This window comes from Anopheles moucheti, unplaced genomic scaffold (genome assembly GCF_943734755.1).
Source record: "Anopheles moucheti unplaced genomic scaffold, idAnoMoucSN_F20_07 putative_Y_49, whole genome shotgun sequence".
Classification (NCBI taxonomy): Eukaryota; Metazoa; Arthropoda; class Insecta; order Diptera; family Culicidae; genus Anopheles; species Anopheles moucheti.
The window spans coordinates 10740-82828 of NW_026453699.1; positions in this window are offsets into that span (position 1 = coordinate 10740).

The following is a 72089-nucleotide window of genomic DNA, read 5'->3' on the forward strand; positions in this document are numbered from 1 at the left end:
ATTTCGTCCATCCGATAGAAACTTTGTACTTTGCTATGTAGTTCTACCAGGAATGTGTTACCATGCAAAAACTGTCTATTTCAACTAATTTCGTCCATCCGATACGAACTTTGTACTTTGCTATGTAGTTCTACCAGGAATGTGTTACCATGCAAAACCTGTCTATTTCAACTTAATTCGTCCATCCGATACGAACTTTGTACTTTGCTATGTAGTTCTACCAGGAATGTGTTACCATGCAAAAACTGTCTATTTCAACTAATTTTGTCCATCCGATACGAACTTTGTACTTTGCTATGACGTTCTACCAGGAATGTGTTACCATGCAAAAACTGTCTATTTCAACTAAATTCGTCCATCCGATACGATCTTTGTACTTTGCTATGTAGTTCTACCAGGAATGTGTTACCATGCAAAAACTGTCTATTTCAACTAATTTTGTCCATCCGATACGAACTTTGTACTTTGCTATGAAGTTCCACCAGGAATGTGTTACCATGCAAAAACTGTCTATTTAAACTAATTTCGTCCATCCGATACGAACTTTGTACTTTGCTATGTAGTTCTACCAGGAATGTGTTACCATGCAAAAACTGTCTATTTCAACTAATTTTGTCCATCCGATACGAACTTTGTACTTTGCTATGAAGTTCCACCAGGAATGTGTTACCATGCAAAAACTGTCTATTTCAACTAATTTCGTCCATCCGATACGAACTTTGTACTTTGCTATGACGTTCCACCAGGAATGTGTTACCATGCAAAAACTGTCTATTTTAACTAAATTCGTCCATCCGATACGAACTTTGTACTTTGCTATGTAGTTCTACCAGGAATGTGTTACCATGCAAAAACTGTCTATTTCAACTAATTTTGTCCATCCGATACGAACTTTGTACTTTGCTATGTAGTTCTACCAGGAATGTGTTACCATGCAAAAACTGTCTATTTCAACTAAATTCGTCCATCCGATACGAACTTTGTACTTTGCTATGTAGTTCTACCAGGAGTGTGTTACCATGCAAAAACTGTCTATTTCAACTAATTTCGTCCATCCGATACGAACTTTGTACTTTGCTATGTAGTTCTACCAGGAATGTGTTACCATGCAAAAACTGTCTATTTCAACTAATTTTGTCCATCCGATACGAACTTTGTACTTTGCTATGAAGTTCCACCAGGAATGTGTTACCATGCATCAACTGTCTATTTCAACTAATTTCGTCCATCCGATACGAACTTTGTACTTTGCTATGACGTTCCACCAGGAATGTGTTACCATGCAAAAACTGTCTATTTCAACTAAATTCGTCCATCCGATACGAACTTTGTACTTTGCTATGTAGTTCTACCAGGAATGTGTTACCATGCAAAAACTGTCTATTTCAACTAATTTTGTCCATCCGATACGAACTTTGTACTTTGCTATGTAGTTCTACCAGGAATGTGTTACCATGCAAAAACTGTCTATTTCAACTAAATTCGTCCATCCGATACGAACTTTGTACTTTGCTATGTAGTTCTACCAGGAATGTGTTACCATGCAAAAACTGTCTATTTCAACTAATTTTGTCCATCCGATACGAACTTTGTACTTTGCTATGAAGTTCCACCAGGAATGTGTTACCATGCATCAACTGTCTATTTCAACTAATTTCGTCCATTCGATACGAACTTTGTACTTTGCTATGACGTTCCACCAGGAATGTGTTACCATGCAAAAACTGTCTATTTCAACTAATTTCGTCCATCCGATACGAACTTTGTACTTTGCTATGTAGTTCTACCAGGAATGTGTTACCATGCAAAAACTGTCTATTTTAACTAAATTCGTCCATCCGATACGAATTTTGTACTTTGCTATGTAGTTCTACCAGGAATGTGTTACCATGCAAAAACTGTCTATTTCAACTAATTTCGTCCATCCGATACGAACTTTGTACTTTGCTATGTAGTTCTACCAGGAATGAGTTACCATGCAAAAACTGTCTATTTCAACTTATTTCGTCCATCCGATACGAACTTTGTACTTTGCTATGTAGTTCTACCAGGAATGTGTTACCATGCAAAAACTGTCTATTTCAACTAATTTCGTCCATCCGATACGAACTTTGTACTTTGCTATGTAGTTCTACCAGGAATGTGTTACCATGCAAAAACTGTCTAATTCAACTAATTTCGTCCATCCGATACGAACTTTGTACTTTGCTATCTAGTTCTACCAGGAATGTGTTACCATGCAAAAACTGTCTATTTCAACTAATTTTGTCCATCAGATACGAACTGTGTACTTTGCTATGTAGTTCTACCAGGAGTGTGTCACCATGCAAAAACTGTCTTTTTCAACTAATTTCGTCCATCCAAAACGAACTTTGTACTTTGCTATGTAGTTCTACCAGGAATGTGTTACCATGCAAAAACTGTCTATTTCAACTAATTTCGTCCATCCGATACGAACTTTGTACTTTGCTATGTAGTTCTACCAGGAATGTGTTACCATGCAAAAACTGTCTATTTCAACTAATTTCGTCCATCCGATACGAACTTTGTACTTTGCTATGTAGTTCTACCAGGAGTGTGTTACCATGCAAAAACTGTCTATTTCAACTAATTTCGTCCATCCGATACGAACTTTGTACTTTGCTATCTAGTTCTACCAGGAATGTGTTACCATGCAAAAACTGTCTATTTCAACTAATTTTGTCCATCAGATACGAACTGTGTACTTTGCTATGTAGTTCTACCAGGAGTGTGTCACCATGCAAAAACTGTCTTTTTCAACTAATTTCGTCCATCCAAAACGAACTTTGTACTTTGCTATGTAGTTCTACCAGGAATGTGTTACCATGCAAAAACTGTCTATTTCAACTAATTTCGTCCATCCGATACGAACTTTGTACTTTGCTATGTAGTTCTACCAGGAATGTGTTACCATGCAAAAACTGTCTATTTCAACTAATTTCGTCCATCCGATACGAACTTTGTACTTTGCTATGTAGTTCTACCAGGAATGTGTTACCATGCAAGAACTGTCTATTTCAACTAATTTCGTCCATCCGATACGAACTTTGTACTTTGCTATGTAGTTCTACCAGGAATGAGTTACCATGCAAAAACTGTCTATTTCAACTAATTTCGTCCATCCGATACGAACTTTGTACTTTGCTATGTAGTTCTACCAGGAGTGTGTTACCATGCAAAAACTGTCTATTTCAACTAATTTTGTCCATCAGATACAGACTTTGTACTTTGCTATGTAGTTCTACCAGGAGTATTTTACCATGCAAAAACTGTCTATTTCAACTAATTTTGTCCATCCGATACGAACTTTGTACTTTGCTATGTAGTTCTAACAGGAATGTGTTACCATGCAAAAACTGTCTATTTCAACTAATTTTGTCCATCCAAAACGAACTTTGTACTTTGCTATGTAGTTCTACCAGGAGTGTGTTACCATGCAAAAACTGTCTATTTCAACTAATTTCGTCCATCCGATACGAACTTTGTACTTTGCTATCTAGTTCTACCAGGAATGTGTTACCATGCAAAAACTGTCTATTTCAACTAATTTTGTCCATCAGATACGAACTGTGTACTTTGCTATGTAGTTCTACCAGGAGTGTGTTACCATGCAAAAACTGTCTTTTTCAACTAATTTCGTCCATCCAAAACGAACTTTGTACTTTGCTATGTAGTTCTACCAGGAATGTGTTACCATGCAAAAACTGTCTATTTCAACTAATTTCGTCCATCCGATACGAACTTTGTACTTTGCTATGTAGTTCTACCAGGAATGTGTTACCATGCAAAAACTGTCTATTTCAACTAATTTCGTCCATCCGATACGAACTTTGTACTTTGCTATGTAGTTCTACCAGGAGTGTGTTACCATGCAAAAACTGTCTATTTCAACTAATTTCGTCCATCCGATACGAACTTTGTACTTTGCTATGTAGTTCTACCAGGAATGTGTTACCATGCAAAAACTGTCTATTTCAACTAATTTCGTCCATCCGATACGAACTTTGTACTTTGCTATGTAGTTCTACCAGGAATGTGTTACCATGCAAAAACTGTCTATTTCAACTAATTTCGTCCATCCGATACGAACTTTGTACTTTGCTATGTAGTTCTACCAGGAATGTGTTACCATGCAAGAACTGTCTATTTCAACTAATTTCGTCCATCCGATACGAACTTTGTACTTTGCTATGTAGTTCTACCAGGAATGAGTTACCATGCAAAAACTGTCTATTTCAACTAATTTCGTCCATCCGATACGAACTTTGTACTTTGCTATGTAGTTCTACCAGGAGTGTGTTACCATGCAAAAACTGTCTATTTCAACTAATTTCGTCCATGCGATACGAACTTTGTACTTTGCTATCTAGTTCTACCAGGAATGTGTTACCATGCAAAAACTGTCTATTTCAACTGATTTTGTCCATCCGATACGAACTTTGTACTTTGCTATGTAGTTCTACCAGGAATGTGTTACCATGCAAAAACTGTCTATTTCAACTAATTTCGTCCATCCGATACGAACTTTGTACTTTGCTATGTAGTTCTACCAGGAGTGTGTTACCATGCAAAAACTGTCTATTTCAACTAATTTCGTCCATCCGATACGAACTTTGTACTTTGCTATGTAGTTCTACCAGGAGTGTGTTACCATGCAAAAACTGTCTATTTCAACTAATTTCGTCCATCCGATACGAACTTTGTACTTTGCTATGTAGTTCTACCAGGAGTGTGTTACCATGCAAAAACTGTCTATTTCAACTAATTTCGTCTATCCGATACGAACTTTGCACTTTGCTATGTAGTTCTACCAGGAGTGTGTTACCATGCAAAAACTGTCTATTTTAACTAAATTCGTCCATCCAATATGAACTTTGTACTTTGCTATGTAGTTCTACCAGGAATGAGTTACCATGCAAAAACTGTCTATTTCAACTAATTTCGTCCATCCGATACGAACTTTGTACTTTGATATGTAGTTCTACCAGGAATGTGTTACCATGCAAAAACTGTCTATTTCAACTAATTTCGTCCATCCGATACGAACTTTGTACTTTGATATGTAGTTCTACCAGGAGTGTGTTACCATGCAAAAACTGTCTATTTGATCTAATTTTGTCCATCCGATACGAACTTTGTACTTTGCTATGTAGTTCTACCAGGAATGTGTTACCATGCAAAAACTGTCTATTTCAACTAATTTCGTCCATCCGATACGAACTTTGTACTTTGCTATGTAGTTCTACCAGGAATGTGTTACCATGCAAAAACTGTCTATTTCAACTAATTTTGTCCATCCGATACGAACTTTGTACTTTGCTATGTAGTTCTACCAGGAATGTGTTACCATGCAAAAACTGTCTATTTCAACTAATTTTGTCCATCCGATACGAACTTTGTACTTTGCTATGTAGTTCTACCAGGAATGTGTTACCATGCAAAAATTGTCTATTTCAACTAATTTCGTCCATCCGATACGAACTTTGTACTTTGCTATGTAGTTCTACCAGGGGTGTGTTACCATGCAAAAACTGTCTATTTCAACTAATTTCGTCCATCCGATACGAACTTTGTACTTTGCTATGTAGTTCTACCAGGAATGAGTTACCATGCAAAAACTGTCTATTTCAACTAATTTTGTCCATCCGATACGAACTTTGTATTTTGCTATGTAGTTCTACCAGGAATGTGTTACCATGCAAAAACTGTCTATTTCAACTAAATTCGTCCATCCGATACGAACTTTGTATTTTGCTATGTAGTTCTACCAGGAATGTGTTACCATGCAAAAACTGTCTATTTCAACTAATTTTGTCCATCCGATACGAACTTTGTACTTTGCTATGTAGTTCTACCAGGAGTGTGTTACCATGCATAAACTGTCTATTTCAACTAATTTCGTCCATCCGATACGAACTTTGTATTTTGCTATGTAGTTCCACCAGGAATGTGTTACCATGCAAAAACTGTCTATTTCAACTAATTTCGTCCATCCGATACGAACTTTGTACTTTGCTATGTAGTTCTACCAGGAATGTGTTACCATGCAAAAATTGCCTATTTCAACTAATTTCGTCCATCCGATACGAACTTTGTACTTTGCTATGTAGTTCTACCAGGGGTGTGTTACCATGCAAAAACTGTCTATTTCAACTAATTTCGTCCATCCGATACGAACTTTGTACTTTGCTATGTAGTTCTACCAGGAATGTGTTACCATGCAAAAACTGTCTATTTCAACTAATTTTGTCCATCCGATACGAACTTTGTATTTTGCTATGTAGTTCTACCAGGAATGTGTTACCATGCAAAAACTGTCTATTTCAACTAATTTTGTCCATCCGATACGAACTTTGTACTTTGCTATGTAGTTCTACCAGGAGTGTGTTACCATGCAAAAACTGTCTATTTCAACTAATTTTGTCCATCCGATACGAACTTTGTATTTTGCTATGTAGTTCTACCAGGAATGTGTTACCATGCAAAAACTGTCTATTTCAACTAATTTTGTCCATCCGATACGAACTTTGTACTTTGCTATGTAGTTCTACCAGGAGTGTGTTACCATGCAAAAACTGTCTATTTCAACTAATTTTGTCCATCCGATACGAACTTTGTATTTTGCTATGTAGTTCTACCAGGAATGTGTTACCATGCAAAAACTGTCTATTTCAACTAATTTTGTCCATCCGATACGAACTTTGTATTTTGCTATGTAGTTCTACCAGGAATGTGTTACCATGCAAAAACTGTCTATTTCAATTTAATTCATCCATCCGATACGAACTTTGTACTTTGCTATGTAGTTCTACCAGGAGTGTGTTACCATGCAAAAACTGTCTATTTCAACTAATTTCGTCCATCCGATACGAACTTTGTACTTTGCTATGTAGTTCTACCAGGAATGTGTTACCATGCAAAAACTGTCTATTTCAACTAATTTTGTCCATCCGATACGAACTTTGTATTTTGCTATGTAGTTCTACCAGGAATGTGTTACCATGCAAAAACTGTCTATTTCAACTAATTTTGTCCATCCGATACGAACTTTGTACTTTGCTATGTAGTTCTACCAGGAATGTGTTACCATGCAAAAACTGTCTATTTCAACTAATTTTGTCCATCCGATACGAACTTTGTATTTTGCTATGTAGTTCTACCAGGAATGTGTTACCATGCAAAAACTGTCTATTTCAACTAATTTCGTCCATCCAATACGAACTTTGTACTTTGCTATGTAGTTCTACCAGGAGTGTGTTACCATGCAAAAACTGTCTATTTCAACTAATTTTGTCCATCCGATACGAACTTTGTATTTTGCTATGTAGTTCTACCAGGAATGTGTTACCATGCAAAAACTGTCTATTTCAACTAATTTCGTCCATCCGATACGAACTTTGTATTTTGCTATGTAGTTCTACCAGGAGTGTGTTACCATGCAAAAACTGTCTATTTCAACTAATTTTGTCCATCCGATACGAACTTTGTATTTTGCTATGTAGTTCTACCAGGAGTGTGTTACCATGCAAAAACTGTCTATTTCAACTAATTTTGTCCATCCGATACGAACTTTGTATTTTGCTATGTAGTTCTACCAGGAATGTGTTACCATGCAAAAACTGTCTATTTCAATTTAATTCATCCATCCGATACGAACTTTGTACTTTGCTATGTAGTTCTACCAGGAGTGTGTTACCATGCAAAAACTGTCTATTTCAACTAATTTCGTCCATCCGATACGAACTTTGTACTTTGCTATGTAGTTCTACCAGGAATGTGTTACCATGCAAAAACTGTCTATTTCAACTAATTTTGTCCATCCGATACGAACTTTGTATTTTGCTATGTAGTTCTACCAGGAATGTGTTACCATGCAAAAACTGTCTATTTCAACTAATTTTGTCCATCCGATACGAACTTTGTACTTTGCTATGTAGTTCTACCAGGAGTGTGTTACCATGCAAAAATTGTCTATTTCAACTAATTTTGTCCATCCGATACGAACTTTGTATTTTGCTATGTAGTTCTACCAGGAATGTGTTACCATGCAAAAACTGTCTATTTCAACTAATTTTGTCCATCCGATACGAACTTTGTATTTTGCTATGTAGTTATACCAGGAATGTGTTACCATGCAAAAACTGTCTATTTCAACTAATGTTGTCCATCCGATACGAACTTTGTATTTTGCTATGTAGTTCTACCAGGAATGTGTTACCATGCAAAAATTGTCTATTTCAACTAATTTCGTCCATCCGATACGAACTTTGTATTTTGCTATGTAGTTCTACCAGGAATGTGTTACCATGCAAAAACTGTCTATTTCAACTAATTTCGTCCATCCGATACGAACTTTGTACTTTGCTATGTAGTTCTACCATGAGTGTGTTACCATGCAAAAACTGTCTATTTTAACTAATTTCGTCCATCCGATACGAACTTTGTACTTTGCTATGTAGTTCTACCAGGAGTGTGTTACCATGCAAAAACTGTCTATTTCAACTAATTTTGTCCATCCGATACGAACTTTGTACTTTGCTATGTAGTTCTACCAGGAGTGTGTTACCATGCAAAAACTGTCTATTTCAACTAATTTCGTCCATCCGATACGAACTTTGTACTTTGCTATGTAGTTCTACCAGGAATGTGTTAACATGCAAAAATTGTCTATTTCAACTAATTTCGTCCATCCGATACGAACTTTGTATTTTGCTATGTAGTTCTACCAGGAATGTGTTACCATGCAAAAACTGTCTATTTCAACTAATTTTGTCCATCCGATACGAACTTTGTATTTTGCTATGTAGTTCTACCAGGAATGTGTTACCATGCAAAAACTGTCTATTTCAGCTAATTTCGTCCATCCGATACGAACTTTGTACTTTGCTATGTAGTTCTACCAGGAATGTGTTACCATGCAAAAACTGTCTATTTCAACTAATTTCGTCCATCCGATACGAACTTTGTACTTTACTATGCAGTTCTACCAGGAATGTGTTACCATGCAAAAACTGTCTATTTCAACTAATTTCGTCCATCCGATACGAACTTTGTACTTTGATATGTAGTTCTACCAGGAATGTGTTACCATGCAAAAACTGTCTATTTCAACTAATTTTGTCCATCCGATACGAACTTTGTACTTTGCTATGTAGTTCTACCAGGAATGTGTTACCATGCAAAAACTGTCTATTTCAACTAATTTTGTCCATCCGATACGACCTTTGTACTTTGCTATGTAGTTCTACCAGGAATGTGTTACCATGCTAAAACTGTCTATTTCAACTAATTTTGTCCATCCGATACGAACTTTGTACTTTGCTATGTAGTTCTACCAGGAATGTGTTACCATGCAAAAACTGTCTATTTCAACTAATTTTGTCCATCCGATACGAACTTTGTATTTTGCTATGTAGTTCTACCAGGAATGTGTTACCATGCAAAAACTGTCTATTTCAACTAATTTTGTCCATCCGATACGAACTTTGTACTTTGCTATGTAGTTCTACCAGGAGTGTGTTACCATGCATAAACTGTCTATTTCAACTTATTTTGTCCATCCAATACGAACTTTGTACTTTGCTATGTAGTTCTACCAGGAGTGTGTTACCATGCAAAAACTGTCTATTTCAACTAATTTTGTCCATCCGATACGAACTTTGTATTTTGCTATGTAGTTCTACCAGGAATGTGTTACCATGCAAAAACTGTCTATTTCAACTAATTTCGTCCATCCGATACGAACTTTGTATTTTGCTATGTAGTTCTACCAGGAATGTGTTACCATGCAAAAACTGTCTATTTCAATTTAATTCATCCATCCGATACGAACTTTGTACTTTGCTATGTAGTTCTACCAGGAGTGTGTTACCATGCAAAAACTGTCTATTTCAACTAATTTTGTCCATCCGATACGAACTTTGTATTTTGCTATGTAGTTCTACCAGGAGTGTGTTACCATGCAAAAACTGTCTATTTCAATTTAATTCATCCATCCGATACGAACTTTGTACTTTGCTATGTAGTTCTACCAGGAGTGTGTTACCATGCAAAAACTGTCTATTTCAACTAATTTCGTCCATCCGATACGAACTTTGTACTTTGCTATGTAGTTCTACCAGGAATGTGTTACCATGCAAAAACTGTCTATTTCAACTAATTTCGTCCATCCGATACGAACTTTGTACTTTGCTATGTAGTTCTACCAGGAATGTGTTAACATGCAAAAATTGTCTATTTCAACTAATTTCGTCCATCCGATACGAACTTTGTATTTTGCTATGTAGTTCTACCAGGAATGTGTTACCATGCAAAAACTGTCTATTTCAACTAATTTTGTCCATCCGATACGAACTTTGTATTTTGCTATGTAGTTCTACCAGGAATGTGTTACCATGCAAAAACTGTCTATTTCAGCTAATTTCGTCCATCCGATACGAACTTTGTACTTTGCTATGTAGTTCTACCAGGAATGTGTTACCATGCAAAAACTGTCTATTTCAACTAATTTTGTCCATCCGATACGAACTTTGTACTTTGATATGTAGTTCTACCAGGAATGTGTTACCATGCAAAAACTGTCTATTTCAACTAATTTCGTCCATCCGATACGAACTTTGTACTTTGCTATGTACTTCTACCAGGAATGTGTTACCATGCAAAAACTGTCTATTTCAACTAATTTCGTCCATCCGATACGAACTTTGTACTTTACTATGCAGTTCTACCAGGAATGTGTTACCATGCAAAAACTGTCTATTTCAACTAATTTCGTCCATCCGATACGAACTTTGTACTTTGATATGTAGTTCTACCAGGAATGTGTTACCATGCAAAAACTGTCTATTTCAACTAATTTCGTCCATCCGATACGAATTTTGTACTTTACTATGCAGTTCTACCAGGAATGTGTTACCATGCAAAAACTGTCTATTTCAACTAATTTCGTCCATCCGATACGAACTTTGTACTTTGATATGTAGTTCTACCAGGAGTGTGTTACCATGCAAAAACTGTCTATTTCACCTTATTTAGTCCATCCGATACGAACTTTGTACTTTGCTATGTAGTTCTACCAGAAGTGTGTTACCATGCAAAAACTGTCTATTTCAACTAATTTTGTCCATCCGATACGAACTTTGTACTTTACTATGCAGTTCTACCAGGAATGTGTTACCATGCAAAAACTGTCTATTTCAACTAATTTCGTCCATCCGATACGAACTTTGTACTTTGATATGTAGTTCTACCAGGAATGAGTTACCATGCAAAAACTGTTTATTTCAACTAATTTCGTCCATCCGATACGAACTTTGTACTTTACTATGCAGTTCTACCAGGAATGTGTTACCATGCAAAAACTGTCTATTTCAACTAATTTCGTCCATCCGATACGAACTTTGTACTTTGCTATGTAGTTCTACCAGGAATGTGTTACCATGCAAAAACTGTCTATTTCAACTAATTTCGTCCATCCGATACGAACTTTGTACTTTGCTATGTAGTTCTACCAGGAATGTGTTACCATGCAAAAACTGTCTATTTCAACTAATTTTGTCCATCCGATACGAACTTTGTACTTTGATATGTAGTTCTACCAGGAATGTGTTACCATGCAAAAACTGTCTATTTCAACTAATTTCGTCCATCCGATACGAACTTTGTACTTTACTATGCAGTTCTACCAGGAATGTGTTACCATGCAAAAACTGTCTATTTCAACTAATTTCGTCCATCCGATACGAACTTTGTACTTTACTATGCAGTTCTACCAGGAATGTGTTACCATGCAAAAACTGTCTATTTCAACTAATTTCGTCCATCCGATACGAACTTTGTACTTTGATATGTAGTTCTACCAGGAATGTGTTACCATGCAAAAACTGTCTATTTCAACTAATTTCGTCCATCCGATACGAACTTTGTACTTTGCTATGTAGTTCTACCAGGAATGTGTTACCATGCAAAAACTGTCTATTTCAACTAATTTTGTCCATCCGATACGAACTTTGTACTTTGATATGTAGTTCTACCAGGAATGTGTTACCATGCAAAAACTGTCTATTTCAACTAATTTCGTCCATCCGATACGAACTTTGTACTTTGCTATGTAGTTCTACCAGGAATGTGTTACCATGCAAAAACTGTCTATTTCAACTAATTTTGTCCATCCGATACGAACTTTGTACTTTGATATGTAGTTCTACCAGGAATGTGTTACCATGCAAAAACTGTCTATTTCAACTAATTTCGTCCATCCGATACGAACTTTGTACTTTGCTATGTAGTTCTACCAGGAATGTGTTACCATGCAAAAACTGTCTATTTCAACTAATTTCGTCCATCCGATACGAACTTTGTACTTTGCTATGTAGTTATACCAGGAATGTGTTACCATGCAAAAACTGTCTATTTCAACTAATTTTGTCCATCCGATACGAACTTTGTATTTTGCTATGTAGTTCTACCAGGAATGTGTTACCATGCAAAAACTGTCTATTTCAACTAATTTCGTCCATCCGATACGAACTTTGTACTTTGCTATGTAGTTATACCAGGAATGTGTTACCATGCAAAAACTGTCTATTTCAACTAATTTTGTCCATCCGATACGAACTTTGTATTTTGCTATGTAGTTCTACCAGGAATGTGTTACCATGCAAAAACTGTCTATTTCAACTAATTTCGTCCATCCGATACGAACTTTGTACTTTGCTATGTAGTTCTACCAGGAATGTGTTACCATGCAAAAACTGTCTATTTCAACTAATTTTGTCCATCCGATACGAACTTTGTACTTTGATATGTAGTTCTACCAGGAATGTGTTACCATGCAAAAACTGTCTATTTCAACTAATTTCGTCCATCCGATACGAACTTTGTACTTTGCTATGTAGTTCTACCAGGAATGTGTTACCATGCAAAAACTGTCTATTTCAGCTAATTTCGTCCATCCGATACGAACTTTGTACTTTGCTATGTAGTTATACCAGGAATGTGTTACCATGCAAAAACTGTCTATTTCAACTAATTTTGTCCATCCGATACGAACTTTGTATTTTGCTATGTAGTTCTACCAGGAATGTGTTACCATGCAAAAACTGTCTATTTCAACTAATTTCGTCCATCCGATACGAACTTTGTACTTTGCTATGTAGTTATACCAGGAATGTGTTACCATGCAAAAACTGTCTATTTCAACTAATTTTGTCCATCCGATACGAACTTTGTACTTTGCTATGTAAATCTACCAGGAATGTGTTACCATGCAAAAACTGTCTATTTCAACTAATTTCGTCCATCCGATACGAACTTTGTACTTTGCTATGTAGTTATACCAGGAATGTGTTACCATGCAAAAACTGTCTATTTCAACTAATTTTGTCCATCCGATACGAACTTTGTACTTTGCTATGTAGTTCTACCAGGAATGTGTTACCATGCAAAAACTGTCTATTTCAACTAATTTCGTCCATCCGATACGAACTTTGTACTTTGCTATGTAGTTATACCAGGAATGTGTTACCATGCAAAAACTGTCTATTTCAACTAATTTTGTCCATCCGATACGAACTTTGTATTTTGCTATGTAGTTCTACCAGGAATGTGTTACCATGCAAAAACTGTCTATTTCAACTAATTTCGTCCATCCGATACGAACTTTGTACTTTGCTATGTAGTTCTACCAGGAATGTGTTACCATGCAAAAACTGTCTATTTCAACTAATTTTGTCCATCCGATACGAACTTTGTACTTTGATATGTAGTTCTACCAGGAATGTGTTACCATGCAAAAACTGTCTATTTCAACTAATTTCGTCCATCCGATACGAACTTTGTACTTTGCTATGTAGTTCTACCAGGAATGTGTTACCATGCAAAAACTGTCTATTTCAACTAATTTTGTCCATCCGATACGAACTTTGTACTTTGATATGTAGTTCTACCAGGAATGTGTTACCATGCAAAAACTGTCTATTTCAACTAATTTCGTCCATCCGATACGAACTTTGTACTTTGCTATGTAGTTCTACCAGGAATGTGTTACCATGCAAAAACTGTCTATTTCAACTAATTTTGTCCATCCGATACGAACTTTGTACTTTGATATGTAGTTCTACCAGGAATGTGTTACCATGCAAAAACTGTCTATTTCAACTAATTTCGTCCATCCGATACGAACTTTGTACTTTGCTATGTAGTTCTACCAGGAATGTGTTACCATGCAAAAACTGTCTATTTCAACTAATTTTGTCCATCCGATACGAACTTTGTACTTTGATATGTAGTTCTACCAGGAATGTGTTACAATGCAAAAACTGTCTATTTCAACTAATTTCGTCCATCCGATACGAACTTTGTACTTTGCTATGTAGTTCTACCAGGAATGTGTTACCATGCTAAAACTGTCTATTTCAACTAATTTTGTCCATCCGATACGAACTTTGTACTTTGCTATGTAGTTCTACCAGGAATGTGTTACCATGCAAAAACTGTCTATTTCAACTAATTTTGTCCATCCGATACGAACTTTATACTTTGCTATGTAGTTCTACCAGGAATGTGTTACCATGCAAAAACTGTCTATTTCAACTAATTTCGTCCATCCGATACGAACTTTGTACTTTGCTATGTAGTTCTACCAGGAATGTGTTACCATGCAAAAACTGTCTATTTCAACTAATTTCGTCCATCCGATACGAACTTTGTACTTTGCTATGTAGTTCTACCAGGAATGTGTTACCATGCAAAAACTGTCTATTTCAACTAATTTCGTCCATCCGATACGAACTTTGTACTTTGCTATGTAGTTCTACCAGGAATGTGTTACCATGCAAAAACTGTCTATTTCAACTAAATTCGTCCATCCGATACGAACTTTGAACTTTGCTATGTAGTTCTACCAGGAATGTGTTACCATGCAAAACCTGTCTATTTCAACTAATTTTGTCCATCCGATACGAACTTTGTACTTTGCTATGTAGTTCTACCAGGAATGTGTTACCATGCAAAAACTGTCTATTTCAACTAATTTCGTCCATCCGATACGAACTTTGTACTTTGCTATGTAGTTCTACCAGGAATGTGTTACCATGCAAAAACTGTCTATTTCAACTAAATTCGTCCATCCGATACGAACTTTGTACTTTGCTATGTAGTTCTACCAGGAGTGTGTTACCATGCAAAAACTGTCTATTTCAACTAATTTCGTCCATCCGATACGAACTTCGTACTTTGCTATGTAGTTCTACCAGGAGTGTGTTACCATGCAAAAACTGTCTATTTCAACTAATTTCGTCCATCCGATACGAACTTTGTACTTTGCTATGTAGTTCTACCAGGAATGTGTTACCATGCAAAAACTGTCTATTTCAACTAAATTCGTCCATCCGATACGAACTTTGTACTTTGCTATGTAGTTCTACCAGGAATGTGTTACCATGCAAAAACTGTCTATTTTAATTTAATTCGTCCATCCGATACGAACTTTGTACTTTGCTATGTAGTTCTACCAGGAATGTGTTACCATGCAAAAACTGTCTATTTCAACTAAATTCGTCCATCCGATACGAACTTTGTACTTTGCTATGTAGTTCTACCAGGAATGTGTTACCATGCAAAAACTGTCTATTTTAACTAATTTTGTCCATCCGATACGAACTTTGTACTTTGCTATGTAGTTCTACCAGGAATGTGTTACCATGCAAAAACTGTCTATTTCAACTAATTTTGTCCATCCGATACGAACTTTGTACTTTGCTATGACGTTCCACCAGGAATGTGTTACCATGCATAAACTGTCTATTTCAACTAATTTCGTCCATCCGATACGAACTTTGTACTTTGCTATGTAGTTCTACCAGGAGTGTGTTACCATGCAAAAACTGTCTATTTCAACTAATTTCGTCCATCCGATACGAACTTTGTACTTTGCTATGTAGTTCTACCAGGAATGTGTTACCATGCAAAAACTGTCTATTTCAACTAATTTTGTCCATCCGATACGAACTTTGTACTTTGCTATGTAGTTCTACCAGGAATGTGTTACCATGCAAAAACTGTCTATTTCAACTAATTTCGTCCATCCGATACGAACTTTGTACTTTGCTATGTAGTTCTACCAGGAATGTGTTACCATGCAAAAACTGTCTATTTCAACTAAATTCGTCCATCCGATACGAACTTTGTACTTTGCTATGTAGTTCTACCAGGAATGTGTTACCATGCAAAAACTGTCTATTTCAACTAAATTCGTCCATCCGATACGAACTTTGTACTTTGCTATGTAGTTCTACCAGGAGTGTGTTACCATGCAAAAACTGTCTATTTCAACTAATTTCGTCCATCCGATACGAACTTTGTACTTTGCTATGTAGTTCTACCAGGAGTGTGTTACCATGCAAAAACTGTCTATTTCAACTAATTTCGTCCATCCGATACGAACTTTGTACTTTGCTATGTAGTTCTACCAGGAATGTGTTACCATGCAAAAACTGTCTATTTCAACTAATTTTGTCCATCCGATACGAACTTTGTACTTTGCTATGACGTTCCACCAGGAATGTGTTGCCATGCATAAACTGTCTATTTCAACTAATTTCGTCCATCCGATACGAACTTTGTACTTTGCTATGTAGTTCTACCAGGAATGTGTTACCATGCAAAAACTGTCTATTTCAACTAATTTCGTCCATCCGATACGAACTTTGTACTTTGCTATGTAGTTCTACCATGAATGTGTTACCATGCAAAAACTGTCTATTTCAACTAATTTCGTCCAGCCGATACGAACTTTGTACTTTGCTATGTAGTTCTACCAGGAATGTGTTACCATGCAAAAACTGTCTATTTCAACTAATTTCGTCCATCCGATACGAACTTTGTACTTTGCTATGTAGTTCTACCAGGAATGTGTTACCATGCAAAAACTGTCTATTTCAACTAATTTTGTCCATCCGATACGAACTTTGTACTTTGCTATGTAGTTCTACCAGGAATGTGTTACCATGCAAAAACTGTCTATTTCAACTAATTTCGTCCATCCGATACGAACTTTGTACTTTGCTATGTAGTTCTACCAGGAATGTGTTACCATGCAAAAACTGTCTATTTCAACTAATTTCGTCCATCCGATACGAACTTTGTACTTTGCTATGTAGTTCTACCAGGAATGTGTTACCATGCAAAAACTGTCTATTTCAACTAATTTTGTCCATCCGATACGAACTTTGTACTTTGCTATGTAGTTCTACCAGGAATGTGTTACCATGCAAAAACTGTCTATTTCAACTAATTTCGTCCATCCGATACGAACTTTGTACTTTGCTATGTAGTTCTACCAGGAATGTGTTACCATGCAAAAACTGTCTATTTCAACTAAATTCGTCCATCCGATACGAACTTTGTACTTTGCTATGTTGTTCTACCAGGAATGTGTTACCATGCAAAAACTGTCTATTTCAACTAATTTCGTCCATCCGATACGAACTTTGTACTTTGCTATGTAGTTTTACCAGGAATGTGTTACCATGCAAAAACTGTCTATTTCAACTAATTTTGTCCATCCGAAACGATCTTTGTACTTTGCTATGTAGTTTTACCAGGAATGTGTTACCATGCAAAAACTGTCTATTTCAACTAATTTCGTCCATCCGATACGAACTTTGTACTTTGCTATGTAGTTCTACCAGGAATGTGTTACCATGCAAAAACTGTCTATTTTAACTAAATTCGTCCATCCGATACGAACTTTGTACTTTGCTATGTAGTTCTACCAGGAATGTGTTACCATGCAAAAACTGTCTATTTCAACTAATTTCGTCCATCCGATACGAACTTTGTACTTTGCTATGTAGTTCTACCAGGAATGTGTTACCATGCAAAAACTGTCTATTTCAACTAATTTTGTCCATCCGATACGAACTTTGTACTTTGCTATGTAGTTCTACCAGGAATGTGTTACCATGCAAAAACTGTCTATTTTAACTAATTTCGTCCATCCGATACGAACTTTGTACTTTGCTATGTAGTTCTACCAGGAGTGTGTTACCATGCAAAAACTGTCTATTTCAACTAATTTCGTCCATCCGATACGAACTTTGTACTTTGCTATGTAGTTCTACCAGGAATGTGTTACCATGCAAAAACTGTCTATTTCAACTAAATTCGTCCATCCGATACGAACTTTGTACTTTGCTATGTAGTTCTACCAGGAATGTGTTACCATGCAAAAACTGTCTATTTCAACTAATTTCGTCCATCCGATACGAACTTTGTACTTTGCTATGTAGTTCTACCAGGAATGTGTTACCATGCAAAAACTGTCTATTTCAACTAATTTCGTCCATCCGATACGAACTTTGTACTTTGCTATGTAGTTCTACCAGGAATGTGTTACCATGCAAAAACTGTCTATTTCAACTAATTTTGTCCATCCGATACGAACTTTGTACTTTGCTATGTAGTTCTACCAGGAATGTGTTACCATGCAAAAACTGTCTATTTCAACTAATTTCGTCCATCCGATACGAACTTTGTACTTTGCTATGTAGTTCTACCAGGAATGTGTTACCATGCAAAAACTGTCTATTTCAACTAATTTCGTCCATCCGATACGAACTTTGTACTTTGCTATGTAGTTCTACCAGGAATGTGTTACCATGCAAAAACTGTCTATTTCAACTATTTTTGTCCATCCGATACGAACTTTGTACTTTGCTATGTAGTTCTACCAGGAATGTGTTACCATGCAAAAACTGTCTATTTCAACTAATTTCGTCCATCCGATACGAACTTTGTACTTTGCTATGTAGTTCTACCAGGAATGAGTTACCATGCAAAAACTGTCTATTTCAACTAATTTTGTCCATCCGATACGAACTTTGTACTTTGCTATGTAGTTCTACCAGGAATGTGTTACCATGCAAAAACTGTCTATTTCAACTAATTTCGTCCATCCGATACGAACTTTGTACTTTGCTATGAAGTTCCACCAGGAATGAGTTTTCATGCAAAAACTGTCTATTTCAACTAATTTTGTCCATCCGATACGAACTTTGTACTTTGCTATGAAGTTCCACCAGGAATGTGTTACCATTCATAAACTGTCTATTTCAACTAATTTTGTCCATCCGATACGAACTTTGTACTTTGCTATGAAGTTCTACCAGGAATGTGTTACCATGCAAAAACTGTCTATTTCAACTAAATTCGTCCATCCGATACGAACTTTGTACTTTGCTATGTAGTTCTACCAGGAATGTGTTACCATGCAAAAACTGTCTATTTCAACTAATTTCGTCCATCCGATACGAACTTTGTACTTTGCTATGTAGTTCTACCAGGAATGTGTTACCATGCAAAAACTGTCTATTTCAACTAATTTCGTCCATCCGATACGAACTTTGTACTTTGCTATGTAGTTCTACCAGGAGTGTGTTACCATGCAAAAACTGTCTATTTCAACTAATTTCGTCCATCCGATACGAACTTTGTACTTTGCTATGTAGTTCTACCAGGAATGTGTTACCATGCAAAAACTGTCTATTTCAACTAATTTCGTCCATCCGATACGAACTTTGTACTTTGCTATGTAGTTCTACCAGGAGTGTGTTACCATGCAAAAACTGTCTATTTCAACTAATTTCGTCCATCCGATACGAACTTTGTACTTTGCTATGTAGTTCTACCAGGAGTGTGTTACCATGCAAAAACTGTCTATTTCAACTAATTTCGTCCATCCGATACGAACTTTGTACTTTGCTATGTTGTTCTACCAGGAATGTGTTACCATGCAAAAACTGTCTATTTCAACTAATTTTGTCCATCCGATACGAACTTTGTACTTTGCTATGTAGTTCTACCAGGAATGTGTTACCATGCAAAAACTGTCTATTTCAACTAAATTCGTCCATCCGATACGAACTTTGTACTTTGCTATGTAGTTCTACCAGGAGTGTGTTACCATGCAAAAACTGTCTATTTCAACTAAATTCGTCCATCCGATACGAACTTTGTACTTTGCTATGTAGTTCTACCAGGAGTGAGTTACCATGCAAAAACTGTCTATTTCAACTAATTTCGTCCATCCGATACGAACTTTGTACTTTGCTATGTAGTTCTACCAGGAATGTGTTACCATGCAAAAACTGTCTATTTCAACTAATTTTGTCCATCCGATACGAACTTTGTACTTTGCTATGACGTTCCACCAGGAATGTGTTACCATGCATAAACTGTCTATTTCAACTAATTTTGTCCATCCGATACGAACTTTGTACTTTGCTATGTAGTTCTACCAGGAGTGTGTTACCATGCAAAAACTGTCTATTTCAACTAATTTCGTCCATCCGATACGAACTTTGTACTTTGCTATGTAGTTCTACCAGGAATGTGTTACCATGCAAAAACTGTCTATTTTAACTAATTTCGTCCATCCGATACGAACTTTGTACTTTACTATGTAGTTCTACCAGGAATGTGTTACCATGCAAAAACTGTCTATTTCAACTAATTTTGTCCATCCGATACGAACTTTGTACTTTGCTATGTAGTTCTACCAGGAGTGTGTTACCATGCAAAAACTGTCTATTTCAACTAATTTCGTCCATCCGATACGAACTTTGTACTTTGCTATGTAGTTCTACCAGGAATGTGTTACCATGCAAAAACTGTCTATTTTAACTTATTTCGTCCATCCGATACGAACTTTGTACTTTGCTATGTAGTTCTACCAGGAGTGTGTTACCATGCAAAAACTGTCTATTTCAACTAATTTCGTCCATCCAAAACGAACTTTGTGCTTTGCTATGTAGTTCTACCAGGAGTGTGTTACCATGCAAAAACTGTCTATTTCAACTAATTTCGTCCATCCGATACGAACTTTGTACTTTGCTATGTAGTTCTACCAGGAATGTGTTACCATGCAAAAACTGTCTATTTCAACTAATTTCGTCCATCCGATACGAACTTTGTACTTTACTATGTAGTTCTACCAGGAATGTGTTACCATGCAAAAACTGTCTATTTCAACTAATTTTGTCCATCCGATACGAACTTTGTACTTTGCTATGTAGTTCTACCAGGAGTGTGTTACCATGCAAAAACTGTCTATTTCAACTAATTTCGTCCATCCGATACGAACTTTGTACTTTGCTATGTAGTTCTACCAGGAATGTGTTACCATGCAAAAACTGTCTATTTCAACTAATTTCGTCCATCCGATACGAACTTTGTACTTTACTATGCAGTTCTACCAGGAATGTGTTACCATGCAAAAACTGTCTATTTTAACTAATTTCGTCCATCCGATACGAACTTTGTACTTTGCTATGTAGTTCTACCAGGAGTGTGTTACCATGCAAAAACTGTCTATTTCAACTAATTTCGTCCATCCGATACGAACTTTGTACTTTGCTATGTAGTTCTACCAGGAATGTGTTACCATGCAAAAACTGTCTATTTCAACTAATTTCGTCCATCCGATACGAACTTTGTACTTTGCTATGTAGTTCTACCAGGAATGTGTTACCATGCAAAAACTGTCTATTTCAACTAATTTTGTCCATCCGATACGAACTTTGTACTTTACTATGCAGTTCTACCAGGAATGTGTTACCATGCAAAAACTGTCTATTTCAACTAATTTCGTCCATCCGATACGAACTTTGTACTTTGCTATGTAGTTCTACCAGGAATGTGTTACCATGCAAAAACTGTCTATTTCAACTAATTTCGTCTATCCGATACGAACTTTGTACTTTGCTATGTAGTTCTACCAGGAATGTGTTACCATGCAAAAACTGTCTATTTCAACTAATTTTGTCCATCCGATACGAACTTTGTACTTTACTATGCAGTTCTACCAGGAATGTGTTACCATGCAAAAACTGTCTATTTCAACTAATTTCGTCCATCCAAAACGAACTTTGTGCTTTGCTATGTAGTTCTACCAGGAGTGTGTTACCATGCAAAAACTGTCTATTTCAACTAATTTCGTCCATCCGATACGAACTTTGTACTTTGCTATGTAGTTCTACCAGGAATGTGTTACCATGCAAAAACTGTCTATTTCAACTAATTTCGTCCATCCGATACGAACTTTGTACTTTGCTATGCAGTTCTACCAGGAATGTGTTACCATGCAAAAACTGTCTATTTCAACTAATTTCGTCCATCCGATACGAACTTTGTACTTTGCTATGTAGTTCTACCAGGAATGTGTTACCATGCAAAAACTGTCTATTTCAACTAATTTCGTCTATCCGATACGAACTTTGTACTTTGCTATGCAGTTCTACCAGGAATGTGTTACCATGCAAAAACTGTCTATTTCAACTAATTTCGTCTATCCGATACGAACTTTGTACTTTGCTATGTAGTTCTACCAGGAATGTGTTACCATGCAAAAACTGTCTATTTCAACTAATTTTGTCCATCCGATACGAACTTTGTACTTTACTATGCAGTTCTACCAGGAATGTGTTACCATGCAAAAACTGTCTATTTCAACTAATTTCGTCCATCCAAAACGAACTTTGTGCTTTGCTATGTAGTTCTACCAGGAGTGTGTTACCATGCAAAAACTGTCTATTTCAACTAATTTCGTCCATCCGATACGAACTTTGTACTTTGCTATGTAGTTCTACCAGGAATGTGTTACCATGCAAAAACTGTCTATTTCAACTAATTTCGTCCATCCGATACGAACTTTGTACTTTGCTATGCAGTTCTACCAGGAATGTGTTACCATGCAAAAACTGTCTATTTCAACTAATTTCGTCCATCCGATACGAACTTTGTACTTTGCTATGTAGTTCTACCAGGAATGTGTTACCATGCAAAAACTGTCTATTTCAACTAATTTCGTCTATCCGATACGAACTTTGTACTTTGCTATGCAGTTCTACCAGGAATGTGTTACCATGCAAAAACTGTCTATTTCAACTAATTTTGTCCATCCGATACGAACTTTGTACTTTACTATGCAGTTCTACCAGGAATGTGTTACCATGCAAAAACTGTCTATTTCAACTAATTTCGTCTATCCGATACGAACTTTGTACTTTGCTATGTAGTTCTACCAGGAATGTGTTACCATGCAAAAACTGTCTATTTCAACTAATTTCGTCCATCCGATACGAACTTTGTACTTTGCTATGTAGTTCTACCAGGAGTGTGTTACCATGCAAAAACTGTCTATTTCAACTAATTTCGTCCATCCGATACGAACTTTGTACTTTGCTATGTAGTTCTACCAGGAATGTGTTACCATGCAAAAACTGTCTATTTCAACTAATTTCGTCCATCCGATACGAACTTTGTACTTTGCTATGCAGTTCTACCAGGAATGTGTTACCATGCAAAAACTGTCTATTTCAACTAATTTCGTCCATCCGATACGAACTTTGTACTTTGCTATGTAGTTCTACCAGGAATGTGTTACCATGCAAAAACTGTCTATTTCAACTAATTTCGTCCATCCGATACGAACTTTGTACTTTGCTATGCAGTTCTACCAGGAATGTGTTACCATGCAAAAACTGTCTATTTCAACTAATTTCGTCCATCCGATACGAACTTTGTACTTTGCTATGTAGTTCTACCAGGAATGTGTTACCATGCAAAAACTGTCTATTTCAACTAATTTCGTCTATCCGATACGAACTTTGTACTTTGCTATGTAGTTCTACCAGGAATGTGTTACCATGCAAAAACTGTCTATTTCAACTAATTTTGTCCATCCGATACGAACTTTGTACTTTACTATGCAGTTCTACCAGGAATGTGTTACCATGCAAAAACTGTCTATTTCAACTAATTTCGTCCATCCAAAACGAACTTTGTGCTTTGCTATGTAGTTCTACCAGGAGTGTGTTACCATGCAAAAACTGTCTATTTCAACTAATTTCGTCCATCCGATACGAACTTTGTACTTTGCTATGTAGTTCTACCAGGAATGTGTTACCATGCAAAAACTGTCTATTTCAACTAATTTCGTCCATCCGATACGAACTTTGTACTTTGCTATGCAGTTCTACCAGGAATGTGTTACCATGCAAAAACTGTCTATTTCAACTAATTTCGTCCATCCGATACGAACTTTGTACTTTGCTATGTAGTTCTACCAGGAATGTGTTACCATGCAAAAACTGTCTATTTCAACTAATTTCGTCTATCCGATACGAACTTTGTACTTTGCTATGTAGTTCTACCAGGAATGTGTTACCATGCAAAAACTGTCTATTTCAACTAATTTTGTCCATCCGATACGAACTTTGTACTTTACTATGCAGTTCTACCAGGAATGTGTTACCATGCAAAAACTGTCTATTTCAACTAATTTCGTCCATCCAAAACGAACTTTGTGCTTTGCTATGTAGTTCTACCAGGAGTGTGTTACCATGCAAAAACTGTCTATTTCAACTAATTTCGTCCATCCGATACGAACTTTGTACTTTGCTATGTAGTTCTACCAGGAATGTGTTACCATGCAAAAACTGTCTATTTCAACTAATTTCGTCCATCCGATACGAACTTTGTACTTTGCTATGTAGTTCTACCAGGAATGTGTTACCATGCAAAAACTGTCTATTTCAACTAATTTTGTCCATCCGATACGAACTTTGTACTTTACTATGCAGTTCTACCAGGAATGTGTTACCATGCAAAAACTGTCTATTTCAACTAATTTCGTCCATCCGATACGAACTTTGTACTTTGCTATGTAGTTCTACCAGGAATGTGTTACCATGCAAAAACTGTCTATTTCAACTAATTTCGTCTATCCGATACGAACTTTGTACTTTGCTATGTAGTTCTACCAGGAATGTGTTACCATGCAAAAACTGTCTATTTCAACTAATTTTGTCCATCCGATACGAACTTTGTACTTTACTATGCAGTTCTACCAGGAATGTGTTACCATGCAAAAACTGTCTATTTCAACTAATTTCGTCCATCCAAAACGAACTTTGTGCTTTGCTATGTAGTTCTACCAGGAGTGTGTTACCATGCAAAAACTGTCTATTTCAACTAATTTCGTCCATCCGATACGAACTTTGTACTTTGCTATGTAGTTCTACCAGGAATGTGTTACCATGCAAAAACTGTCTATTTAAACTAATTTCGTCCATCCGATACGAACTTTGTACTTTACTATGCAGTTCTACCAGGAATGTGTTACCATGCAAAAACTGTCTATTTCAACTAATTTTGTCCATCCGATACGAACTTTGTACTTTGCTATGTAGTTCTACCAGGAATGTGTTACCATGCAAAAACTGTCTATTTCAACTAATTTCGTCCATCCGATACGAACTTTGTACTTTGCTATGTAGTTCTACCAGGAATGTGTTACCATGCAAAAACTGTCTATTTCAACTAATTTCGTCCATCCGATACGAACTTTGTACTTTGCTATGTAGTTCTACCAGGAATGTGTTACCATGCAAAAACTGTCTATTTCAACTAATTTTGTCCATCCGATACGAACTTTGTACTTTACTATGCAGTTCTACCAGGAATGTGTTACCATGCAAAAACTGTCTATTTTAACTAATTTCGTCCATCCGATACGAACTTTGTACTTTGCTATGTAGTTCTACCAGGAGTGTGTTACCATGCAAAAACTGTCTATTTCAACTAATTTCGTCCATCCGATACGAACTTTGTACTTTGCTATGTAGTTCTACCAGGAATGTGTTACCATGCAAAAACTGTCTATTTCAACTAATTTCGTCCATCCGATACGAACTTTGTACTTTACTATGCAGTTCTACCAGGAATGTGTTACCATGCAAAAACTGTCTATTTTAACTAATTTCGTCCATCCAAAACGAACTTTGTGCTTTGCTATGTAGTTCTACCAGGAGTGTGTTACCATGCAAAAACTGTCTATTTCAACTAATTTCGTCCATCCGATACGAACTTTGTACTTTGCTATGTAGTTCTACCAGGAATGTGTTACCATGCAAAAACTGTCTATTTAAACTAATTTCGTCCATCCGATACGAACTTTGTACTTTACTATGCAGTTCTACCAGGAATGTGTTACCATGCAAAAACTGTCTATTTCAACTAATTTTGTCCATCCGATACGAACTTTGTACTTTGCTATGTAGTTCTACCAGGAATGTGTTACCATGCAAAAACTGTCTATTTCAACTAATTTCGTCCATCCGATACGAACTTTGTACTTTACTATGCAGTTCTACCAGGAATGTGTTACCATGCAAAAACTGTCTATTTCAACTAATTTCGTCCATCCGATACGAACTTTGTACTTTACTATGCAGTTCTACCAGGAATGTGTTACCATGCAAAAACTGTCTATTTCAACTAATTTCGTCCATCCGATACGAACTTTGTACTTTGCTATGTAGTTCTACCAGGAATGTGTTACCATGCAAAAACTGTCTATTTCAACTAATTTCGTCCATCCGATACGAACTTTGTACTTTACTATGCAGTTCTACCAGGAATGTGTTACCATGCAAAAACTGTCTATTTCAACTAATTTCGTCCATCCAAAACGAACTTTGTGCTTTGCTATGTAGTTCTACCAGGAGTGTGTTACCATGCAAAAACTGTCTATTTCAACTAATTTCGTCCATCCGATACGAACTTTGTACTTTGCTATGTAGTTCTACCAGGAATGTGTTACCATGCAAAAACTGTCTATTTAAACTAATTTCGTCCATCCGATACGAACTTTGTACTTTACTATGCAGTTCTACCAGGAATGTGTTACCATGCAAAAACTGTCTATTTCAACTAATTTTGTCCATCCGATACGAACTTTGTACTTTGCTATGTAGTTCTACCAGGAATGTGTTACCATGCAAAAACTGTCTATTTCAACTAATTTCGTCCATCCGATACGAACTTTGTACTTTGCTATGTAGTTCTACCAGGAATGTGTTACCATGCAAAAACTGTCTATTTCAACTAATTTCGTCCATCCGATACGAACTTTGTACTTTGCTATGTAGTTCTACCAGGAATGTGTTACCATGCAAAAACTGTCTATTTCAACTAATTTTGTCCATCCGATACGAACTTTGTACTTTACTATGCAGTTCTACCAGGAATGTGTTACCATGCAAAAACTGTCTATTTTAACTAATTTCGTCCATCCGATACGAACTTTGTACTTTGCTATGTAGTTCTACCAGGAGTGTGTTACCATGCAAAAACTGTCTATTTCAACTAATTTCGTCCATCCGATACGAACTTTGTACTTTGCTATGTAGTTCTACCAGGAATGTGTTACCATGCAAAAACTGTCTATTTCAACTAATTTCGTCCATCCGATACGAACTTTGTACTTTACTATGCAGTTCTACCAGGAATGTGTTACCATGCAAAAACTGTCTATTTTAACTAATTTCGTCCATCCGATACGAACTTTGTACTTTGCTATGTAGTTCTACCAGGAGTGTGTTACCATGCAAAAACTGTCTATTTCAACTAATTTCGTCCATCCGATACGAACTTTGTACTTTGCTATGTAGTTCTACCAGGAATGTGTTACCATGCAAAAACTGTCTATTTCAACTAATTTCGTCCATCCGATACGAACTTTGTACTTTGCTATGTAGTTCTACCAGGAATGTGTTACCATGCAAAAACTGTCTATTTCAACTAATTTTGTCCATCCGATACGAACTTTGTACTTTACTATGCAGTTCTACCAGGAATGTGTTACCATGCAAAAACTGTCTATTTCAACTAATTTCGTCCATCCGATACGAACTTTGTACTTTGCTATGTAGTTCTACCAGGAATGTGTTACCATGCAAAAACTGTCTATTTCAACTAATTTCGTCTATCCGATACGAACTTTGTACTTTGCTATGTAGTTCTACCAGGAATGTGTTACCATGCAAAAACTGTCTATTTCAACTAATTTTGTCCATCCGATACGAACTTTGTACTTTACTATGCAGTTCTACCAGGAATGTGTTACCATGCAAAAACTGTCTATTTCAACTAATTTCGTCCATCCAAAACGAACTTTGTGCTTTGCTATGTAATTCTACCAGGAGTGTGTTACCATGCAAAAACTGTCTATTTCAACTAATTTCGTCCATCCGATACGAACTTTGTACTTTGCTATGTAGTTCTACCAGGAATGTGTTACCATGCAAAAACTGTCTATTTAAACTAATTTCGTCCATCCGATACGAACTTTGCACTTTACTATGCAGTTCTACCAGGAATGTGTTACCATGCAAAAACTGTCTATTTCAACTAATTTTGTCCATCCGATACGAACTTTGTACTTTGCTATGTAGTTCTACCAGGAATGTGTTACCATGCAAAAACTGTCTATTTCAACTAATTTCGTCCATCCGATACGAACTTTGTACTTTGCTATGTAGTTCTATCAGGAATGTGTTACCATGCAAAAACTGTCTATTTCAACTAATTTCGTCCATCCGATACGAACTTTGTACTTTGCTATGTAGTTCTACCAGGAATGTGTTACCATGCAAAAACTGTCTATTTCAACTAATTTTGTCCATCCGATACGAACTTTGTACTTTACTATGCAGTTCTACCAGGAATGTGTTACCATGCAAAAACTGTCTATTTCAACTAATTTCGTCCATCCGATACGAACTTTGTACTTTGCTATGTAGTTCTACCAGGAATGTGTTACCATGCAAAAACTGTCTATTTCAACTAATTTCGTCCATCCGATACGAACTTTGTACTTTGCTATGTAGTTCTACCAGGAATGTGTTACCATGCAAAAACTGTCTATTTCAACTAATTTCGTCCATCCGATACGAACTTTGTACTTTACTATGCAGTTCTACCAGGAATGTGTTACCATGCAAAAACTGTCTATTTTAACTAATTTCGTCCATCCGATACGAACTTTGTACTTTGCTATGTAGTTCTACCAGGAATGTGTTACCATGCAAAAACTGTCTATTTCAACTAATTTCGTCCATCCGATACGAACTTTGTACTTTGCTATGTAGTTCTACCAGGAATGTGTTACCATGCAAAAACTGTCTATTTCAACTAATTTCGTCCATCCGATACGAACTTTGTACTTTGCTATGTAGTTCTACCAGGAATGTGTTACCATGCAAAAACTGTCTATTTCAACTAATTTTGTCCATCCGATACGAACTTTGTACTTTACTATGCAGTTCTACCAGGAATGTGTTACCATGCAAAAACTGTCTATTTCAACTAATTTCGTCCATCCGATACGAACTTTGTACTTTGCTATGTAGTTCTACCAGGAATGTGTTACCATGCAAAAACTGTCTATTTCAACTAATTTCGTCTATCCGATACGAACTTTGTACTTTGCTATGTAGTTCTACCAGGAGTGTGTTACCATGCAAAAACTGTCTATTTCAACTAACTTCGTCCATCCGATACGAACTTTGTACTTTGCTATGTAGTTCTACCAGGAATGTGTTACCATGCAAAAACTGTCTATTTAAACTAATTTCGTCCATCCGATACGAACTTTGTACTTTACTATGCAGTTCTACCAGGAATGTGTTACCATGCAAAAACTGTCTATTTCAACTAATTTCGTCCATCCAAAACGAACTTTGTGCTTTGCTATGTAGTTCTACCAGGAGTGTGTTACCATGCAAAAACTGTCTATTTCAACTAATTTCGTCCATCCGATACGAACTTTGTACTTTGCTATGTAGTTCTACCAGGAATGTGTTACCATGCAAAAACTGTCTATTTAAACTAATTTCGTCCATCCGATACGAACTTTGTACTTTACTATGCAGTTCTACCAGGAATGTGTTACCATGCAAAAACTGTCTATTTCAACTAATTTCGTCCATCCGATACGAACTTTGTACTTTGCTATGTAGTTCTACCAGGAATGTGTTACCATGCAAAAACTGTCTATTTCAACTAATTTCGTCCATCCGATACGAACTTTGTACTTTGCTATGTAGTTCTACCAGGAATGTGTTACCATGCAAAAACTGTCTATTTCAACTAATTTTGTCCATCCAATACGAACTTTGTACTTTACTATGCAGTTCTACCAGGAATGTGTTACCATGCAAAAACTGTCTATTTCAACTAATTTCGTCCATCCGATACGAACTTTGTACTTTGCTATGTAGTTCTACCAGGAATGTGTTACCATGCAAAAACTGTCTATTTCAACTAATTTCGTCCATCCGATACGAACTTTGTACTTTGCTATGTAGTTCTACCAGGAATGTGTTACCATGCAAAAACTGTCTATTTCAACTAATTTCGTCCATCCGATACGAACTTTGTACTTTGCTATGTAGTTCTACCAGGAATGTGTTACCATGCAAAAACTGTCTATTTCAACTAATTTTGTCCATCCGATACGAACTTTGTACTTTACTATGCAGTTCTACCAGGAATGTGTTACCATGCAAAAACTGTCTATTTCAACTAATTTCGTCCATCCGATACGAACTTTGTACTTTGCTATGTAGTTCTACCAGGAATGTGTTACCATGCAAAAACTGTCTATTTCAACTAATTTCGTCCATCCGATACGAACTTTGTACTTTGCTATGTAGTTCTACCAGGAATGTGTTACCATGCAAAAACTGTCTATTTCAACTAATTTCGTCCATCCGATACGAACTTTGTACTTTGCTATGTAGTTCTACCAGGAATGTGTTACCATGCAAAAACTGTCTATTTCAACTAATTTTGTCCATCCGATACGAACTTTGTACTTTACTATGCAGTTCTACCAGGAATGTGTTACCATGCAAAAACTGTCTATTTCAACTAATTTCGTCCATCCGATACGAACTTTGTACTTTGCTATGTAGTTCTACCAGGAATGTGTTACCATGCAAAAACTGTCTATTTCAACTAATTTCGTCCATCCGATACGAACTTTGTACTTTGCTATGTAGTTCTACCAGGAATGTGTTACCATGCAAAAACTGTCTATTTCAACTAATTTCGTCCATCCGATACGAACTTTGTACTTTGCTATGTAGTTCTACCAGGAATGTGTTACCATGCAAAAACTGTCTATTTCAACTAATTTCGTCCATCCGATACGAACTTTGTACTTTGCTATGTAGTTCTACCAGGAATGTGTTACCATGCAAAAACTGTCTATTTCAACTAATTTCGTCCATCCGATACGAACTTTGTACTTTGCTATGTAGTTCTACCAGGAATGTGTTACCATGCAAAAACTGTCTATTTCAACTAATTTCGTCCATCCGATACGAACTTTGTACTTTGCTATGTAGTTCTACCAGGAATGTGTTACCATGCAAAAACTGTCTATTTCAACTAATTTTGTCCATCCGATACGAACTTTGTACTTTACTATGCAGTTCTACCAGGAATGTGTTACCATGCAAAAACTGTCTATTTCAACTAATTTCGTCCATCCGATACGAACTTTGTACTTTGCTATGTAGTTCTACCAGGAATGTGTTACCATGCAAAAACTGTCTATTTCAACTAATTTCGTCCATCCGATACGAACTTTGTACTTTGCTATGTAGTTCTACCAGGAATGTGTTACCATGCAAAAACTGTCTATTTCAACTAATTTTGTCCATCCGATACGAACTTTGTACTTTACTATGCAGTTCTACCAAGAATGTGTTACCATGCAAAAACTGTCTATTTCAACTAATTTCGTCCATCCGATACGAACTTTGTACTTTGCTATGTAGTTCTACCAGGAATGTGTTACCATGCAAAAACTGTCTATTTCAACTAATTTCGTCCATCCGATACGAACTTTGTACTTTGCTATGTAGTTCTACCAGGAATGTGTTACCATGCAAAAACTGTCTATTTCAACTAATTTTGTCCATCCGATACGAACTTTGTACTTTACTATGCAGTTCTACCAGGAATGTGTTACCATGCAAAAACTGTCTATTTCAACTAATTTCGTCCATCCGATACGAACTTTGTACTTTGCTATGTAGTTCTACCAGGAATGTGTTACCATGCAAAAACTGTCTATTTCAACTAATTTCGTCCATCCGATACGAACTTTGTACTTTGCTATGTAGTTCTACCAGGAATGTGTTACCATGCAAAAACTGTCTATTTCAACTAATTTCGTCTATCCGATACGAACTTTGTACTTTGCTATGTAGTTCTACCAGGAATGTGTTACCATGCAAAAACTGTCTATTTCAACTAATTTCGTCCATCCGATACGAACTTTGTACTTTGCTATGTAGTTCTACCAGGAATGTGTTACCATGCAAAAACTGTCTATTTCAACTAATTTCGTCCATCCGATACGAACTTTGTACTTTGCTATGTAGTTCTACCAGGAATGTGTTACCATGCAAAAACTGTCTATTTCAACTAATTTCGTCCATCCGATACGAACTTTGTACTTTGCTATGTAGTTCTACCAGGAATGTGTTACCATGCAAAAACTGTCTATTTCAACTAATTTCGTCCATCCGATACGAACTTTGTACTTTGCTATGTAGTTCTACCAGGAATGTGTTACCATACAAAAACTGTCTATTTCAACTAATTTCGTCCATCCGATACGAACTTTGTACTTTGCTATGTAGTTCTACCAGGAATGTGTTACCATGCAAAAACTGTCTATTTCAACTAATTTCGTCCATCCGATACGAACTTTGTACTTTGCTATGTAGTTCTACCAGGAATGTGTTACCATGCAAAAACTGTCTATTTCAACTAATTTCGTCCATCCGATACGAACTTTGTACTTTGCTATGTAGTTCTACCAGGAATGTGTTACCATGCAAAAACTGTCTATTTCAACTAATTTCGTCCATCCAAAACGAACTTTGTGCTTTGCTATGTAGTTCTACCAGGAGTGTGTTACCATGCAAAAACTGTCTATTTCAACTAATTTCGTCCATCCGATACGAACTTTGTACTTTGCTATGTAGTTCTACCAGGAATGTGTTACCATGCAAAAACTGTCTATTTAAACTAATTTCGTCCATCCGATACGAACTTTGTACTTTGCTATGTAGTTCTACCAGGAATGTGTTACCATGCAAAAACTGTCTATTTCAACTAATTTCGTCCATCCGATACGAACTTTGTACTTTGCTATGTAGTTCTACCAGGAATGTGTTACCATGCAAAAACTGTCTATTTCAACTAATTTCGTCCATCCGATACGAACTTTGTACTTTGCTATGTAGTTCTACCAGGAATGTGTTACCATGCAAAAACTGTCTATTTCAACTAATTTCGTCCATCCGATACGAACTTTGTACTTTGCTATGTAGTTCTACCAGGAATGTGTTACCATGCAAAAACTGTCTATTTAAACTAATTTCGTCCATCCGATACGAACTTTGTACTTTGCTATGTAGTTCTACCAGGAATGTGTTACCATGCAAAAACTGTCTATTTCAACTAATTTCGTCCATCCGATACGAACTTTGTACTTTGCTATGTAGTTCTACCAGGAATGTGTTACCATGCAAAAACTGTCTATTTCAACTAATTTTGTCCATCCGATACGAACTTTGTACTTTACTATGCAGTTCTACCAGGAATGTGTTACCATGCAAAAACTGTCTATTTCAACTAATTTCGTCCATCCGATACGAACTTTGTACTTTGCTATGTAGTTCTACCAGGAATGTGTTACCATGCAAAAACTGTCTATTTCAACTAATTTCGTCCATCCGATACGAACTTTGTACTTTGCTATGTAGTTCTACCAGGAATGTGTTACCATGCAAAAACTGTCTATTTCAACTAATTTCGTCTATCCGATACGAACTTTGTACTTTGCTATGTAGTTCTACCAGGAATGTGTTACCATGCAAAAACTGTCTATTTCAACTAATTTCGTCCATCCGATACGAACTTTGTACTTTGCTATGTAGTTCTACCAGGAATGTGTTACCATGCAAAAACTGTCTATTTCAACTAATTTCGTCCATCCGATACGAACTTTGTACTTTGCTATGTAGTTCTACCAGGAGTGTGTTACCATGCAAAAACTGTCTATTTCAACTAATTTCGTCCATCCGATACGAACTTTGTACTTTGCTATGTAGTTCTACCAGGAATGTGTTACCATGCAAAAACTGTCTATTTCAACTAATTTTGTCCATCCGATACGAACTTTGTACTTTACTATGCAGTTCTACCAGGAATGTGTTACCATGCAAAAACTGTCTATTTCAACTAATTTCGTCCATCCGATACGAACTTTGTACTTTGCTATGTAGTTCTACCAGGAATGTGTTACCATGCAAAAACTGTCTATTTCAACTAATTTCGTCCATCCGATACGAACTTTGTACTTTGCTATGTAGTTCTACCAGGAATGTGTTACCATGCAAAAACTGTCTATTTCAACTAATTTCGTCTATCCGATACGAACTTTGTACTTTGCTATGTAGTTCTACCAGGAGTGTGTTACCATGCAAAAACTGTCTATTTCAACTAAGTTCGTCCATCCGATACGAACTTTGTACTTTGCTATGTAGTTCTACCAGGAATGTGTTACCATGCAAAAACTGTCTATTTAAACTAATTTCGTCCATCCGATACGAACTTTGTACTTTACTATGCAGTTCTACCAGGAATGTGTTACCATGCAAAAACTGTCTATTTCAACTAATTTTGTCCATCCGATACGAACTTTGTACTTTGCTATGTAGTTCTACCAGGAATGTGTTACCATGCAAAAACTGTCTATTTCAACTAATTTCGTCCATCCGATACGAACTTTGTACTTTGCTATGTAGTTCTACCAGGAATGTGTTACCATGCAAAAACTGTCTATTTCAACTAATTTCGTCCATCCAAAACGAACTTTGTACTTTGCTATGTAGTTCTACCAGGAATGTGTTACCATGCAAAAACTGTCTATTTCAACTAATTTCGTCTATCCGATACGAACTTTGTACTTTGCTATGTGCTACCAGGAATGTGTTACCATGCAAAAACTGTCTATTTCAACTAATTTCGTCTATCCGATACGAACTTTGTATTTTGCTATGTAGTTCCACCAGGAATGTGTTACCATGCAAAAACTGTCTATTTCAACTAATTTTGTCCATCCGATACGAACTTTGTACTTTACTATGCAGTTCTACCAGGAATGTGTTACCATGCAAAAACTGTCTATTTCAACTAATTTTGTCCATCCGATACGAACTTTGTACTTTACTATGCAGTTCTACCAGGAATGTGTTACCATGCAAAAACTGTCTATTTCAACTAATTTCGTCCATCCGATACGAACTTTGTACTTTGCTATGTAGTTCTACCAGGAATGTGTTACCATGCAAAAACTGTCTATTTCAACTAATTTCGTCTATCCGATACGAACTTTGTATTTTGCTATGTAGTTCCACCAGGAATGTGTTACCATGCAAAAACTGTCTATTTCAACTAATTTCGTCCATCCGATACGAACTTTGTACTTTGCTATGTAGTTCTACCAGGAATGTGTTACCATGCAAAAACTGTCTATTTCAACTAATTTCGTCTATCCGATACGAACTTTGTATTTTGCTATGTAGTTCCACCAGGAATGTGTTACCATGCAAAAACTGTCTATTTCAACTAATTTTGTCCATCCGATACGAACTTTGTACTTTACTATGCAGTTCTACCAGGAATGTGTTACCATGCAAAAACTGTCTATTTCAACTAATTTCGTCCATCCGATACGAACTTTGTACTTTGCTATGTAGTTCTACCAGGAATGTGTTACCATGCAAAAACTGTCTATTTCAACTAATTTCGTCCATCCGATACGAACTTTGTACTTTGCTATGTAGTTCTACCAGGAATGTGTTACCATGCAAAAACTGTCTATTTCAACTAATTTCGTCTATCCGATACGAACTTTGTATTTTGCTATGTAGTTCCACCAGGAATGTGTTACCATGCAAAAACTGTCTATTTCAACTAATTTCGTCTATCCGATACGAACTTTGTATTTTGCTATGTAGTTCCACCAGGAATGTGTTACCATGCAAAAACTGTCTATTTCAACTAATTTCGTCCATCCGATACGAACTTTGTACTTTGCTATGTAGTTCTACCAGGAGTGTGTTACCATGCAAAAACTGTCTATTTCAACTAATTTCGTCCATCCGATACGAACTTTGTACTTTGCTGTGTAGTTCTACCAGGAATGTGTTACCATGCAAAAACTGTCTATTTCAACTAATTTTGTCCATCCGATACGAACTTTGTACTTTGCTATGTAGTTCTACCAGGAATGTGTTACCATGCAAAAACTGTCTATTTCAACTAATTTCGTCCATCCGATACGAACTTTGTACTTTGCTATGTAGTTCTACCAGGAATGTGTTACCATGCAAAAACTGTCTATTTCAACTAATTTTGTCCATCCGATACGAACTTTGTACTTTGCTATGTAGTTCTACCAGGAATGTGTTACCATGCAAAAACTGTCTATTTCAACTAATTTCGTCCATCCGATACGAACTTTGTACTTTGCTATGTAGTTCTACCAGGAATGTGTTACCATGCAAAAACTGTCTATTTCAACTAATTTCGTCTATCCGATACGAACTTTGTACTTTGCTATGTAGTTCTACCAGGAATGTGTTACCATGCAAAAACTGTCTATTTCAACTAATTATGTCCATCCGATACGAACTTTGTACTTTGCTATGTAGTTCTACCAGGAATGTGTTACCATGCAAAAACTGTCTATTTCAACTAATTATGTCCATCCGATACGAACTTTGTATTTTGCTATGTAGTTCTACCAGGAATGTGTTACCATGCAAAAACTGTCTATTTCAACTAATTTCGTCCATCCGATACGAACTTTGTACTTTGCTATGTAGTTCTACCAGGAATGTGTTACCATGCAAAAACTGTCTATTTCAACTAATTTCGTCTATCCGATACGAACTTTGTATTTTGCTATGTAGTTCCACCAGGAATGTGTTACCATGCAAAAACTGTCTATTTCAACTAATTTTGTCCATCCGATACGAACTTTGTACTTTACTATGCAGTTCTACCAGGAATGTGTTACCATGCAAAAACTGTCTATTTCAACTAATTTCGTCCATCCGATACGAACTTTGTACTTTGCTATGTAGTTCTACCAGGAATGTGTTACCATGCAAAAACTGTCTATTTCAATTAATTTCGTCTATCCGATACGAACTTTGTATTTTGCTATGTAGTTCCACCAGGAATGTGTTACCATGCAAAAACTGTCTATTTCAACTAATTTCGTCTATCCGATACGAACTTTGTATTTTGCTATGTAGTTCCACCAGGAATGTGTTACCATGCAAAAACTGTCTATTTCAACTAATTTCGTCCATCCGATACGAACTTTGTACTTTGCTATGTAGTTCTACCAGGAATGTGTTACCATGCAAAAACTGTCTATTTCAACTAATTTCGTCCATCCGATACGAACTTTGTACTTTGCTATGTAGTTCTACCAGGAATGTGTTACCATGCAAAAACTGTCTATTTCAACTAATTTTGTCCATCCGATACGAACTTTGTACTTTGCTATGTAGTTCTACCAGGAATGTGTTACCATGCAAAAACTGTCTATTTCAACTAATTTTGTCCATCCGATACGAACTTTGTACTTTGCTATGTAGTTCTACCAGGAATGTGTTACCATGCAAAAACTGTCTATTTCAACTAATTTTGTCCATCCGATACGAACTTTGTACTTTGCTATGTAGTTCTACCAGGAATGTGTTACCATGCAAAAACTGTCTATTTCAACTAATTTCGTCCATCCGATACGAACTTTGTACTTTGCTATGTAGTTCTACCAGGAATGTGTTACCATGCAAAAACTGTCTATTTCAACTAAATTCGTCCATCCGATACGAACTTTGTACTTTGCTATGTAGTTCTACCAGGAATGAGTTACCATGCAAAAACTGTCTATTTCAACTAATTTTGTCCATCCGATACGAACTTTGTACTTTGCTATGTAGTTCTACCAGGAATGTGTTACCATGCAAAAACTGTCTATTTCAACTAATTCCGTCCATCCGATACGAACTTTGTACTTTGCTATGTAGTTCTACCAGGAGTGTGTTACCATGCAAAAACTGTCTATTTCAACTAATTTCGTCCATCCGATACGAACTTTGTACTTTGCTATGTAGTTCTACCAGGAATGTGTTACCATGCAAAAACTGTCTATTTAAACTAATTTTGTCCATCCGATACGAACTTTGTGCTTTGCTATGTAGTTCTACCAGGAATGTGTTACCATGCAAAAACTGTCTATTTCAACTAATTTCGTCCATCCGATACGAACTTTGTACTTTGCTATGTAGTTCTACCAGGAATGTGTTACCATGCAAAAACTGTCTATTTCAACTAATTTCGTCCATCCGATACGAACTTTGTACTTTGCTTTGCAGGCTACTTTGCTTCTACCAGCAGTGTGTTACCATGCAAAAACTGTCTATTTCAACTAATTTCGTCCATCCGATACGAACTTTGTACTTTGCTATGTAGTTCTACCAGGAATGTGTTACCATGCAAAAACTGTCTATTTCAACTAATTTTGTCCATCCGATACGAACTTTGTACTTTGCTATGTAGTTCTACCAGGAATGTGTTACCATGCAAAAACTGTCTATTTCAACTAAATTCGTCCATCCGATACGAACTTTGTACTTTGCTATGTAGTTCTACCAGGAATGTGTTACCATGCAAAAACTGTCTATTTCAACTAATTTCGTCCATCCGATACGAACTTTGTACTTTGCTATGTAGTTCTACCAGGAATGTGTTACCATGCAAAAACTGTCTATTTCAACTAAATTCGTCCATCCGATACGAACTTTGTACTTTGCTATGTAGTTCTACCAGGAGTGTGTTACCATGCAAAAACTGTCTATTTCAACTAAATTCGTCCATCCGATACGAACTTTGTACTTTGCTATGTAGTTCTACCAGGAATGAGTTACCATGCAAAAACTGTCTATTTCAACTAAATTTGTCCATCCGATACGAACTTTGTACTTTGCTATGTAGTTCTACCAGGAATGTGTTACCATGCAAAAACTGTCTATTTCAACTAAATTCGTCCATCCGATACGAACTTTGTACTTTGCTATGTAGTTCTACCAGGAGTGTGTTTCCATGCAAAAACTGTCTATTTCAACTAATTTCGTCCATCCGATACGAACTTTGTACTTTGCTATGTAGTTCTACCAGGAGTGTGTTTCCATGCAAAAACTGTCTATTTCAACTAATTTCGTCCATCCGATACGAACTTTGTACTTTGCTATGAAGTTCTACCAGGAATGTGTTACCATGCAAAAACTGTCTATTTCAACTAAATTCGTCCATCCGATACGAACTTTGTACTTTGCTATGTAGTTCTACCAGGAATGAGTTACCATGCAAAAACTGTCTATTTCAACTAATTTTGTCCATCCGATACGAACTTTGTACTTTGCTATGTAGTTCTACCAGGAATGTGTTACCATGCAAAAACTGTCTATTTAAACTAATTTTGTCCATCCGATACGAACTTTGTACTTTGCTATGTAGTTCTACCAGGAATGTGTTACCATGCAAAAACTGTCTATTTCAACTAAATTCGTCCATCCGATACGAACTTTGTACTTTGCTATGTAGTTCTACCAGGAGTGTGTTACCATGCAAAAACTGTCTATTTCAACTAATTTTGTCCACCCGATACGAACTTTGTTCTTTGCTATGTAGTTCTACCAGGAATGTGTTACCATGCAAAAACTGTCTATTTCAACTAATTTCGTCCATCCGATACGAACTTTGTACTTTGCTATGTAGTTCTACCAGGAATGTGTTACCATGCAAAAACTGTCTATTTCAACTAATTTTGTCCATCCGATACGAACTTTGTACTTTGCTATGTAGTTCTACCAGGAATGTGTTACCATGCAAAAACTGTCTATTTCAACTAATTTCGTCCATCCGATACGAACTTTGTACTTTGCTATGTAGTTCTACCAGGAGTGTGTTACCATGCAAAAACTGTCTATTTTAACTAAATTCGTCCATCCGATACGAACTTTGTACTTTGCTATGTAGTTCTACCAGGAATGTGTTACCATGCAAAAACTGTCTATTTCAACTAATTCCGTCCATCCGATACGAACTTTGTACTTTGCTATGTAGTTCTACCAGGAGTGTGTTTCCATGCAAAAACTGTCTATTTCAACTAATTTTGTCCACCCGATACGAACTTTGTTCTTTGCTATGTAGTTCTACCAGGAATGTGTTACCATGCAAAAACTGTCTATTCCAACTAATTCCGTCCATCCGATACGAACTTTGTACTTTGCTATGTAGTTCTACCAGGAGTGTGTTACCATGCAAAAACTGTCTATTTCAACTAATTTCGTCCATCCGATACGAACTTTGTACTTTGCTATGTAGTTCTACCAGGAATGTGTTACCATGCAAAAACTGTCTATTTCAACTAATTTCGTCCATCCGATACGAACTTTGTACTTTGCTATGTAGTTCTACCAGGAATGTGTTACCATGCAAAAACTGTCTATTTCAACTAATTTTGTCCATCCGATACGATTTTTGTACTTTGCTATGTAGTTCTACCAGGAATGTGTTACCATGCAAAAACTGTCTATTTCAACTAAATTCGTCCATCCGATACGAACTTTGTACTTTGCTATGTAGTTCTACCAGGAGTGTGTTACCATGCAAAAACTGTCTATTTCAACTAATTTTGTCCACCCGATACGAACTTTGTTCTTTGCTATGTAGTTCTACCAGGAATGTGTTACCATGCAAAAACTGTCTATTTCAACTAATTTCGTCCATCCGATACGAACTTTGTACTTTGCTATGTAGTTCTACCAGGAGTGTGTTACCATGCAAAAACTGTCTATTTTAACTAAATTCGTCCATCCGATACGAACTTTGTACTTCGCTATGTAGTTCTACCAGGAATGTGTTACCATGCAAAAACTGTCTATTTCAACTAAATTTGTCCATCCGATACGAACTTTGTACTTTGCTATGTAGTTCTACCAGGAATGTGTTACCATGCAAAAACTGTCTATTTCAACTAATTCCGTCCATCCGATACGAACTTTGTACTTTGCTATGTAGTTCTACCAGGAGTGTGTTTCCATGCAAAAACTGTCTATTTCAACTAATTTCGTCCATCCGATACGAACTTTGTACTTTGCTATGTAGTTCTACCAGGAATGTGTTACCATGCAAAAACTGTCTATTTCAACTAATTTTGTCCATCCGATACGAACTTTGTACTTTGCTATGTAGTTCTACCAGGAATGTGTTACCATGCAAAAACTGTCTATTTCAACTAATTTTGTCCATCCGATACGAACTTTGTACTTTGCTATGTAGTTCTACCAGGAATGTATTACCATGCAAAAACTGTCTATTTCAACTAATTTCATCCATCCGATACGAACTTTGTACTTTGCTATGTAGTTCTACCAGGAGTGTGTTACCATGCAAAAACTGTCTATTTCAACTAATTTCGTCCATCCGATACGAACTTTGTACTTTGCTATGTAGTTCTACCAGGAATGTGTTACCATACAAAAACTGTCTATTTCAACTTATTTCATCCATCCGATACGAACTTTGTACTTTGCTATGTAGTTCTACCAGGAATGTATTACCATGCAAAAACTGTCTATTTCAACTAATTTCATCCATCCGATACGAACTTTGTACTTTGCTATGTAGTTCTACCAGGAGTGTGTTACCATGCAAAAACTGTCTATTTCAACTAATTTCGTCCATCCGATACGAACTTTGTACTTTGTTATGTAGTTCTACCAGGAATGTGTTACCATACAAAAACTGTCTATTTCCACTAATTTCTTCAATCAGATTCGAACTTTGTACTTTGCTATGTAGTTCTACCAGGAATGTGTTACCATGCAAAAACTGTCTATTTTAACTAATTTCGTCCATCCGATACAAACTTTGTACTTTGCTATGTAGTTCTACCAGGAGTGTGTTACCATTCGTCCATCCGATACGAACTTTGTACTTTGCCATGTAGTTCTATCAGGAATGTATTACCATGCAAAAACTGTCTATTTCAACCAATTTCATCCATCCGATACGAACTTTGTACTTTGTTATGTAGTTCTACCAGGAATGTGTTACCATACAAAAACTGTCTATTTCCACTAATTTCTTCAATCAGATTCGAACTTTGTACTTTGCTATGTAGTTCTACCAGGAATGTGTTACCATGCAAAAACTGTCTATTTCAACTAATTTCATCCATCCGATACGAACTTTGTACTTTGCTATGTAGTTCTACCAGGAGTGTGTTACCATGCAAAAACTGTCTATTTCAACTAATTTCGTCCATCCGATACGAACTTTGTACTTTGCTATGTAGTTCTACCAGGAATGTGTTACCATGCAAAAACTGTCTATTTTAACTAATTTCGTCCATCCGATACAAACTTTGTACTTTGCTATGTAGTTCTACCAGGAGTGTGTTACCATGCAAAAATTGTCTATTTCAACTAATTTCGTCCATCCGATACGAACTTTGTACTTTGCTATGTAGTTCTACCAGGAATGTGTTACCATGCAAAAACTGTCTATTTTAACTAATTTCGTCCATCCGATACGAACTTTGTACTTTGCTATGTAGTTCTATCAGGAATGTATTACCATGCAAAAACTGTCTTATTCAACTAATTTCGTCCATCCGATACGAACTTTGTACTATGCTATGTAGTTCTACCAGGAATGTGTTACCATGCAAAAACTGTCTATTTCAACTAATTTCGTCCATCCGATACGAACTTTGTACTTTGCTATGTAGTTCTACCAGGAATGTGTTACCATGCAAAAACTGTCTATTTCAACTAATTTCGTCCATCCGATACGAACTTTGTACTTTGCTATGTAGTTCTACCAGGAATGTGTTACCATGCAAAAACTGTCTATTTCAACTAATTTCGTCCATCCGATACGAACTTTGTACTTTGCTATGTAGTTCTACCAGGAATGTGTTACCATGCAAAAACTGTCTATTTCAACTAATTTCGTCCATCCGATACGAACTTTGTACTTTGCTATGTAGTTCTACCAGGAATGTGTTACCATGCAAAAACTGTCTATTTCAACTAATTTCGTCCATCCGATACGAACTTTGTACTTTGCTATGTAGTTCTACCAGGAATGTGTTACCATGCAAAAACTGTCTATTTCAACTAATTTCGTCCATCCGATACGAACTTTGTACTTTGCTATGTAGTTCTACCAGGAATGTGTTACCATGCAAAAACTGTCTATTTCAACTAATTTCGTCCATCCGATACGAACTTTGTACTTTGCTATGTAGTTCTACCAGGAATGTGTTACCATGCAAAAACTGTCTATTTCAACTAATTTCGTCCATCCGATACGAACTTTGTACTTTGCTATGTAGTTCTACCAGGAATGTGTTACCATGCAAAAACTGTCTATTTCAACTAATTTCGTCCATCCGATACGAACTTTGTACTTTGCTATGTAGTTCTACCAGGAATGTGTTACCATGCAAAAACTGTCTATTTCAACTAATTTCGTCCATCCGATACGAACTTTGTACTTTGCTATGTAGTTCTACCAGGAATGTGTTACCATGCAAAAACTGTCTATTTCAACTAAATTCGTCCATCCGATACGAACTTTGTACTTTGCTATGTAGTTCTACCAGGAATGTGTTACCATGCAAAAACTGTCTATTTCAACTAATTTCGTCCATCCAATACGAACTTTGTACTTTGCTATGTAGTTCTACCAGGAATGTGTTACCATGCAAAAACTGTCTATTTCAACTAATTTCGTCCATCCGATACGAACTTTGTACTTTGCTATGTAGTTCTACCAGGAATGTGTTACCATGCAAAAACTGTCTATTTCAACTAATTTCGTCCATCCGATACGAACTTTGTACTTTGCTATGTAGTTCTACCAGGAATGTGTTACCATGCAAAAACTGTCTATTTTAACTAATTTCGTCCATCCGATACGAACTTTGTACTTTGCTATGTAGTTCTACCAGGAATGTGTTACCATGCAAAAACTGTCTATTTTAACTAATTTCGTCCATCCGATACGAACTTTGTACTTTGCTATGTAGTTCTATCAGGAATGTATTACCATGCAAAAACTGTCTTATTCAACTAATTTCGTCCATCCGATACGAACTTTGTACTATGCTATGTAGTTCTACCAGGAATGTGTTACCATGCAAAAACTGTCTATTTTAACTAATTTCGTCCATCCGATACAAACTTTGTACTTTGCTATGTAGTTCTACCAGGAGTGTGTTACCATGCAAAAACTGTCTATTTTAACTAATTTCGTCCATCCGATACAAACTTTGTACTTTGCTATGTAGTTCTACCAGGAGTGTGTTACCATGCAAAAATTGTCTATTTCAACTAATTTCGTCCATCCGATACGAACTTTGTACTTTGCTATGTAGTTCTACCAGGAATGTGTTACCATGCAAAAACTGTCTATTTCAACTAATTTCGTCCATCCGATACGAACTTTGTACTTTGCTATGTAGTTCTACCAGGAATGTGTTACCATGCAAAAACTGTCTATTTCAACTAATTTCGTCCATCCGATACGCACTTTGTACTTTGCTATGTAGTTCTACCAGGAATGTGTTACCATGCAAAAACTGTCTATTTCAACTAATTTCGTCCATCCAATACGAACTTTGTACTTTGCTATGTAGTTCTACCAGGAATGTGTTACCATGCAAAAACTGTCTATTTCAACTAATTTCGTCCATCCGATACGAACTTTGTACTTTGCTATGTAGTTCTACCAGGAATGTGTTACCATGCAAAAACTGTCTATTTCAACTAATTTCGTCCATCCGATACGAACTTTGTACTTTGCTATGTAGTTCTACCAGGAATGTGTTACCATGCAAAAACTGTCTATTTTAACCAATTTCGTCCATCCGATACGAACTTTGTACTTTGCTATGTAGTTCTATCAGGAATGTGTTACCATGCAAAAACTGTCTTATTCAACTAATTTCGTCCATCCGATACGAACTTTGTACTATGCTATGTAGTTCTATCAGGAATGTGTTACCATGCAAAAACTGTCTATTTCAACTAATTTCGTCCATCCAATACGAACTTTGTACTTTGCTATGTAGTTCTACAAGGAATGTGTTACCATGCAAAAACTGTCTATTTCAACTAATTTCGTCCATCCGATACGAACTTTGTACTTTGCTATGTAGTTCTACCAGGAATGTGTTACCATGCAAAAACTGTCTATTTCAACTAATTTCGTCCATCCAATACGAACTTTGTACTTTGCTATGTAGTTCTACCAGGAATGTGTTACCATGCAAAAACTGTCTTATTCAACTAATTTCGTCCATCCAATACGAACTTTGTACTTTGCGATGTAGTTCTACCAGGAATGTGTTACCATGCAAAAACTGTCTATTTCAACTAATTTTGTCCATCCAATACGAACTTTGTACTTTGCTATGTAGTTCTACCAGGAGTGTGTTACCATGCAAAAACTGTCTATTTCAACTAATTTCGTCCATCCGATACGAACTTTGTACTTTGCTATGTAGTTCTACCAGGAATGTGTTACCATGCAAAAACTGTCTATTTCAACTAATTTCGACCATCCGATACGAACTTTGTACTTTGCTTTATAGTTCTACCAGGAATGTATGTAAAAGTATAGTTTTTATTACTGTTAGCTCCTGTCGCTTAGACGGTGGTTTCACTACTTTCCTCTACCTGTTCCGGGACACCTTTTATATAATCCCGATCGCGAGCACAGGGTGCTTCAATTCAAATATTTGGTTACATTTTACAATCGGCCGTTCTGATCTTTCTTTCGTCCCGAAAGAACTAATTATCTTCACCTTCGTTGTCCCTTATCTCTTGTTCTAACTCCTCCGGGTTATTGGTAACGTACCTCCATAATTTCATATTAGCTGCATTAGTAGACGTGACGTTAGGTCCTTCTCCGTTTCCTATTCTTTTTACTTTGTACCTTTCATTTCGGTTAACCTTTATGACTTCATAGGGACCCAAGAAATCACTCGCTAGCTTTTTACCCGCAATAAACTGAGTCCTTCTGATTGCTACCATATCGCCTAAAACATATGAATGTTCCGTTTTGCATCGCTTGTCGTATTGCCTTTTGTAAGTCTCTTGTGCTTTTTGGATAGCTTCGCGAGCTTCCGTTCTCATACGCGCTCTTTCCATATCATACGCATCACGCGTTTCCCTCTCTAGTATGGCTTGCAGTTGTTCGCTAGGCCTATTGAACATCGTGGTTCCAAACATCAATTCGAAAGGTGATCTACCGGTTGATGACTGACTATTGGAGTTAATAGCTCTTTGTACTTTTTCTACTGTCTTAAACCATTTTGATGGCTCATCGGCGGATAGTTTCGCAATTATAGCCAATATTATACGGTTCATACGTTCTACTTGCCCATTACCCTGGGGCACTCCTGTTGTACAAACTACGTGTTCGATACCTTCGGTTTTAACGTATTCCATGAACAAATTCGCCGTGAACGCTGCTCCACGGTCGGTAATGATTCGTGCTGGATTACCAAAAATTGATGACCACACTTCTAATTTTCTTAAAGTTTCCTCACAACTTGTGGTACGTGTTGGGAAAAGCCACACAAACTTGGAAAAAGCATCTACCATAGTTAATACGTATCGATACTGTTTTGATGTTGCATCCATCGGCCCTACATGATCTAAATGCAAGGTGTGCAACGGCTTATCTCCTTTATCAATACAATGCAAAAACCCTTCCCTTTTCCCTAGTTTTTTGTTAAACAGTATACACTGCACACAGTTATTTACAACCTGCCTAACCTTCTGCTCTAAGTGTGGGATGTAAAACTTCTGCCTGATATCATGCAATGTTCTTGTAACCGCAAAGTGACCATTATTATGAGACTCCTGAATGATCTCTCTTTCCATACACCTTGGAATCACAAGCAAATCGTTTCCATCTACTATTTTGTAAATCACTCCACCTTTCATCGTGTAACCGGTATCCGATCCTTTCGAGATTAGCTCGACGATAGGTTGCAGCGTCTCATCTTGTCGTTGAGCTTTCTTTATACGGACGGTCACATCGTCAGACATATGCATCATTTCTTTGGGGTATCGGCTTAAGCAATCAACATGCTGCAATCGGCTGCCCGGTCGATGTTCAACGCTAAAAGTAAAATCTTGTAAAAATATTACCCATGCCGCTACTTCCCGAGGGACGTCCTTCTTCTGCAGAGTTTGCTTGAACGCAATGCAGTCTGTCACCAGCTTGAATTGTATGCCCAGCAGGTAGTGTCTAAATCTCTTCACTGCCAGAAAGATCGCCTTCGCCTCCAGGATGTAACTATGCTGCTTGGCTTCACCCTCGGTAGTCTTCTTGCTCCAGTACATAACGGGATGCATCTTTCCACCGAAATTTTGCAGTAACACCGCTCCGAACCCTGCCTTCGACGCGTCTGTGTGAATCTCGGTTTCCGCGTCTCGATCGTAGATTTTCAATATCGGTTCCGTTGTCAGCAGATTCTTGAGAGATTCGAACGAATTGATCTGTCGCTCACTCATTTCAAACACCGTATCTTTTTGCAGTAGATCAGTCAACGGTCTCGCAATTAGTGAATATCCCTTGACGAACTTTCGGAAGAATCCCGTGAGTCCTAGAAACGATTGTATCGCCTTAACGTTTTTGGGTATGGGAAAATCCCGTATGGCCTTTATTTTCTCCGCTCCCGGAGATATCATACCCTGACTCACATTATGCCCGAGGAAATGCACTTCCGTTTGCATAAACTTACACTTCTTCCACTTTATAGATAAACCACTTTTGGCCGCTACCGCCAATACTCTTTCCGTTTTTTCCAGGCATTCTTCAACTTGTTTGTCCACTGCTACTTCTTCGGGATAGGCTAGACGAGTTGGCGCATGTCTAAAAGGCTGAATGTTATCTTCGGTCACAATCTTCAATTTCACCGAATTTTCTTCTGCGCAATTTTCGCTTCGAATAACCTTATATTCTTCGATCCACCGGTCTATCTTTTTGCGATACTTCTCAGGAACTATTATTTCTTGCTCACCGTCCACTTGGAAACCATCCGCGAGTAAAACAGTATCCACGTTGTTCAATCCTCTTTCTTCACATCGAGGAATCAATCTTACTCCGTCTTTTGTCACTTTAGCATCGAACAGTTGCAACGATTCTCTCCCGATAACACACTCGTATTTCATTGTTCCGTCCGGTACGATGAAAAACGGCACTCCCCGGTAGATTTGCGAATTTATCGACACCTCCGTCGAAATCCTTCCTGCGGCACGAGTACGTTTTCCCCCGAATCCGTGTAGTTCAATAGATACGTTTTCTACTGGTGGGGCTCCGATTCGATGAAAGACTGTGTTGGTGATCAAATTAAAGTAACAGCCAGAGTCAAACAAAGCGTATAACACACATTTTCCGATGGTGATATTTACCGTAGGCTCCTCCCCATCCACGATCAAATTCGTAGGAACACTCGTTACTCTACTTTTCCCGCACTCGTTAGCTTTGTGCCCGTTTTGTCCGCAACGGTAGCACTTCGTTCGCGACGTGTTTCGACACGTTTTTGCTTCATGTCCCGGTAAGCCGCAATTATAGCACTTTAGGTCAACGCTCCTTGTGTTGCACGTATTGGACAAATGTCCCATTCTTCCACATTTGTAGCATTTCCTAACTATGTCCTTAGCTGCTACACTACTTTTTTCACTACGCCCACTTGGCAGCTGTGATTTCATCGCCTGATATTTTTTCAGCTGAACCTTCAGCTCGGCCAAACTTGACGCCCCCATTAAACACACCTTGTTCCTGGGATCATCCTCGATACCCAGAACGATATACTCGCAAATCGACTCTTCGTCGACTTGTCCTTTATTTGCTAGCGCCTGCATGGCGTACACATATTCGATGTACGATTCGTCCGCCCGTTTCTTCCTCTTCCGCAATGATTCATGCACGTCTACACTCTTCGTTTGCTCCCGAAACTCTGCGGTAAGAGCGTCTTTCAGCTGTTTCCATGAGCTTAGACCACTGGCGCTATTAACGAACAGTTTTGCCGGACCAGTAAGAAGCCGCTTAGCATAGACCAATTTGTGCAATTCCGTCCATCCCAACAATCGAGCGTTCTCCTCGAATTCAGCGATAAATTTGCCTATGTCGTGACTTTTACCATCACCCGCAAACGTTGGTAACGCTTCCTTTACATCATTAAAGTTGAACGTGGTAGGACGCACCATGTCCGGTATTGTTTGCGCATCCACGAATTCTGCCACGCCGGTCGAGTTAAGAAGGCTTTGTTCCGCGCCTCTCTCTTCCGACTTACTTAAGTTAGCCAGTCGCGCTGCTAGCTCTTCTTTTGTTCCTGATGTCGACAGATTTTTAGCCTCACATTTTTTAACTAATCCTGTGCGAGTGAAAGATTCCACCAACTCCGCTACCTCCATTGTTCCTACAACGATTTTACAGCCAACAAGCGTCTAACAGCTTACACGCACAACACGTTTTTTCTTGCACACACTGCGATAACCAGGAACACACAGCAGTGCAATGCTCACAAACACTTTCACGCGCCCGCTAATGTGGAGCACACCACAATCCAATCAGCAGCTACACTCGCGCATACAGCGCTCACCGGGAGCACACAGCAATCCCACACACACAGTTACTTTTGCGCACACAGCGCCAGCCGGGAGCACACAGCACCCCAACAAACAGTACTTTACGTGCACACAGCACACATTTGCGCACACAGCGCTAACAAGGAGCACACAGCAACCCAAAATACACAGTACTTTACGTGCACACAGCACCTCTCTGCACACACAGTGCTAAAAGGGACGGACCACACGTTTTTTCGACAGTGCTTATTCCGCAAATCACTATCGCTCTATCGCTCTCCGTATGGCTATCCTTATCCCACTTCTGACACCAAATGTAAAAGTATAGTTTTTATTACTGTTAGCTCCTGTCGCTTAGACGGTGGTTTCACTACTGTCCTCTACCTGTTCCGGGACACCTTTTATATAATCCCGATCGCGAGCACAGGGTGCTTCAATTCAAATATTTGGTTACATTTTACATGTATTACCATGCAAAAACTGTCTATTTCAACTAATTTCATCCATCCGATACGAACTTTGTACTTTGCTATGTAGTTCTACCAGGAGTGTGTTACCATGCAAAAATTGTCTATTTCAACTAATTTCGTCCATCCGATACGAACTTTGTACTTTGCTATGTAGTTCTACCAGGAATGTGTTACCATGCAAAAACTGTCTATTTCAACTAATTTCGTCCATCCGATACGAACTTTGTACTTTGCTATGTAGTTCTACCAGGAATGTGTTACCATGCAAAAACTGTCTATTTTAACTAATTTCGTCCATCCAATACGAACTTTGTACTTTGCTATGTAGTTCTACCAGGAATGTGTTACCATGCAAAAACTGCCTATTTTAACTAATTTGGTCCATCCGATACGAACTTTGTACTTTGCTATGTAGTTCTACCAGGAATGTGTTACCATGCAAAAACTGTCTATTTCAACTAGTTTTGTCCATCCAATACGAACTTTGTACTTTGCTATGTAGTTCTACCAGGAATGTGTTACCATGCAAAAACTGTCTTTTTCAACTAATTTCGTCCATCCAATACGAACTTTTTACTTTGCTATGTAGTTCTACCAGGAATGTGTTACCATGCAAAAACTGTCTATTTCAACTAATTTTGTCCATCCGATACGAACTTTGTACTTTGCTATGTAGTTCTACCAGGAATGTGTTACCATGCAAAAATTGTCTATTTCAACTAATTTCGTCCATCCGATACGAACTTTGTACTTTGCTATGTAGTTCTACCAGGAATGTGTTACCATGCAAAAACTGTCTATTTTAACTAATTTCGTCCATCCAATACGAACTTTGTACTTTGCTATGTAGTTCTACCAGGAATGTGTTACCATGCAAAAACTGTCTATTTTAACTAATTTCGTCCATCCAATACGAACTTTGTACTTTGCTATGTAGTTCTACCAGGAATGTGTTACCATGCAAAAACTGTCTATTTCAACTAATTTTGTCCATCCGATACGAACTTTGTACTTTGCTATGTAGTTCTACCAGGAATGTGTTACCATGCAAAAATTGTCTATTTCAACTAATTTCGTCCATCCGATACGAACTTTGTACTTTGCTATGTAGTTCTACCAGGAATGTGTTACCATGCAAAAACTGTCTATTTCAACTAATTTCGTCCATCCGATACGCACTTTGTACTTTGCTATGTAGTTCTACCAGGAATGTGTTACCATGCAAAAACTGTCTATTTTAACTAAATTCGTCCATCCGATACGAACTTTGTACTTTGCTATGTAGTTCTACCAGGATTGTGTTACCATGCAAAAACTGTCTATTTCAACTAATTTCGTCCATCCGATACGAACTTTGAACTTTGCTATGTAGTTCTATCAGGAATGTGTTACCATGCAAAAACTGTCTATTTCAACTAATTTCGTCCATCCAATACGAACTTTGTACTTTGCTATGTAGTTCTACCAGGAATGTGTTACCATGCAAAAACTGTCTATTTCAACTGATTTCGTCCATCCAATACGAACTTTGTACTTTGCTATGTAGTTCTACCAGGAATGTGTTACCATGCAAAAACTGTCTATTTCAACTAATTTCTTCCATCCGATACGCACTTTGTACTTTGCTATGTAGTTCTACCAGGAATGTGTTACCATGCAAAAACTGTCTATTTCAACTAATTTCGTCCATCCGATACGAACTTTGTACTTTGCTATGTAGTTCTATCAGGAATGTGTTACCATGCAAAAACTGTCTATTTCAACTAATTTCGTCCATCCAATACGAACTTTGTACTTTGCTATGTAGTTCTACCAGGAATGTGTTACCATGCAAAAACTGTCTATTTTAACTAATTTCGTCCATCCAATACGAACTTTGTACTTTGCTATGTAGTTCTACCAGGAATGTGTTACCATGCAAAAACTGTCTATTTTAACTAATTTCGTCCATCCAATACGAACTTTGTACTTTGCTATGTAGTTCTACCAGGAATGTGTTACCATGCAAAAACTGTCTATTTCAACTAATTTCGTCCATCCAATACGAACTTTGTACTTTGCTATGTAGTTCTACCAGGAATGTGTTACCATGCAAAAACTGTCTATTTTAACTAATTTCGTCCATCCAATACGAACTTTGTACATTGCTATGTAGTTCTACCAGGAATGTGTTACCATGCAAAAACTGTCTTTTTCAACTAATTTCGTCCATCCAATACGAACTTTGTACTTTGCTATGTAGTTCTACCAGGAATGTGTTACCATGCAAAAACTGTCTATTTTAACTAATTTCGTCCATCCGATACGAACTTTGTACTTTGCTATGTAGTTCTACCAGGAATGTGTTACCATGCAAAAATTGTCTATTTCAACTTATTTCGTCCATCCGATACGAACTTTGTACTTTGCTATGTAGTTCTACCAGGAATGTGTTACCATGCAAAAACTGTCTATTTCAACTAATTTCGTCCATCCGATACGCACTTTGTACTTTGCTATGTAGTTCTACCAGGAATGTGTTACCATGCAAAAACTGTCTATTTTAACTAATTTCGTCCATCCAATACGAACTTTGTACTTTGCTATGTAGTTCTACCAGGAATGTGTTACCATGCAAAAACTGTCTATTTCAACTAATTTTGTCCATCCGATACGAACTTTGTACTTTGCTATGTAGTTCTACCAGGAATGTGTTACCATGCAAAAACTGTCTTTTTCAACTAATTTCGTCCATCCAATACGAACTTTGTACTTTGCTATGTAGTTCTACCAGGAATGTGTTACCATGCAAAAATTGTCTATTTCAACTAATTTCGTCCATCCGATACGAACTTTGTACTTTGCTATGTAGTTCTACCAGGAATGTGTTACCATGCAAAAACTGTCTATTTCAACTAATTTCGTCCATCCGATACGCACTTTGTACTTTGCTATGTAGTTCTACCAGGAATGTGTTACCATGCAAAAACTGTCTATTTTAACTAATTTCGTCCATCCAATACGAACTTTGTACTTTGCTATGTAGTTCTACCAGGAATGTGTTACCATGCAAAAACTGTCTATTTTAACTAATTTCGTCCATCCAATACGAACTTTGTACTTTGCTATGTAGTTCTACCAGGAATGTGTTACCATGCAAAAACTGTCTATTTCAACTAATTTTGTCCATCCGATACGAACTTTGTACTTTGCTATGTAGTTCTACCAGGAATGTGTTACCATGCAAAAATTGTCTATTTCAACTAATTTCGTCCATCCGATACGAACTTTGTACTTTGCCATGTAGTTCTACCAGGAATGTGTTACCATGCAAAAACTGTCTATTTCAACTAATTTCGTCCATCCGATACGCACTTTGTACTTTGCTATGTAGTTCTACCAGGAATGTGTTACCATGCAAAAACTGTCTATTTTAACTAATTTCGTCCATCCAATACGAACTTTGTACTTTGCTATGTAGTTCTACCAGGAATGTGTTACCATGCAAAAACTGTCTATTTTAACTAATTTCGTCCATCCAATACGAACTTTGTACTTTGCTATGTAGTTCTACCAGGAATGTGTTACCATGCAAAAACTGTCTTTTTCAACTAATTTCGTCCATCCAATACGAACTTTGTACTTTGCTATGTAGTTCTACCAGGAATGTGTTACCATGCAAAAACTGTCTATTTCAACTAATTTCGTCCATCCAATACGAACTTTGTACTTTGCTATGTAGTTCTACCAGGAATGTGTTACCATGCAAAAACTGTCTATTTTAACTAATTTCGTCCATCCAATACGAACTTTGTACTTTGCTATGTAGTTCTACCAGGAATGTGTTACCATGCAAAAACTGTCTTTTTCAACTAATTTCGTCCATCCAATACGAACTTTGTACTTTGCTATGTAGTTCTACCAGGAATGTGTTACCATGCAAAAACTGTCTATTTCAACTAATTTCGTCCATCCGATACGCACTTTGTACTTTGCTATGTAGTTCTACCAGGAATGTGTTACCATGCAAAAACTGTCTATTTTAACTAATTTCGTCCATCCGATACGAACTTTGTACTTTGCTATGTAGTTCTACCAGGATTGTGTTACCATGCAAAAACTGTCTATTTCAACTAATTTCGTCCATCCGATACGAACTTTGAACTTTGCTATGTAGTTCTATCAGGAATGTGTTACCATGCAAAAACTGTCTATTTCAACTAATTTCGTCCATCCAATACGAACTTTGTACTTTGCTATGTAGTTCTACCAGGAATGTGTTACCATGCAAAAACTGTCTATTTCAACTGATTTCGTCCATCCAATACGAACTTTGTACTTTGCTATGTAGTTCTACCAGGAATGTGTTACCATGCAAAAACTGTCTATTTCAACTAATTTCGTCCATCCGATACGCACTTTGTACTTTGCTATGTAGTTCTACCAGGAATGTGTTACCATGCAAAAACTGTCTATTTCAACTAATTTCGTCCATCCGATACGAACTTTGTACTTTGCTATGTAGTTCTATCAGGAATGTGTTACCATGCAAAAACTGTCTATTTCAACTAATTTCGTCCATCCAATACGAACTTTGTACTTTGCTATGTAGTTCTATCAGGAATGTGTTACCATGCAAAAACTGTCTATTTTAACTAATTTCGTCCATCCAATACGAACTTTGTACTTTGCTATGTAGTTCTACCAGGAATGTGTTACCATGCAAAAACTGTCTATTTCAACTAATTTCGTCCATCCAATACGAACTTTGTACTTTGCTATGTAGTTCTACCAGGAATGTGTTACCATGCAAAAACTGTCTATTTCAACTAATTTCGTCCATCCAATACGAACTTTGTACTTTGCTATGTAGTTCTACCAGGAATGTGTTACCATGCAAAAACTGTCTATTTCAACTAATTTCGTCCATCCAATACGAACTTTGTACTTTGCTATGTAGTTCTACCAGGAATGTGTTACCATGCAAAAACTGTCTATTTCAACTAATTTCGTCCATCCAATACGAACTTTGTACTTTGCTATGTAGTTCTACCAGGAATGTGTTACCATGCAAAAACTGTCTATTTCAACTAATTTCGTCCATCCAATACGAACTTTGTACTTTGCTATGTAGTTCTACCAGGAATGTGTTACCATGCAAAAACTGTCTATTTTAACTAATTTCGTCCATCCAATACGAACTTTGTACTTTGCTATGTAGTTCTACCAGGAATGTGTTACCATGCAAAAACTGTCTATTTCAACTAATTTCGTCCATCCAATACGAACTTTGTACTTTGCTATGTAGTTCTACCAGGAATGTGTTACCATGCAAAAACTGTCTATTTCAACTAATTTCGTCCATCCAATACGAACTTTGTACTTTGCTATGTAGTTCTACCAGGAATGTGTTACCATGCAAAAACTGTCTTTTTCAACTAATTTCGTCCATCCAATACGAACTTTGTACTTTGCTATGTAGTTCTACCAGGAATGTGTTACCATGCAAAAACTGTCTTTTTCAACTAATTACGTCCATCCGATATGAACTTTGTATTTTGCTATGTAGTTCTACCAGGAATGTGTTACCATGCAAAAACTGTCTATTTCAACTAATTTTGTCCATCCGATACGAACTTTGTATTTTGCTATGTAGTTCTACCAGGAATGTGTTACCATGCAAAAATTGTCTATTTCAACTAATTTCGTCCATCCGATACGAACTTTGTACTTTGCTATGTAGTTCTACCAGGGGTGTGTTACCATGCAAAAACTGTCTATTTCAACTAATTTCGTCCATCCGATACGAACTTTGTACTTTGCTATGTAGTTCTACCAGGAATGTGTTACCATGCAAAAACTGTCTATTTCAACTAATTTCGTCCATCCGATACGAACTTTGTATTTTGCTATGTAGTTCTACCAGGAATGTGTTACCATGCAAAAACTGTCTATTTCAACTAATTTCGTCCATCCGATACGAACTTTGTACTTTGCTATGTAGTTCTACCAGGAATGTGTTACCATGCAAAAACTGTCTATTTCAACTAATTTCGTCCATCCGATACGAACTTTGTATTTTGCTATGTAGTTTTACCAGGAATGTGTTAAAGTTCAAAAACTGTCTATTACAACTAATTTCGTCCATCCGATACGAACTTTGTATTTTGCTATGTAGTTCTACCAGGAATGTGTTACCATGCAAAAACTGTCTATTTCAACTAATTTCGTCCATCCGATACGAACTTTGTACTTTGCTATGTAGTTCTACCAGGAATGTGTTACCATGCAAAAATTGTCTATTTCAACTAATTTCGTCCATCCGATACGAACTTTGTACTTTGCTATGTAGTTCTACCAGGGGTGTGTTACCATGCAAAAACTGTCTATTTCAACTAATTTCGTCCATCCGATACGAACTTTGTACTTTGCTATGTAGTTCTACCAGGAATGTGTTACCATGCAAAAACTGTCTATTTCAACTAATTTTGTCCATCCGATACGAACTTTGTATTTTGCTATGTAGTTTTACCAGGAATGTGTTACCATGCAAAAACTGTCTATTTCAACTAATTTTGTCCATCCGATACGAACTTTGTATTTTGCTATGTAGTTCTACCAGGAATGTGTTACCATGCAAAAACTGTCTATTTCAACTAATTTCGTCCATCCGATACGAACTTTGTACTTTGCTATGTAGTTCTACCAGGAGTGTGTTACCATGCATAAACTGTCTATTTCAACTTATTTTGTCCATCCAATACGAGCTTTGTACTTTGCTATGTAGTTCTACCAGGAGTGTGTTACCATGCAAAAACTGTCTATTTCAACTAATTTTGTCCATCCGATACGAACTTTGTATTTTGCTATGTAGTTCTACCAGGAATGTGTTACCATGCAAAAACTGTCTATTTCAACTAATTTCGTCCATCCGATACGAACTTTGTATTTTGCTATGTAGTTCTACCAGGAATGTGTTACCATGCAAAAACTGTCTATTTTAATTTAATTCATCCATCCGATACGAACTTTGTACTTTGCTATGTAGTTCTACCAGGAGTGTGTTACCATGCAAAAACTGTCTATTTCAACTAATTTTGTCCATCCGATACGAACTTTGTATTTTGCTATGTAGTTCTACCAGGAATGTGTTACCATGCAAAAACTGTCTATTTCAACTAATTTTGTCCATCCGATACGAACTTTGTACTTTGCTATGTAGTTCTACCAGGAGTGTGTTACCATGCATAAACTGTCTATTTCAACTTATTTTGTCCATCCAATACGAACTTTGTACTTTGCTATGTAGTTCTACCAGGAGTGTGTTACCATGCAAAAACTGTCTATTTCAACTAATTTCGTCCATCCGATACGAACTTTGTACTTTGCTATGTAGTTCTACCAGGAATGTGTTACCATGCAAAAATTGTCTATTTCAACTAATTTCGTCCATCCGATACGAACTTTGTATTTTGCTATGTAGTTCTACCAGGAATGTGTTACCATGCATAAACTGTCTATTTCAACTAATTTTGTCCATCCGATACGAACTTTGTACTTTGCTATGTAGTTCTACCAGGAGTGTGTTACCATGCAAAAACTGTCTATTTCAACTAATTTCGTCCATCCGATACGAACTTTGTACTTTGCTATGTAGTTCTACCAGGAATGTGTTACCATGCAAAAACTGTCTATTTCAACTAATTTCGTCCATCCGATACGAACTTTGTATTTTGCTATGTAGTTCTACCAGGAATGTGTTACCATACATAAACTGTCTATTTCAACTAATTTCGTCCATCCGATACGAACTTTGTATTTTGCTATGTAGTTCTACCAGGAGTGTGTTACCATGCAAAAACTGTCTATTTCAACTAATTTCGTCCATCCGATACGAACTTTGTACTTTGCTATGTAGTTCTACAAGGAATGTGTTACCATGCAAAAACTGTCTATTTCAACTAATTTTGTCCATCCGATACGAACTTTGTACTTTGCTATGTAGTTCTACCAGGAGTGTGTTACCATGCAAAAACTGTCTATTTCAACTAATTTCGTCCATCCGATACGAACTTTGTACTTTGCTATGTAGTTCTACCAGGAGTGTGTTACCATGCAAAAACTGTCTATTTCAACTAATTTCGTCCATCCGATACGAACTTTGTATTTTGCTATGTAGTTCTACCAGGAATGTGTTACCATGCAAAAACTGTCTATTACAACTAATTTTGTCCATCCGATACGAACTTTGTATTTTGCTATGTAGTTCTACCAGGAATGTGTTACCATGCAAAAATTGTCTATTTCAACTAATTTCGTCCATCCGATACGAACTTTGTATTTTGCTATGTAGTTCTACCAGGAATGTGTTAGCATGCAAAAACTGTCTATTTCAACTAATTTTGTCCATCCGATACGAACTTTGTATTTTGCTATGTAGTTCTACCAGGAGTGTGTTACCATGCAAAAACTGCCTATTTCAACTAATTTCGTCCATCCGATACGAACTTTGTATTTTGCTATGTAGTTCTACCAGGAATGTGTTACCATGCATAAACTGTCTATTTCAACTTATTTTGTCCATCCAATACGAACTTTGTACTTTGCTATGTAGTTCTACCAGGAATGTGTTACCATGCAAAAACTGTCTATTTCAACTAATTTTGTCCATCCGATACGAACTTTGTACTTTGCTATGTAGTTCTACCAGGAATGTGTTACCATGCAAAAACTGTCTATTTCAACTAATTTTGTCCATCCGATACGAACTTTGTACTTTGCTATGTAGTTCTACCAGGAGTGTGTTACCATGCAAAAACTGTCTATTTCAACTAATTTTGTCCATCCGATACGAACTTTGTACTTTGCTATGTAGTTCTACCAGGAATGTGTTACCATGCAAAAACTGTCTATTTCAACTAATTTTGTCCATCCGATACGAACTTTGTATTTTGCTATGTAGTTCTACCAGGAGTGTGTTACCATGCAAAAACTGCCTATTTCAACTAATTTCGTCCATCCGATACGAACTTTGTATTTTGCTATGTAGTTCTACCAGGAATGTGTTACCATGCATAAACTGTCTATTTCAACTTATTTTGTCCATCCAATACGAACTTTGTACTTTGCTATGTAGTTCTACCAGGAATGTGTTACCATGCAAAAACTGTCTATTTCAACTAATTTTGTCCATCCGATACGAACTTTGTATTTTGCTATGTAGTTTTACCAGGAATGTGTTACCATGCAAAAATTGTCTATTTCAACTAATTTCGTCCATCCGATACGAACTTTGTACTTTGCTATGTAGTTCTACCAGGAGTGTGTTACCATGCATAAACTGTCTATTTTAACTTATTTTGTCCATCCAATACGAACTTTGTACTTTGCTATGTAGTTCTACCAGGAGTGTGTTACCATGCAAAAACTGCCTATTTCAACTAATTTCGTCCATCCGATACGAACTTTGTATTTTGCTATGTAGTTCTACCAGGAATGTGTTACCATGCATAAACTGTCTATTTCAACTTATTTTGTCCATCCAATACGAACTTTGTACTTTGCTATGTAGTTCTACCAGGAATGTGTTACCATGCAAAAACTGTCTATTTCAACTAATTTTGTCCATCCGATACGAACTTTGTATTTTGCTATGTAGTTTTACCAGGAATGTGTTACCATGCAAAAATTGTCTATTTCAACTAATTTCGTCCATCCGATACGAACTTTGTACTTTGCTATGTAGTTCTACCAGGAGTGTGTTACCATGCATAAACTGTCTATTTCAACTTATTTTGTCCATCCAATACGAACTTTGTACTTTGCTATGTAGTTCTACCAGGAGTGTGTTACCATGCAAAAACTGTCTATTTCAACTAATTTTGTCCATCCGATACGAACTTTGTATTTTGCTATGTAGTTTTACCAGGAATGTGTTACCATGCAAAAACTGTCTATTTCAACTAATTTCGTCCATCCGATACGAACTTTGTACTTTGCTATGTAGTTCTACCAGGAGTGTGTTACCATGCATAAACTGTCTATTTCAACTTATTTTGTCCATCCAATACGAACTTTGTACTTTGCTATGTAGTTCTACCAGGAGTGTGTTACCATGCAAAAACTGTCTATTTCAACTAATTTTGTCCATCCGATACGAACTTTGTATTTTGCTATGTAGTTTTACCAGGAATGTGTTACCATGCAAAAATTGTCTATTTCAACTAATTTCGTCCATCCGATACGAACTTTGTACTTTGCTATGTAGTTCTACCAGGAGTGTGTTACCATGCATAAACTGTCTATTTCAACTTATTTTGTCCATCCAATACGAACTTTGTACTTTGCTATGTAGTTCTACCAGGAGTGTGTTACCATGCAAAAACTGTCTATTTCAACTAATTTTGTCCATCCGATACGAACTTTGTATTTTGCTATGTAGTTCTACCAGGAGTGTGTTACCATGCAAAAACTGTCTATTTCAATTTAATTCATCCATCCGATACGAACTTTGTACTTTGCTATGTAGTTCTACCAGGAATGTGTTACCATGCATAAACTGTCTATTTCAACTAATTTTGTCCATCCGATACGAACTTTGTATTTTGCTATGTAGTTCTACCAGGAATGTGTTACCATGCATAAACTGTCTATTTCAACTAATTTTGTCCATCCGATACGAACTTTGTATTTTGCTATGTAGTTCTACCAGGAGTGTGTTACCATGCAAAAACTGCCTATTTCAACTAATTTCGTCCATCCGATACGAACTTTGTATTTTGCTATGTAGTTCTACCAGGAATGTGTTACCATGCATAAACTGTCTATTTCAACTAATTTTGTCCATCCGATACGAACTTTGTACTTTGCTATGTAGTTCTACCAGGAATGTGTTACCATGCAAAAACTGTCTATTTCAACTAATTTTGTCCATCCGATACGAACTTTGTATTTTGCTATGTAGTTTTACCAGGAATGTGTTACCATGCAAAAATTGTCTATTTCAACTAATTTCGTCCATCCGATACGAACTTTGTACTTTGCTATGTAGTTCTACCAGGAGTGTGTTACCATGCATAAACTGTCTATTTCAACTTATTTTGTCCATCCAATACGAACTTTGTACTTTGCTATGTAGTTCTACCAGGAGTGTGTTACCATGCAAAAACTGTCTATTTCAACTAATTTTGTCCATCCGATACGAACTTTGTATTTTGCTATGTAGTTTTACCAGGAATGTGTTACCATGCAAAAACTGTCTATTTCAACTAATTTCGTCCATCCGATACGAACTTTGTATTTTGCTATGTAGTTCTACCAGGAATGTGTTACCATGCAAAAACTGTCTATTTCAATTTAATTCATCCATCCGATACGAACTTTGTACTTTGCTATGTAGTTCTACCAGGAGTGTGTTCTACCATCCGATACGAACTTTGTATTTTGCTATGTAGTTCTACCAGGAATGTGTTACCATGCAAAAACTGTCTATTTCAATTTAATTCATCCATCCGATACGAACTTTGTACTTTGCTATGTAGTTCTACCAGGAGTGTGTTACCATGCAAAAACTGTCTATTTCAACTAATTTTGTCCATCCGATACGAACTTTGTATTTTGCTATGTAGTTATACCAGGAATGTGTTACCATGCAAAAACTGTCTATTTCAACTAATTTCGTCCATCCGATACGAACTTTGTATTTTGCTATGTAGTTCTACCAGGAATGTGTTACCATGCAAAAACTGTCTATTTCAACTAATTTTGTCCATCCGATACGAACTTTGTACTTTGCTATGTAGTTCTACCAGGAGTGTGTTACCATGCAAAAACTGTCTATTTCAACTAATTTCGTCCATCCGATACGAACTTTGTATTTTGCTATGTAGTTCTACCAGGAGTGTGTTCTACCATCCGATACGAACTTTGTATTTTGCTATGTAGTTCTACCAGGAATGTGTTACCATGCAAAAACTGTCTATTTCAATTTAATTCATCCATCCGATACGAACTTTGTACTTTGCTATGTAGTTCTACCAGGAGTGTGTTCTACCATCCGATACGAACTTTGTATTTTGCTATGTAGCTCTACCAGGAATGTGTTACCATGCAAAAACTGTCTATTTCAATTTAATTCATCCATCCGATACGAACTTTGTACTTTGCTATGTAGTTCTACCAGGAGTGTGTTACCATGCAAAAACTGTCTATTTCAACTAATTTTGTCCATCCGATACGAACTTTGTATTTTGCTATGTAGTTCTACCAGGAATGTGTTACCATGCAAAAACTGTCTATTTCAACTAATTTTGTCCATCCGATACGAACTTTGTACTTTGCTATGTAGTTCTACCAGGAATGTGTTACCATGCAAAAACTGTCTATTTCAACTAATGTTGTCCATCCGATACGAACTTTGTACTTTGCTATGTAGTTCTACCAGGAATGTGTTACCATGCAAAAATTGTCTATTTCAACTAATTTTGTCCATCCGATACGAACTTTGTATTTTGCTATGTAGTTCTACCAGGAATGTGTTACCATGCAAAAATTGTCTATTTCAACTAATTTCGTCCATCCGATACGAACTTTGTATTTTGCTATGTAGTTCTACCAGGAATGTGTTACCATGCATAAACTGTCTATTTCAACTAATTTCGTCCATCCGATACGAACTTTGTACTTTGCTATGTAGTTCTACCAGGAGTGTGTTACCATGCAAAAACTGTCTATTTCAACTAATTTCGTCCATCCGATACGAACTTTGTATTTTGCTATGTAGTTATACCAGGAATGTGTTACCATGCAAAAACTGTCTATTTCAACTAATTTTGTCCATCCGATACGAACTTTGTATTTTGCTATGTAGTTCTACCAGGAATGTGTTACCATGCAAAAATTGTCTATTTCAACTAATTTCGTCCATCCGATACGAACTTTGTATTTTGCTATGTAGTTCTACCAGGAATGTGTTACCATACATAAACTGTCTATTTCAACTAATTTCGTCCATCCGATACGAACTTTGTACTTTGCTATGTAGTTCTACCAGAAGTGTGTTACCATGCAAAAACTGTCTATTTCAACTAATTTCGTCCATCCGATACGAACTTTGTATTTTGCTATGTAGTTCTACCAGGAGTGTGTTACCATGCAAAAACTGTCTATTTCAACTAATTTCGTCCATCCGATACGAACTTTGTACTTTGCTATGTAGTTCTACCAGGAATGTGTTACCATGCAAAAACTGTCTATTTCAACTAATTTTGTCCATCCGATACGAACTTTGTACTTTGCTATGTAGTTCTACCAGGAGTGTGTTACCATGCAAAAACTGTCTATTTCAACTAATTTCGTCCATCCGATACGAACTTTGTACTTTGCTATGTAGTTCTACCAGGAGTGTGTTACCATGCAAAAACTGTCTATTTCAACTAATTTCGTCCATCCGATACGAACTTTGTATTTTGCTATGTAGTTCTACCAGGAATGTGTTACCATGCAAAAACTGTCTATTTCAACTAATTTTGTCCATCCGATACGAACTTTGTATTTTGCTATGTAGTTCTACCAGGAATGTGTTACCATGCATAAACTGTCTATTTCAACTTATTATGTCCATCCAATACGAACTTTGTACTTTGCTATGTAGTTCTACCAGGAGTGTGTTACCATGCATAAACTGTCTATTTCAACTAATTTTGTCCATCCGATACGAACTTTGTACTTTGCTATGTAGTTCTACCAGGAATGTGTTACCATGCAAAAACTGTCTATTTCAACTAATTTTGTCCATCCGATACGAACTTTGTATTTTGCTATGTAGTTCTACCAGGAATGTGTTACTATGCAAAAACTGTCTATTTCAACTAATTTCGTCCATCCGATACGAACTTTGTATTTTGCTATGTAGTTCTACCAGGAGTGTGTTACCATGCAAAAACTGCCTATTTCAACTAATTTCGTCCATCCGATACGAACTTTGTACTTTGCTATGTAGTTATACCAGGAATGTGTTACCATGCAAAAACTGTCTATTTTAACTAATTTCGTCCATCCGATACGAACTTTGTATTTTGCTATGTAGTTCTACCAGGAATGTGTTACTATGCAAAAACTGTCTATTTCAACTAATTTCGTCCATCCGATACGAACTTTGTACTTTGCTATGTAGTTATACCAGGAATGTGTTACCATGCAAAAACTGTCTATTTCAACTAATTTCGTCCATCCGATACGAACTTTGTATTTTGCTATGTAGTTCTACCAGGAGTGTGTTACCATGCAAAAACTGCCTATTTCAACTAATTTCGTCCATCCGATACGAACTTTGTACTTTGCTATGTAGTTATACCAGGAATGTGTTACCATGCAAAAACTGTCTATTTTAACTAATTTCGTCCATCCGATACGAACTTTGTATTTTGCTATGTAGTTCTACCAGGAATGTGTTACTATGCAAAAACTGTCTATTTCAACTAATTTCGTCCATCCGATACGAACTTTGTACTTTGCTATGTAGTTATACCAGGAATGTGTTACCATGCAAAAACTGTCTATTTCAACTAATTTCGTCCATCCGATACGAACTTTGTACTTTGCTATGTAGTTATACCAGGAATGTGTTACTATGCAAAAACTGTCTATTTCAACTAATTTCGTCCATCCGATACGAACTTTGTATTTTGCTATGTAGTTCTACCAGGAATGTGTTACTATGCAAAAACTGTCTATTTCAACTAATTTCGTCCATCCGATACGAACTTTGTATTTTGCTATGTAGTTCTACCAGGAGTGTGTTACCATGCAAAAACTGCCTATTTCAACTAATTTCGTCCATCCGATACGAACTTTGTACTTTGCTATGTAGTTATACCAGGAATGTGTTACCATGCAAAAACTGTCTATTTTAACTAATTTCGTCCATCCGATACGAACTTTGTATTTTGCTATGTAGTTCTACCAGGAGTGTGTTACTATGCAAAAACTGTCTATTTCAACTAATTTCGTCCATCCGATACGAACTTTGTACTTTGCTATGTAGTTATACCAGGAATGTGTTACCATGCAAAAACTGTCTATTTTAACTAATTTCGTCCATCCGATACGAACTTTGTATTTTGCTATGTAGTTCTACCAGGAATGTGTTACTATGCAAAAACTGTCTATTTCAACTAATTTCGTCCATCCGATACGAACTTTGTACTTTGCTATGTAGTTCTACCAGGAATGTGTTACCATGCAAAAACTGTCTATTTCAACTAATTTCGTCCATCCGATACGAACTTTGTATTTTGCTATGTAGTTATACCAGGAATGTGTTACCATGCAAAAACTGTCTATTTCAACTAATTTTGTCCATCCGATACGAACTTTGTATTTTGCTATGTAGTTCTACCAGGAATGTGTTAACATGCAAAAACTGTCTATTTCAACTAATTTCGTCCATCCGATACGAACTTTGTACTTTGCTATGTAGTTCTACCAGGAATGTGTTACCATGCAAAAACTGTCTATTTCAACTAATTTTGTCCATCCGATACGAACTTTGTATTTTGCTATGTAGTTCTACCAGGAATGTGTTACCATGCAAAAACTGTCTATTTCAACTAATTTTGTCCATCCGATACGAACTTTGTATTTTGCTATGTAGTTCTACCAGGAATGTGTTACCATGCAAAAACTGTCTATTTCAACTAATTTTGTCCATCCGATACGAACTTTGTATTTTGCTATGTAGTTCTACCAGGAATGTGTTACCATACAAAAACTGTCTATTTCAACTAATTTCGTCCATCCGATACGAACTTTGTACTTTGCTATGTAGTTCTACCAGAAGTGTGTTACCATGCAAAAACTGTCTATTTCAACTAATTTCGTCCATCCGATACGAACTTTGTATTTTGCTATGTAGTTCTACCAGGAGTGTGTTACCATGCAAAAACTGTCTATTTCAACTAATTTCGTCCATCCGATACGAACTTTGTACTTTGCTATGTAGTTCTACCAGGAATGTGTTACCATGCAAAAACTGTCTATTTCAACTAATTTTGTCCATCCGATACGAACTTTGTACTTTGCTATGTAGTTCTACCAGGAGTGTGTTACCATGCAAAAACTGTCTATTTCAACTAATTTCGTCCATCCGATACGAACTTTGTACTTTGCTATGTAGTTCTACCAGGAGTGTGTTACCATGCAAAAACTGTCTATTTCAACTAATTTCGTCCATCCGATACGAACTTTGTATTTTGCTATGTAGTTCTACCAGGAATGTGTTACCATGCAAAAACTGTCTATTTCAACTAATTTTGTCCATCCGATACGAACTTTGTATTTTGCTATGTAGTTCTACCAGGAATGTGTTACCATGCATAAACTGTCTATTTCAACTTATTATGTCCATCCAATACGAACTTTGTACTTTGCTATGTAGTTCTACCAGGAGTGTGTTACCATGCATAAACTGTCTATTTCAACTAATTTTGTCCATCCGATACGAACTTTGTACTTTGCTATGTAGTTCTACCAGGAATGTGTTACCATGCAAAAACTGTCTATTTCAACTAATTTTGTCCATCCGATACGAACTTTGTATTTTGCTATGTAGTTCTACCAGGAATGTGTTACTATGCAAAAACTGTCTATTTCAACTAATTTCGTCCATCCGATACGAACTTTGTATTTTGCTATGTAGTTCTACCAGGAGTGTGTTACCATGCAAAAACTGCCTATTTCAACTAATTTCGTCCATCCGATACGAACTTTGTACTTTGCTATGTAGTTATACCAGGAATGTGTTACCATGCAAAAACTGTCTATTTTAACTAATTTCGTCCATCCGATACGAACTTTGTATTTTGCTATGTAGTTCTACCAGGAATGTGTTACTATGCAAAAACTGTCTATTTCAACTAATTTCGTCCATCCGATACGAACTTTGTACTTTGCTATGTAGTTATACCAGGAATGTGTTACCATGCAAAAACTGTCTATTTCAACTAATTTCGTCCATCCGATACGAACTTTGTATTTTGCTATGTAGTTCTACCAGGAGTGTGTTACCATGCAAAAACTGCCTATTTCAACTAATTTCGTCCATCCGATACGAACTTTGTACTTTGCTATGTAGTTATACCAGGAATGTGTTACCATGCAAAAACTGTCTATTTTAACTAATTTCGTCCATCCGATACGAACTTTGTATTTTGCTATGTAGTTCTACCAGGAATGTGTTACTATGCAAAAACTGTCTATTTCAACTAATTTCGTCCATCCGATACGAACTTTGTACTTTGCTATGTAGTTATACCAGGAATGTGTTACCATGCAAAAACTGTCTATTTCAACTAATTTCGTCCATCCGATACGAACTTTGTACTTTGCTATGTAGTTATACCAGGAATGTGTTACTATGCAAAAACTGTCTATTTCAACTAATTTCGTCCATCCGATACGAACTTTGTATTTTGCTATGTAGTTCTACCAGGAATGTGTTACTATGCAAAAACTGTCTATTTCAACTAATTTCGTCCATCCGATACGAACTTTGTATTTTGCTATGTAGTTCTACCAGGAGTGTGTTACCATGCAAAAACTGCCTATTTCAACTAATTTCGTCCATCCGATACGAACTTTGTACTTTGCTATGTAGTTATACCAGGAATGTGTTACCATGCAAAAACTGTCTATTTTAACTAATTTCGTCCATCCGATACGAACTTTGTATTTTGCTATGTAGTTCTACCAGGAATGTGTTACTATGCAAAAACTGTCTATTTCAACTAATTTCGTCCATCCGATACGAACTTTGTACTTTGCTATGTAGTTATACCAGGAATGTGTTACCATGCAAAAACTGTCTATTTTAACTAATTTCGTCCATCCGATACGAACTTTGTATTTTGCTATGTAGTTCTACCAGGAATGTGTTACTATGCAAAAACTGTCTATTTCAACTAATTTCGTCCATCCGATACGAACTTTGTACTTTGCTATGTAGTTCTACCAGGAATGTGTTACCATGCAAAAACTGTCTATTTCAACTAATTTCGTCCATCCGATACGAACTTTGTATTTTGCTATGTAGTTATACCAGGAATGTGTTACCATGCAAAAACTGTCTATTTCAACTAATTTTGTCCATCCGATACGAACTTTGTATTTTGCTATGTAGTTCTACCAGGAATGTGTTAACATGCAAAAACTGTCTATTTCAACTAATTTCGTCCATCCGATACGAACTTTGTACTTTGCTATGTAGTTCTACCAGGAATGTGTTACCATGCAAAAACTGTCTATTTCAACTAATTTTGTCCATCCGATACGAACTTTGTATTTTGCTATGTAGTTCTACCAGGAATGTGTTACCATGCAAAAACTGTCTATTTCAACTAATTTTGTCCATCCGATACGAACTTTGTATTTTGCTATGTAGTTCTACCAGGAATGTGTTACTATGCAAAAACTGTCTATTTCAACTAATTTTGTCCATCCGATACGAACTTTGTACTTTGCTATGTAGTTCTACCAGGAGTGTGTTACCATGCAAAAACTGTCTATTTCAACTAATTTTGTCCATCCGATACGAACTTTGTATTTTGCTATGTAGTTCTACCAGGAATGTGTTACTATGCAAAAACTGTCTATTTCAACTAATTTTGTCCATCCGATACGAACTTTGTACTTAGCTATGTAGTTCTACCAGGAATGTGTTACTATGCAAAAACTGTCTATTTCAACTAATTTTGTCCATCCGATACGAACTTTGTACTTTGCTATGTAGTTATACCAGGAATGTGTTACCATGCAAAAACTGTCTATTTCAACTAATTTCGTCCATCCGATACGAACTTTGTATTTTGCTATGTAGTTCTACCAGGAATGTGTTACTATGCAAAAACTGTCTATTTCAACTAATTTCGTCCATCCGATACGAACTTTGTATTTTGCTATGTAGTTCTACCAGGAATGTGTTACTATGCAAAAACTGTCTATTTCAACTAATTTCGTCCATCCGATACGAACTTTGTATTTTGCTATGTAGTTCTACCAGGAATGTGTTACTATGCAAAAACTGTCTATTTCAACTAATTTCGTCTATCCGATACGAACTTTGCACTTTGCTATGTAGTTCTACCAGGAGTGTGTTACCATGCAAAAACTGTCTATTTCAACTAATTTCGTCCATCCGATACGAACTTTGTACTTTGCTATGTAGTTCTACCAGGAGTGTGTTACCATGCAAAAACTGTCTATTTCAACTAATTTCGTCCATCCGATACAAACTTTGTACTTTGCTATGTAGTTCTACCAGGAATGTGTTACCATGCAAAAACTGTCTATTTCAACTAATTTTGTCCATCCGATACGAACTTTGTATTTTGCTATGTAGTTCTACCAGGAATGTGTTACCATGCAAAAACTGTCTATTTCAACTAATTTCGTCCATCTGATACGAAATTTGTATTTTGCTATGTAGTTCTACCAGGAATGTGTTAACATGCAAAAACTGTCTATTTCAACTAATTTCGTCCATCCGATACGAACTTTGTATTTTGCTATGTAGTTCTACCAGGAGTGTGTTACCATGCAAAAACTGTCTATTTCAACTAATTTTGTCCATCCGATACGAACTTTGTATTTTGCTATGTAGTTCTACCAGGAATGTGTTACCATGCAAAAACTGTCTATTTCAACTAATTTCGTCCATCCGAAACGAACTTTGTACTTTGCTATGTGGTTCTACCAGGAATGTGTTACCATGCAAAAACTGTCTATTTCAACTAATTTTGTCCATCCGATACGAACTTTGTATTTTGCTATGTAGTTCTACCAGGAATGTGTTACCATGCAAAAACTGTCTATTTCAACTAATTTCGTCCATCCGATACGAACTTTGTATTTTGCTATGTAGTTCTACCAGGAATGTGTTACCATGCAAAAACTGTCTATTTCAACTAATTTTGTCCATCCGATACGAACTTTGTACTTTGCTATGTAGTTATACCAGGAATGTGCTACCATGCAAAAACTGTCTATTTCAACTAATTTTGTCCATCCGATACGAACTTTGTATTTTGCTATGTAGTTCTACCAGGAATGTGTTACCATGCAAAAACTGTCTATTTCAACTAATTTCGTCCATCCGATACGAACTTTGTACTTTGCTATGTAGTTCTACCAGGAATGTGTTACCATGCAAAAACTGTCTATTTCAACTAATTTCGTCCATCCGATACGAACTTTGTATTTTGCTATGTAGTTCTACCAGGAATGTGTTACCATGCAAAAACTGTCTATTTCAACTAATTTCGTCCATCCGATACGAACTTTGTACTTTGCTATGTAGTTCTACCAGGAATGTGTTACCATGCAAAAATTGTCTATTTCAACTAATTTCGTCCATCCGATACGAACTTTGTACTTTGCTATGTAGTTATACCAGGAATGTGTTACCATGCAAAAACTGTCTATTTCAACTAATTTTGTCCATCCGATACGAACTTTGTACTTTGCTATGTAGTTCTACCAGGAATGTGTTACTATGCAAAAACTGTCTATTTCAACTAATTTCGTCCATCCGATACGAACTTTGTATTTTGCTATGTAGTTCTACCAGGAGTGTGTTACCATGCAAAAATTGTCTATTTCAACTAATTTCGTCCATCCGATACGAACTTTGTATTTTGCTATGTAGTTCTACCAGGAATGTGTTACCATGCAAAAACTGTCTATTTCAACTAATTTTGTCCATCCGATACGAACTTTGTATTTTGCTATGTAGTTCTACCAGGAATGTGTTACCATGCAAAAACTGTCTATTTCAATTTAATTCATCCATCCGATACGAACTTTGTATTTTGCTATGTAGTTCTACCAGGAATGTGTTACCATGCAAAAACTGTCTATTTCAACTAATTTCGTCCATCCGATACGAACTTTGTATTTTGCTATGTAGTTCTACCAGGAATGTGTTACCATGCAAAAACTGTCTATTTCAACTAATTTCGTCCATCCGATACGAACTTTGTATTTTGCTATGTAGTTCTACCAGGAATGTGTTACCATGCAAAAATTGTCTATTTCAACTAATTTCGTCCATCCGATACGAACTTTGTACTTTGCTATGTAGTTATACCAGGAATGTGTTACCATGCAAAAACTGTCTATTTCAACTAATTTCGTCCATCCGATACGAACTTTGTATTTTGCTATGTAGTTCTACCAGGAATGTGTTACCATGCAAAAATTGTCTATTTCAACTAATTTCGTCCATCCGATACGAACTTTGTACTTTGCTATGTAGTTATACCAGGAATGTGTTACCATGCAAAAACTGTCTATTTCAACTAATTTTGTCCATCCGATACGAACTTTGTATTTTGCTATGTAGTTCTACCAGGAATGTGTTACCATGCAAAAATTGTCTATTTCAACTAATTTCGTCCATCCGCTACGAACTTTGTACTTTGCTATGTAGTTCTACCAGGAATGTGTTACCATGCAAAAACTGTCTATTTCAACTAATTTCGTCCATCCGATACGAACTTTGTACTTTGCTATGTAGTTATACCAGGAATGTGTTACCATGCAAAAACTGTCTATTTCAACTAATTTCGTCCATCCGATACGAACTTTGTACTTTGCTATGTAGTTATACCAGGAATGTGTTACCATGCAAAAACTGTCTATTTCAACTAATTTTGTCCATCCGATACGAACTTTGTATTTTGCTATGTAGTTCTACCAGGAATGTGTTACCATGCAAAAACTGTCTATTTCAACTAATTTTGTCCATCCGATACGAACTTTGTATTTTGCTATGTAGTTCTACCAGGAATGTGTTACCATGCAAAAACTGTCTATTTCAACTAATTTCGTCCATCCGATACGAACTTTGTACTTTGCTATGTAGTTCTACCAGGAGTGT